Consider the following 72,089-nt stretch of genomic DNA (forward strand, 5'->3'; position numbering starts at 1 on the left):
GTTGGTGTTTGACTGTACAGTGGTCCCAGGAGGGCCTTGTGCTGGATACAGCAGGGCCCAGTGTCAGCGACCTTGTTAGTAGTTTGCTAGTCCCTGTGCATTGTGCATGGGTATGTCCCTATGCCATATGGGCTGAGGACATTGGTGTCTGCGTCTCATTTTCACGATGTGTTGTGTGGGGCCCACCCTCCCAGCCTCCCGGACATCCAGTCTTGTGTTTGTGGTTGTTGTAGCCTTGGACCTGGCCTTGCCTTGATTTGTGAAGGGTGAATGGTGACGTTCGTGGCATGGGCGTGGTTATTGAGTGTGGTTGTGTGTGGTGAGTGCTTGGGGGTAGGTGCATGCATTTGTTGTTGTTGGGGTGTGGATGCCATTCCCCCCATGTTACGTGAGTTGTTTGTGTACTCACCAGGCTCTGCGACTCCTTCCACTCCGTGTAATCCCACCGGCGGTAGCATGGCCATCACCTTCTCCTCCCAGGGATGGTAGTGTACGGGTCTGTGGGGCGGCCCACCTCCAGTGATGTTGGTCTGGGCATGTTCTTCATTCATCTTCCTCTTGACCGCCCTGCGCAGATCTTTCCACCTGGCTTGGCATTCATGCATGGTCCTTCGAACGGGCGCAACAGCATTCACCTTGTGGACGATCCTCTGCCACATGGCAGATTTTTCAGATATGCTGGTCTGTCTGACCATTGTTCCAAACAGCTGTGGCTCGACTCTGATGACTTCGTTGACGAGGAGCTCCAGCTCCGCCGTAGTGAATTTTGGATTCTTGTCTGTGGGCATGGTGTGGGGTGTGGGTGGTTGTGGGTGAGAATGTGTGTGTGTGTGTGAATGTGAAGAGGGGGATGTTTGTGGGGGAGGTTGTGTGAAGGTGTGTGAGTGGCGGTGTAGCTAAGGTATGAGTTATGTGGGGTGGTTTGTGTGTGAGCTCTGTCCGCAGTAGGTCTGTTGCAAGGGCTCATGGTTTGTGTGTGTGGGCCCTTTTTATTGGTCAATTTGTGGGTGTGGCTGTGTTTGAATTTTGGTGGGTGTGTTATAAGAGGTGGTTGTGTTTGGGGCCTCTGTTGGCCAGTTTGGATGTGGCAGGTCGGTCATTGAGTTGTATTTTGTCGTGTAGACGTGTTTTGTGTTTTTGTGCGAGTCGCTTTGGCCCTCCTTGTGCATTTTTCCACTGTCCTGGTTCTGTATGTGTCTTTTTCGCGTAGGTAGGATCCGTACATTCGCGATGCTGTGTGAGGGTGCTGGGGTACGGTGTTGGTGTGCGGCAAGTAAATGCGGTGGGGGGCTGGGGGTACAGTGCGGACAGGGCGGTGTACGGTGCAGACATTTTGGGGGGGGCTGTACGGCTCGTACACGGGCATGAGTTTACGCGTGTACATGTGTGCTTCAGCGTTGGCTCCGTACGGGCCTTTTTACGTGCGATTGTGTATTCGGACGGGCGGTCGGGATCGTACTTGCACGCTCGGACTTGTGTTTTACGATTTGTAAGTTAAACTGTCCGGATCACTTTCGTACACTTTTCCAGACGATATTCGGACGTGGACACTCTCCGACGCACGCTCGTAGACTTTTCCCAACACTATTCGTAGTTATTTTTCACGTCCCATTCGTACTTGCCAGTTTGTACGGTACTTGTGCGACTCGTACGTAAAAAAATACGGATGCGGGTCGTACGCAAATTATTTTTACCGGATCGGAATCGGCACCTAGGTGTTGTCGAACTGGTAGCAGGTGCAGTCTCTCCCGAAATAAGGATACCAATGTGTAGTTGGGTGTTTTTTGCATTAGGCGGATCGCCATGTTCTGCATAACTTGTAACTTCTGGGTCAGATATTCCGGGAGACCCAGGTACATAAGTAGTTTCTGTTTTATTGATATACACATTTGTACGGCATTTTGTATCTGTAAGTGTTATAATTATTATAAATTGTGTATATTTGTGTATAATAAATGTAATTTGTTTGGGTAATTTTTTTTATTTCTCATTTTATCTATTGCTTTATATACTAATGCTTTTTAAATATTTATTACTATTTTTTTGTTTTTATGTTTTATAAATAAATAAACATTTTAATTTGTTGTATTTATTTTGTAATTTACAATATTCTTGTTGGTTTTTATGGATATGCATTTTTAATTGTGAAATAAAATAACATAAATGACTGTATGCTTTAGTTGTAGCAATAACAATTCAATATTTAATGTTTATTGAAATTGCTTCCATACTTTTTACTATTTAAACATACATTTCATATAATTTATTTTACATTTACGTTTTTATTTGATTACTTGATTGATGTATGTAAATATTTTGCATAAAATGAAATGTATGTTTAGTTTATGTAAATAATGTATACAGTTCTAGTTTTTGGTATAATATTTAATTAATGTTTTAAAAATGTTTTTTTACTGATTTTACAAATTTGTTTGTATTATGCTTCTTCTGGTAATTTTTTTATTAAATAGAAGTATTTACATGTGTAATTCAGAATGGTTATATATTATAATTGTATTATAATTATTAATTTTTATTTAGAGTGTATAATGCGGTCATAATGTATGTTGTTTAGGCAAATGCATATGTTTTAATATTTTTTACTGTTAATTATAGTAAAAGGATATATTAGGTAGGCGGAAATGAAGTTAATTTCACCCCTTTACTCTTAAACAACTTTTCTAAAATGGCTTATGGGAATAGTAAATGTTACCACATTAGTGTCCCACACCCTCCCCTAAATGGTTTAGATTGAAGTGAAAATGGAAAATGTTACCCCTTTAGAGTCCATCACCTTCCCCTAAGTGGTTTTGAACTGGAGTAGGAAAAGTTAATCTTAGCCCTTTAGGGCCTTTTTTTTACTATTGGCGATGCTGGGCAGGTGGGCCACTACCGCCGCGCCCCTGCACCCCCAAGAGTTGCTGCCACCCACCAGATTACAAGTTTTATGTGGTCTGGTGGGCCGGTGGTACCGGCTGCTGTGCCTCTTTCAAAGGCGGTAGTGCCTTTGAAAAAGGCATAGCAATGGGAAAGCCTCACAAGGTTCCTGCACAGCATGGACTGTAACATCCATGCCCTGCAGGAACTGGTGTGCACACAGAGGGGCGCATGTTGCACCACCCTCAGTACACACACAGGGCACAGAGACACACATCTGTTTCCTCTCCGCCAGGGTATCGTAGCGGTGAAAGCACCATGATAACCCTGGTGGAGAGGAAACTCGTAGCATGCTTGGCGGGACCATGGCTGTCCTACCAAGCACATTGTGGCAGTTCCCTTGCAGCATTGATGGTCCCAGGACATTGCGACTGCCCAAGGCGTAATGGGGTGGTCAGACCACCACTGTGCCACCATGAGTCTGGTGGTCCTTGGCCCTCCAGACTCATAATTAGGCCTTTAGTGTCCAACACATTCCCCTAAGCGTCTTAAATTGGATAAAGAATAATACATCTTGATTCTTTATCGTCCAACACCTTCCCCTAAATGGCTTAGATTTGAGTGGGAATAGTAAATGGTATCCCTTTAGCGTCCAACGTATTCTCCCTAAATCATCTGCTATTTGGACCGCAAATCCATGAGACAAATGAACATAGTGGCCAAGAGAACTGATGTTCCATTGCCAATCCTTCATAAAGTCAACCCCCTTGATATCAACCATTAACCACTATCTTATGTGGATGACACACAGTTACTAATCTCCTTTGAAAAAGACCTAGCCGAAGTGACAGCTTCTCCTCCAGAATCAAAGCAATCACAGCTTGGATCTTAGAGAATTACCTCCAGCTAAATGCTGATAAAACAGAGATCATGCTGTTCGATAAGGCCTGACAGCTCTGGTGGCCCATATAAATAGACATGGTCAGACTCCTCGACTCCTAAAGAGATAGTCAAAAGCTTGGGCATTTATCTTGATCCATTGCTCCCTATGAAAGAGGAGGTCCTGTCGATTACAGGTACCTGCTTTCACATGATGCGTCTGCTGAGGAGATCCTTCCTCTTTCTTCCACTCTCAGGGAGGAGAGTCCTGGTCCAGGCTCTAGTGATTAGCTGACCGGATTATGGTAATGCCCTTCTGGCCCAAGCAAATGAGAAATTGATATCCAAGTTGCAAATTTTTCCGAACATGGCGGCCCATCTCATTTGCTATTTACCCCCTGGGATGGCGTCTTCCCCTCTACTACGCTCACTGCATTGACCACCAGTTCGGAAAATAATTAATTTTTAAATCTGCTGTCTCATTCACAAACCTCTGATGGGGGATAAACTCATTCCTCACTTCCAAGTCAGACTCTTATGATCTTGTGACAAAGCACTACTCACCATTTCACGGGTGAGAAAATCCTGCACTGGGGCAGGACCTTCTGAAATCTTGCCTCTGTTTACTGGAATGAATTGTCTATGCACTGATCATTTCCTGTTTAGGAAATTACAGAAAAGAGTGCTGTTTTAATTACTAGCTTTCTGGTGGCCTGTATCCTGCCGGGCAATGAGATATCCCTCCCGGGGTGATTCACACGCATTATACATTTAATTAATAATCACAATAAATAGAGATAACGTGCTTTGATCATGGTGCACTTTAAATACTGTAACATGCGCTACAGTGGGCTCCACCCAAAAAATAATTGACAACTAAAATGTGTCCAAATTAGGTATTCAGAATGTGCCTGCTGTTACAAAATAGGGACATTAAGCCAGCCCTAAAAACCCTCCTTTGGCACAAAGCAAATTAGGGTGAAGACCTTGGATACCTTCAAAAACAGGCAGCATGCTACAAACCAGCCAGAAACGTGTATTTATCTTTATCTCACCAGATGAAACAGTGACTTTAAAGGGACTAAATCATGGGAGACGTTTCCTGGGGGTCCAGGGTCTCAAAATGGAACATCCTTTTCCCCATCTCTGTATGGCAGTTAATTATCTTCAAAAAGGATTTTTAAATTAGCATTGAAATAGGCATAACATATTCAGAAGAGAGACCAAAGAATTTCTGACCTAGGTGCATCCTATGCATGTGGGTGAACCATATCTCTCATGTGCCCTGAATTACTCTTTATCCTGTTTTCTCTTCAGCACTCTTATTGCCATGTGGCATGGAGCACTATGAAACTCCTTAACACACAAATACATAAATAAATAAGTCACTGAATAAATGAATAAATAAATAAACTGTAAAGGGTCGTTCATACATAAGTATGGTGTTACAGTTCAAAACAGATCACAGAAACAAGAAGTGGGTGGGTAAAGGTGGCTGGCGACATGCAATCATGCGTCGGATAGCACACTAGGGGCCATATTTACTAGAATGGTGGCACAGGACAGCACAGCAAGTTTACTTGCTGTGCTGGCCTGCATTACATAGAAAGGGCTTGAATGGGCAGTATATATTCAATAAAGCGCATTCCTGTCCTTTCCCATGATCTGGATCCATTTAAGCAGCCTAGCACCAATGCGGGCACCCTTGCGCCATAGTACAAGGGTGCCTGCATTAAGGCAGGTTGTTTTTGTGTTTCTATGTGTGCTGTAGATTGAGGCACACATAGAAGACGGAAAAAAAAGGAGAAATCAACATATTTCTCCTCGTTAAGTCTCACCTGGAGTAGGGTATCATTTTATGATTTCGATGCATTCCCAGGTTTGCAAGTCCTTGTAAATCTGGGAATGCTTCAAAATCCATGGGAGTTGCATGGGAACACCCACTGTGAACCCCATGGAATGCCTTCCTTTTGCAGAGCAAGGCAACGCAGCGATTTGCGCTGAGTAACATTACTAAGCCTGGGGGCAGTTTGTGGAGTTCTGCTACGCGGAACTCCGCAAAGTGCAAAAAAACTCTGCAGCACTACGCGGAGCTTCACTAGCGGCGGAGTGAGTTAGATAAATGCTGTTCGCAGTCATTTTCAGCACCGGGTGTTTCTTTTCACTGTGCAAACATCCCGAACGGCACCATGCACAGAGCAAGCGGGTGCAAGCAGGCACTGCTTCCTTTCTGCTATTCAAGTAGATTTTTGTAGTCGAGCATCAGCTTTCTCAATGCGACCAGTCGCGAGCATACACAACCCCTCACAATGAGAACTCCGACCACCCATGTTGAGAAATCTCGCCAGGAGGTTGATTTTCCATACTCTCGTTCTCCAACTTGAAGTTGACGATCTCGAACGAGGAAAAATCTCGCCGGGAGGTGTATTTTCCTCGCTTGCACTTGCCAACTTGATGTGGAAGAGCGTGAGCAAGCGCCGCTTAATGCGGAGTTCAGAAAACTCTGCAAACTCTTCAAGCGGAGTTCACCACCCAGACTTAAACATTACTCCATATTTGTGAAGCAATTCGAAGCCACGCAAAGTGGTTCCATAAATATTACTTGGGGCTTTGCATCATGCATGTGTCACATTGTGTGGTGCAAGCATGACTCAAGGCCCTGGTAAAATGCCCCTAGATTTGTTGTTTCATAGAGTTTGCTGTGTGCTTAGCCCTTTCATCTTTACACCGCATTTATTTTCGGTTTGAGACAAAGAAAGAAAAGGTGGTTTAAACACAGCTTCAGCTTCAATCTTGATAAGTGAAAACCAAACACACGAACAATGAGGATTTTAAAATGCACACAATGAAATAAATTGCGTGAAAAACGGATGAAATCGTGAAAGGACCTAAGCTAATTTATTTTCCGAATGAAATGAACCTGCAAGATATGTTAGACGATCGCTCTCTCTTTTCTGGCTCCAGCAGCCGGCATATTTACAACTAAACACAGTGTACTTAACAACAAGCCTCCCAAGACAACAGGCTGTTTTACAACTGCCTCTTAATCGAAATTGCGGATGGAATGAGTCTCCCGAGGCAGGAGACGGAGATAAAGGTAAATATTGGCTTAAAAGAGTGTCACAGAGGCCATTATACCTAAAGGTCCCAAACAAGCCATGAGGTTTATTAGCCATTATCTTTTTACAACCCAATATGTTAACCGAGAAGATCGAGTTATTTATGTCCCGGTGATCTTGTATGGTCAGAACACAGTGGGAAGTTCCCGTCCTCTAATCCATTCTGAAACTCAGGAAAACATATTTTTGACATTTGCTATTAATGGAAAGAGACGTACTAGGAAAGTCGGACACATCACAGCCACACCAACAACAGCAAAGCAGGAGGAATGCGACAAATACCTTAATTTGAGATTGGGGCTTTGGCACCTAGTCCAAAAATATGATTCCTGCCTGAGTGAGCTACCTGGAAAGTGTCGGCACTTTCATAAGACAAAGTAGTAAGGCAACAGCCAATGGGATTCTCAAAGTGGTGGTGCCAATTTACTTTAAAAAAAAGTTCAGAAAATGCAATTTTTTAGTGTATGAGGAACGCTCCCTCTGGCAAATTCAGGTTTTCCTACCTGTCGACTTCAATTGCAGCATAGGTCTCATGTTTTTTAGATCCTTACCATTACAAGGAGCGCTGAAATGTTATATGCCAAGAGAGGGCAGGCCCTGATGAATGCCTCAACACCTCCTGATTGCGTGTGCCAAGACATGTTGACTACTTCTCTTGTGTCCTATTAATCATTATTCCTTTTTTTTTTCAATTTCACAACAATAAAGTAAGTGTCTACAAGGAGGTAGTTTTAATTTTCTTTCTTCTACCACTTTCATCCCCTGCACTTGCTAAAACGAAGATACCCATACCAATGTCATAGGAGTTGGTCATTCCTTACTCCTCAAGAGCTCCCCCCTTAAAAGGGTTTAAGCCTATGCGGATAACCTGCTAAGCATCAGTGTGAGCAGAAACCCTGTGATGAAGCTTGCCATTCTTTAGGAGTGAAGGGTTTTGTCCTCAAAATAGATTTTTTTCATACATCTTGAGCATCAGAGTATTTTCGCAGACATAAAATGAAGTATCTCGGTACCAAGCTGTGCAATGTGCTTGCTTTTTCACTTTTATTCTGTGGTTTGCACACATATGAAAGTTGCGGTTAAGCTGTTTTACAACACTTCGTGATATGATGCGGAACTTTATCGAACGGTTTGTCAGAAATGCCACAGCAGATGACATTTAATGGGAGTTTTTTTCACTTTGGCCAGCCTTAAACAGCAACATCTACTGAAAATAAAGAACAGTGGGGCATATAATTTTAACGCCGGACCTTGATAATATGCCCCAGTATGCCTGCTTCTAAATGCATTGGACTCCCAAGGCATGATTTTCCAGTGAAAGGCACAAGCCATAATCAGAATGTAAACCCTGTAAGAATCCTCTTGCCAAAATGTGAAGTGTCATGTTAAAACTGATATGTCACTTAAAGGTCATCTTTTAAATTGAATTTCTCTGACAATTGTCAAAGAATTAGAGATGAGGCCTAATTGCTGGATGAGAATGACTTGGCATTTATTGTTTTTAAATTAAACCAGGGCTTGTATGAACATGGCTGAGTATTACTCACTATTTCATACTGTGGTTTTTGTGGACTACATTTGTTTCTGGGACATTTCAAGAGCAGTAGATCGAGTTGATTAATATCTACATTAGGGTAAATATTTCTACAAAGCACCTTCTGATTGAGTGCTACCTTTATCAGAGATGTTTGCTTGTCTCACCAGTAGAGCTAGTTGATACACACTCACATTTCAAGGGATTGTGTGAAAGGGGACTATGAATCTGGTGGGGTGGGAGAGGGAGTGTGAACACCGAGATCTGACTATCTACAGGAAAGCACTTCTGTCATGATGGCCAAAGCTGCACTGCCCCCAGGCTGCGGAGGAGCTAGTTGTGATAGTAAGTGAGTTTTGGCGTTGAGTTCATAGCACGTATTTATTTCGTCACTCGTAGTTTTGCTGATCCAGCAATAAGGAAAGGTGTATATATGTGTGCTACAATCAAAGCAAAAGTGGACTCTGCGTACCTCGTTTCTTGACTTGCCTTGTAACTTCACAAAACCTTTCAAAAACCAAACTGCCGAGCCGGGTGTCGTGTTTATGTCTCTTCAGAATTGAATGATCAGTCAGATCTCACGCGCCGGAAATCACGTGTCTCTGACTTCTTTCATCATACATTTTAATTATAAATTCATAATTAGTGTTGTAAGACAATGGCTGCGTTTTTTCCTCCCATAACGAGGGTATACTGTGTGCAAACTTGAAGTAGGTTACAACTACCGGAATTTGTTTATCGTGTTTTAGAAATTGCCGCACTATGACCGTAATCCACAAATCTCGCACACACTTGTGGAATTTTCACTGAGGCAAACTGCCAGATATTTTTGGTCGGGGAGAAGTGAAACTCCTCAGTGGAGATAAAAGATGTAGTTTACCACCTCATGTAAAATGAGAGGTTTAATTCACCCCATCCAATGTCATCAGAATCATTCTGTATCTGACTCCATCATCAGTGGCATAATGAAACTTAAGGAAGCACGCCTAAAAAGTAAAGGGAACCCCCCCCCCCTACCCCCACCGCCCCAGGACCCAGTCATGAGTTCTCAGGCCAGGGGCCCTTGCAAAGTGTCAGAGGGGGCCCCCTGGAGCTGAACCACGGGGGCTAAGCTTATGCCACTGCCCGTCATGCTTCCTCTGTTTCACGGCTGTGCTGTATGCAGCCTATGCACTGACATGAATAATTTCCAAGTTAAGAGTATACACTATAGACAACATAATGTCATACAAAGAGGCTCACAACTCAAAACCAGCAGACCCATTTAAGATGCATTCTCCAGTGACCTATTTTTGCATTGTGCAAACTGTGCAAAGGGCTTCAGTGACTTCATTGTTTGATGTTTTCTCATCCTCCCAATTGACTTATTTGCAAATTTGCCTGAAGGTACAATTCATTCTGTGTGAATTTTTATGTTTTTATATGTATTCATTGCACTGTAATACTGCTCACCTATCCATTGACTGTTAAAACAATATATCCTGGGCACTGGGTGGAATTGTAAGTTTTGCAGTACAGAATGTTAAGTGGTAGGTGTAGTGTCTTGTGATTTAGCGATGACAGGACCCTTTTGTTTCCCGATGGACTCTTTAGAACTATGACGTAAGTATTAGGGTGTAGTGAACAGAGTTCATGTTTAGAACGTTGAGTTCGCAGTTACATGCTGAGGAATAAAAACGTGTAATATACTAAGCTCCGTGTGTGTCGTATTCATTTATTGGGAGGATGCTACAACTGGCAACGGATAGGGGGTATGAACCTGAAGATCGACAGTGCTCTCCCAGAGAGGTTGCTGTGGTCCAGAAAACTGCTTGTGTGTGCCGCATGTTCCTCATTTAAAGTAAAGTCCGACATTTGCTGTATGTATGGTCAAAGAGCCACTCTAGCCACTGTGAAGCATTTGAAGATCACAAAAGCCTCACTAAGAAGTTTATTCATCTTTGTCCAGAAATCTACTGCTAAGGCAGTGAAAGTACTGCATCACTACGCAACACTGAGCTATAAATTGTATGGAACAATAATGTTAAAGGCGGAAACAAACAGGTACAGAGAATCACTGAAAGCAGTGAAAGATAAGGGCGAGAAAGTGCTTGAAGTGATAATGGCCAAATACAGAAAAGCGCTAAAGTCAGTGAAAACCAGGTACCATGCCGAAGGATGAAGAACAGGTATAAGAAACAAAACCAGTATTTACCGTAAAGGAGGAAGCTGGTTCAGTGCGTCTGGTGACTGAGTCAAATGATCCCGGCTCAAGTAAGGAACCAGTACTTGTGGAAGTTACGGACTCAAATGCACATCAAGCGTTGTTTGAACAGCAATTACTTTCTAGAGTAGTAGGAAAGAGCACAAGGTCCATTGCCGTATATTGGTGACAGATGGACTGCCTGGATAGAAATATTCGGTGATTTCATCCATGCACTGAAAGAAACAGATTACAAATTTGTTGTCAAGTATCTCAATTTTCTTGCCAGGGAAGGAGTAAAAGTGATAATCAAGAAATTAGCGCAAACTGACAAAGTCACATACTATCAAATCAAAGATGAGTTAAATCTCAAGTTCAATCCGATGCGAAATGTCTATTATGAAAGATATATTTTTCAGTCACAAATGACAGAAAGCTTGTGTAACAGTCTAAAAATGTATTGAGAGGCTTGATACGCTCATCAAACACTGTAAGTTCAATGAATTGATTGATGAAGAAGCTATACATCTCCGAGGTATCAACAGATGTCTGTCAGATTTATTCAGACAACAAATGCTGAGAGAAACCCTTAGTCTGGAGCAAGTTCTAATGGCTGTCAGAGCTGAGGCACATGCTGATTGACAAGCTGCTGACCTGTAGGCCGGAGGTGCCCAGAATGAGTCAGTCATGAACATGAAAAGTAAGCAGAAACACAAAGCTGAAGGACACAAAGTCATGTCTCTAAAGAAAAAGAAACTGTACTTTAGATGTGGATTTTCATTTCCATATGAAGGTAATTGTCCCACCATTGAACAATTTTGTAAAGGCTATCGGAAGGAGATCCATTTTTTAACATTTTGCAAGGTGAAGGAAAAGCTAAGTGCATCACGACAAGAAAACAAAATGGATGTTCGAACGTTCCAGAAGCGACGTTCTACGCATACCCAAAAGGCCAAGCGGCAATAGTGGTAGTGCCCAAAAGGACAGTGAAGGAGCTGTATGTACGCACCTGTATTGATATGCATTGAGCCAACAAGTAAATTGAAAGAGAACAACATCCCGGTCCACACACTGCCAACATGATCACACAGCTAAATTGTTCCAAGGCTCGCGCCTTGATCTGAACAAATTGTTTCATCACTTAGAACTCGAAGAGAAATGCAGGTACATTACCACCTTTTCTAAAAATTTTGTTTGTTTAAATATAAGCAAATAGGTTTTGGTGTGTCATCAGCTGGCAATCATTTTCAAGATGTCATTTGAAGTATCATACATCCTGTAATGAATGCCTTCAGTTACAGTGATGACGTATTAGTCTTTAGAGCTACACAAAAGGAACATGATAAAGCTCTGACATAAGTGTGTCGTTTACTTGCTGTTGCAGGTTTAAATTTAAATGATGAGAAAGGTGAGTTCCACAAAGCAAAACTCAAATTCTTTGGCTTTATCTTTTCTGATGGGGGCATGACACTGGATCCAACTAAAGTACAAGCTTTGTCAGCCACTAATCCCCCGCAAGATGTTACCATGTTACTTTCATTCCTTGGCATGGGCCAGTTACTGTTCCAGATACATACATCCACATGTTAACCAACAAATTAGCTTTCAGGAAGAGACTCAAAACATTGCTCTTTCCCTAAACTCTCGCCTTCAGGCAGCCTGACCGAGTCCACCATTGTTATGTTATCTCCTAGCGCTGGAAGCCTAAGGGCAGCTACGCGCTTTATAAATACATAAACATACACATAAATGATTTTGCCACAGTATGTGCTCCTTTCAGAGACTTAACACAAAGAAATGATTCACTTTACTGGTCACATGAATGTGAACATGTTTTAAGAAAATCAATCATGCAACTGAGAACGCCACTGAAATGGCCTACTTTTATCCAAAGCTCCATACTGAGGTTATTGTTGACGCAAACACAGTGAATACCCAAATCCTCAAAGGCATACGGGGGCAGATTTACAAGCCCCTTGCGCCTCATTTATGCCGCCGTTGCGTCACTTTTGTGACGCAGCGGCGGCGCAAATCCTGCGCCATGGTGCGGGGTACTTACAACGTGACGCATCTGGGAGATGCGTCATGTTGTAAAGCCCTGCGCCACATGTAGGCGTTCCTGCGCAGGTGGGGGGGCGTTCCGGCGCAGGAACGCCTCCTAAAAGTGGCTGAGTGAAATCTACAAGATTTCACTCAGTCACTTTTAGGCCCATGCTGCGTCAAAACACTGCGCCTGCCTGAAGCAGGCGTAAGGATTGACGTAGCATTAGCAAGGTAGGGCCCCCCAGACCATTGCTGGAGCTGCGTCGCGCATTGTAAATGCGGCGCATCCATAGTGGCGGAGCTGTGGCGCACAATAACTGGCGCATCCCAGTTATTGTAAATATGCCCCATTGTGTCTATGCAAGCAGAAGTTTGTCACAAACTGAATACGCCTATTTACAAGCGGGGAAAGAAAGCTTAGCAGTGGTGTGGTCTCGTGAACATTTCCACGTATTCCTATATGGAAAATCTTTCACTCTTGTTACAGACCCTCATGCACTGCTTACCATCTTTGGCAACCCAAAAGCCAAGATGCCTCCTAGAATTGAAAGTTGGGGTTTACGACTACAGGAATATGACGACACTATCTTGCACTGACCAGAGAAAGATCATAAGCCTGCTGACTAATTTTTGTGAGTGTAGTGCCCTGGTACCCCTTCCAAAGCAGTCGAAGCCTACATTAACTTCATTTTAAGTTCCAATACGACTGCTGCTGTTTTATTAGAACATATCATTGCAGCAACGAGCAAAGATAATGACAAGCTGATGATAAAAGACAATATTGCACATTAATCCTGCAAACAGCATTCCCAATCTCTCACACATGACAAGGAACATGAAAAGGTAAAAAATTTGAAAGACGAACTGTCTGTTGCTCAAGAAGGTACATTTTGTTTAGTTGTAAATAGCGTGAACTCGACCCGAAGGTATCAGAGCGCTTTACATGAGCGCCAGTTGCATTACAGACGGACACATTAATTTTGTTAGGCATGGGGAGATTAAATGATTGGCCCAGAATCACAGGATTTTGAGCGTCCCTGACAAAACTCGAACTCGGTTCCCTAGCTTTAAGGTCAACCGCTTGTCTTATGAGGTTTAAGAATTGTCATACTAGAGAGTTTGCGACAACAAGTAATTGAAGTGTCTGATGAAGGACAGCAAGGAATTGTTGCCACTAAACAAGCTCTCCGAGATCAAATTTAGTTTCATTATCTTCACGAGAGACAGTTGGAAGGGAGTTGAAGGCCTATAATTTGTGCAATTGCTTATCTACCAAAACCACTCAACATGCCTTGAATATGTCTGATTTGCCAAAACATTAATGGGTGAGAATTGCTGTTAATTTCTTTGGTCCTCTTGACAATGGACATCACCTGATGGTGGTTATTTATGAATACTCCTGATTTCCATTAGTAGAAGTTATTTCATTACCACTCAAGAAAGAGTCATCGAGAGTTTAGATGGCCTTTTTGCAACATGAGTCTTTCCTTCAATTCTAAAGTATGACAATGACCCACCATTCAACTGTTGAGAATTCAGAGTCCTTCTCAATCATCTCAATTTGAAGCATCAGGAAAACCAAACCTCTTCGGCCACAAGCAAATGGCAATGTCAAACGCTTATTGAGCACACTTAAAACACTGTCCTGCAAGCTACATTGGAGAAGCTTGATCTGAATTCTGCTCTCCATTCTGAACTTCAAGCTTACTGGTCGACTTCTTATCCAACGACAGGTGAAAGTCCTGCCGCCCTGATGTTTGGGAGAGCCATGGCAACCAAGTTACCACAATGGACGAACAGAAGATCTACAACAGATAATGAACTTCCTCAAACAGACTTGTGTTGTTAGCAAAAGATTAAAGTATAGACCGACAAGCGTTGATGTGCCAAAAAACATTCGTTTGACTAAAGGTGATCAATTATTGGTGCGATAACAGAGAAGATGCAAATCTGATGCTCACTTTTATGATGAAACTTTCAAAGTTGTGACTAGTGCATGGTGACTGCCCACCATCCTGTAAAGTCCATTATGTGAGATTCTTCGCACTGCAGGCATATGCCTCATCATGCACCAGTACCTGATGTCAGAGATAAAACTGATTTGACTGAGACTGTAGAGAGCTCCTTGACTGCATCTGTTCCTACATCACCTGTGCCAGTCATGGACACTTCTCTTCCCGGGTCATGAGCTGGGAGATGGGTCAAAACTCGATGATGATGCATATATAACTATGACTCGTATCACCGCTTATGACCTCACATATTACATCACTCATTACATGGTTAGTGACATCACTGATGACATCACTGATGACATCATCCAGTGACTGTGGGTGTTTGAATTTTTTTATGAGTCTTAAATATATATACAAATGTGTACTGGTGAATCAGTGAGTGTATGAGTGCCTGTATGGCTGATTCAGTGGGTGCGTGACGTACTGTATAAGTGAGTGAATACAGTCACGGTGTATGTATGGGTGGGTGTCTGGTTGTGTGAATGTCTGTAACAGTCTGTCAGTTGGTGTCTAAGTGGCTGTATGGGTGTGTGAATCAGTATGTGAGTGGCTTTACGGGTGAGTGATTGGTTGTCTGAGTACATGTATGGGAGCAAGACCGCTGACTCCTTGTCAGTGAAATTGCTCCCCCTCCCTAGCAGCTCCACTATTAAGTGAGGCCCGCCCCTGCACTCTTGAGAGTTTGGTGCTCGAGCCCCTCCTCCACCCACAGGTTCAACTGCGCTTCATCCCTGGTGGTCCAGTGGACCTCTATCTCCTTTCTCTCACCCTGTTTTTCACTCGTTTTTCACTCACGTTTCTACCCTTATTTCTACACTTTTCTGTATTTCTGCTCTTTTTCTGAGTATTTCCACTCTATTTCCTTTTCCTTTATTCCTCCTTTTTCCCTCCTTCCCTGCCTGCTCTCCCTGCCACTGCTGCCCCCACGGCCCCTTCCCCCAGCACGACCAGCACAACCAATCCAGCTCCCCTCCCTGCTCCCGCCTCCCAGCTATCCAGCCCTCCCCGACCCCTACTTAATGGCGGCCACTGCGGGGATAGGCGGACAAGGCCACTGACTCATTGTCAGTGAAATTGCTCCCCCTCCCTCACAGCTCCACCATTAAGTGAGGCCTGCCCCTGCACTCTCGAGTGTTTGCTGCTCGAGGCCCTCCTCCACCCGCAGGTTCACCTGCGCCTCATCCCTGGTGGTCCAGTGGACCTCTATCTCCTTTCTCTTACCCGGTTTATCACTCGTTTTTCTACCCTCATTTTATTTTCCATTCTGCACTTTTTTGCATATCTGCTTTTTTTCTGAGTAATTCCACTCTATTTCCTTTTCCTTTATTCCTCCTTTTCCCCTCCTTTCCCACCCGCTCTCCCTGCCGCTTCTGCCCCCACGGCCCCTCCCCCCAGCACAACCAGCACGACCAATTGAGCTCCTCTCCCCGCCTCCCAGCTGTCCAGCCCTCCCCGACCCCTACTTAATGGTGGCCGCTTCGCTGGCGTGCTGCTGGCCCGCCAAGGGCGCACCAAAGACAAGCCCATCAGCGCCCGTCTGAGACCCGACCATGACCAGTGCCAGGAACCCTGGACCAATGCTATGACCCAGCAGCACTCCACGCACTCAACCCAGGCCGCAACAACAACTGCAAGCTAGCCTCACCAGCGGACACCCACGGACCCTTCAGCTGTCACCGCTGCCGACAAACCTACAGCCCCGCAGGGAACACGGACCCAGCACAACCCGACCGCAAGAACACACCCGAACCGAAGACCCTGCAATGCATCCTCCTCAATGTCCGATCCCTCCACAAACACACCACCAAAATCTGGGACCTCCTCGACAGCACCAACCCGGACGTAGCATTCTTCGCTGAAACCTGGACCAACACCACCTCAGGACCGGACATCGCCATCGCCATCCCCCAAGAAAACAAGATCTCCAGGATGGACCGCCCCATCCGCCCAGGAGGAGGAAACACCATTGTCCACAAATCCACCCTCCGCCTGAGCACACTCCCCGATGAGCACACAGACCTGATGAAACACCTTCACTTCAAGATACTGGTCAGCCCCACCACCACCCTCCAAAGAACCCTCATCTACTGACCCCCTGGACCCCGCAGACTCTGCTGGGAGACCTCAACTTCCACCCCGACAACCAACTGTACCCCAACACCGCATCCCTCCTGGACAACCTCCACAACATTGGACTTCATCAGCACTCAGCAGGACACACCCTCGACCGCCTCTTCACTACAGGAAACTCCATCACCTTCAGCCACACCACTGAACTCCCATGGACCGACCATCTTTGCTTCCACTTCACCTTCAGAACACCCACCATCCACAGACAGCACCTGCTCCGACGAAGAAACTGGACCAAAATCACCGATGACCAGCTCACCTCCTCACTCAACAACTCCACCCCAACCATTGAGGAAAACGACAACCCCCCCGACACCACAGCCTGAACCCTGCATAGATGGATCTCGGACAGCACCATCACCATAGCCCCCCTCAAGAAAAACAAGAATTCCTGTGCCAGGAAAGCCAGATGGTTTACCACCAGGCTTCGAGAGTCCAGACACACTTGCCACCACCTCGAGAAGGCCTGGAGGAACACTAAATCCACAGAATCCCACAACAACTTCAGAGCTGCCACCAACGCCCACCACCAACTCATCAGAGAAACAAGGAAAAAAGCGATTGAAGACAGAATTTCCACCCACGCGCACAACAGCAAGGAACTCTTCAACATCATCAAGGAGTTCGCCCAACCCACCAGCGAGTCTACTGACATCCCTCCCTCACAAGACCTCTGCGACAAACTCAGCACCTTTTTCCACCGCAAAATGAAGAGCATCTATGACAACTTCGATGAAGACAACCAACACACTGAACCTTCACCAACCACCCCGACACCCAGAAACCAGCGATTGACAACCGCCGCCGACACCATCACACCCATGCTTTGCCACTACACCAACTGCTCCCTGGCAACCGCCTCGTTCCCCGACGACTGGAAACACGCCTAGGTCAGCCCCCACCTGAAGAAACCCTCAGCGGACCCCACCGACCTCAAAAACTACAGACCCATCTCCCTGCTCCCGTTCCCAGTGAAAGTCATCGAGAAAGCCATCAACAGCCAAATCGCCACATTCACCATAGTGCACAACAGCCTCGACTCCTCTCAATCCAGCTTCAGAAAAAAACACAGTATGGAAACCGCCCTCCTCACCACAACAGACAACATCCGCACCCTACTGGACAAAGGTGAAACAGCAGCCCTCATCCTCCTCGACCTCTCAGCGGCATTCGACACAGTCTTTCACCGCACCCTAATACACAGACTCCACGACACAGAAATCCAGAACAAGGCCCTCAACTGGATCCGCTCTTACCTCTCCGGCAGAACGTAGTGAGTCAGACTCCCCCCTTTCCTCTCGGACCCTACATCCACCACCTGCGGAGTCCCCCATGGCTCCTCCCTAAGCCCGACACTCTTCAACGTCTACATGGCTCCACTCGCCTCCATCATCAGGACCTACGGACTGAACATAGTGTCATACGCAGACGACACCCAACTCATCCTCTCCCTATCCAACGAACCCAACACTGCCAGACACAACTTTCGAGAAGGCATGGAAGCCATTGCCAAATGGATGAAAAACAGCTGCCTAAAACTAAACACCAACAAAACAGAAGTACTCATCATGGGCCAAAACCCCGATGCCTGGAGCGACACCTCGTGGCCACCCAGCCTGGGAAACCAACCAACCCCCACAGACCACGCACGCAACCTGGGAATCATCCTGGACTCCGACCTCAAAATGGACCGCCAGATCAACTCCGTCTCGTCTTCCTGCTTCCACACCCTCCGCCTCCTTCCTCAGACCGAAAATAGAAAGACCATCACTCACAGCCTGGTCACCAGCAGACTCGACTACGGCAATGCACACTACGCCGGAATAAACAAAAACCTCACCCGCAAGTTACAGACCATCCAGACTGCTGCCGCAAGACTGGTCCTCAACCTGCCAAAACACTGCCACATCTCCCAGCACCTGTGCACACTCCTCTGGCTCCCCATCGAGGCGAGAATCACCTTCAAGATACTAACCCACGCACACAAGGCCCTCCATGGCACCGGACCAGCATACCTGAACAGCCAACTCAATTTCCACGCTCCCCAAAGGACCCTACGCTCAGCCCAGCTCTCCTACGCCATGGTCCACCGCACCAGAAGGACCAGATCGGGAGGCGGCTCCTTCTCCTTTCTGGCGGCCAAAGCCTGGAATGCCCTTCTGCTCCACCTCAGACAGACAACATCGCTACCCATCTTCGCAAGAAACCTCAAAACCTGACTCTTCGACAGACCCCCACATTGATGGAATGGATCCTGCACCCCCCTACCTCTAGCGCCTTGAGACCCTTACGGGTGAGTAGCTGCGCTTAACAAACTTCTGATTGACTGAGTGTCTGTGTGGGTGGGAGATGGCATGTGTGACTTGTTGTATGGATGAGTGAGTGAGTAGTTGTATGGGTTAGTGAGTGTGTGTGTGAGGGGCTGTATGGGTAAGTGAGTATGTGTATGGCTATGTGGGTAAGTGAGTGGAAGTTTCAGTGGTATATGGGTGAGTAACTAGGTATGTGAAAGGCAGTAAATGTGAGTGATGGTGTATATGAGTGACGGTATAGGTGAGTGAATGAATGTGAGAGTAGCTGTATGAGTGACTGTGTGCCTATGTCACTAACAGTTTAAGTGAGTGAGCACATGTTAGTACATGTATGAGTGAATAAGTGTGTGTGTGTAGCTGTTTGGGTGAGTAAGTGGCTGTGCTATTTACCATATGGGTGAGTGAGTAAGTGTATAAGTAGCTCTATAGATGAGTGACTGAGTGTGTGAGTGGCTTTGTGGGTATATGAGTGGATATGTTGGTGGCTATACTAGTGACTGAGTGGGTGCATGAGTGGCTATATAGATGAGGGATTAGATTTGTGTATAGATCCATGAATCAGTGAGTGGGTGTGTAAGTACTGGCATTTGTCTGTGATTGGGTTTGTGAATGGTTGTGTGGGAGTGGGTGTATGAAAGGTTCCATGTAGGTGTGAGTAGGTGCATTAGTATTTTTGTGGATGATGTCATCAATGATGTAATTTGAGGTTTCATCAGTGATGTCATCAGCGATGCTACTAACCATATCATGAGTGATATAATATGTGAGGTCATAAGCAGTGCATCGCAAGGGCATGAGTTATAGTGAGCTCAGCTAACTATAACTGCTGAATTTCTCTGGTTTTAGACAAGTAAAATGACAGCCTAATTATAACATCCCAGCAACCTTTTATTTTTTTCAGTGAATTTCAAAGGTTTTTTAAATTCTATTTCCGAACTATAATGTTCCATTAACCTTAGGTTCTTTCAATGAATTTCTATGGTTTTTCAAAATCTATTTTGTAACTATTGCAGACAAAGGGAACAGGGTATTTCTAAGCAACCTGAAACTTCTCATACAGTCTTATTTGTAGCTGTCTTATAGACACTCTCAACACAAAGGCTCTTGTCAAAATTACCCAAGAGCCCAAAATTGTGTTCTTTTTCCTGTATAATCCTTTTTTCGATGAAAATAATTTGCAGCGACGTCACAATGATCGCGATAATGCTGCGAAAATTGCAAAACAAAAGCAGATAGTCAATGACCAACACCACATTAAAAAAATGTCACTTTAAAATGAAGTTTTAAGTATTACAGTACACTCATTACTGACTACATCACTTCTCAAAAAACATGTTTGTACAAACAATTTTCTTGTAAGTTTTTTGAATAACTGCGTTTGAACTCTTTTCTCTGTCTTCACGATGACATCCGTGGTCAAGATGACTTCGGTAAGCGCGACGATTGCGCCTTTTTCAAGAGGTGTAAAACACATACATGCACACATTTTACAGTATTTTAGACACTAGGGATTTATTACTACACTGTTTGTATAGAAACCATCTATAAAACCAATCTTCCTTTTTTCGCGATGATTCCGGGTGCCATGATGATATCACTAGCCGCGATCACCATGAGTATTTCACGAAATGACAAAACAAAAACAGGCATTCAATAGCCACCACCACATACAAAACTTATAACTACAAAACTGATTATATCCAACACACTAAACATATTACTATGTAAAAGACTATAATAGCATGTATAACTCCCTTAATATCTCTGTAACACAGTGTATAACTCTTTCAGTGGAACCTGTGAATGCATGCATACATCACTGTATCAGTAAATCTCTCATTGACTGTATAAGTATTTCAGTGCACCTGTGACATGGTGCATCAGTCTATCAAATGTTCTGTAACAAACTGCATGACTGTCTCAGTGCATCCATCTGTGTCTCACTAGGTCTGTGATTCATTGCATGAATCTCTCAGTCAATCTGTGAGTGGGTGCATGAGTGCCTTTGCCAATTTGTAAGTAAGTATGTAACTGTTTGACTGGATCTGTGAGTTTATACATGAGTGTCTAAATGCATGTCTCAGTGGGTAAGTGAGTGGTTGCATGAGTGTCTGAGTAGGTCTATGACTGGGAGCATGATTGTCTGAGTAGTTCTGAGAGAGGGTGTGTGGGTCTCTGAGTGCAACTGAGAGTGGGAGCATGAGTCTCTGAATATATGAGTGTCTAGGTGCATATGTCTCTGAGTGGGTATGTGAGTGACTGTATGGGTGAGTGAGTGTCCCAGTGGATCTGCTGTGAGTGGGTATATGAGTATCTCAATGGGTCTGTGAGTGAGAGCATAAGTCTCTGGGTGGGTGAGTGAATGGGTGAATTCATGAGTGTCTCAGTGGGTCTGTGACTGGGAGGGTAAGTGTCTGGGTGGGTCTGTGAATAGATGCATAAGTCTTTGAGTGAGTTAGTGAGTGAGTGAGTGGGTGCATGTAGATCTGCATGAGTATGTGAGTGGGTGTGTGAGTCTTTGGGTGTATGCGTGAGTGATGGAGTGTATAATTCTCTGACAGGATCTGTGACTGAGTGTGTGAGTGACTGCATGGGTGGATCGGTGAGTGGGTGTGTGATTGTCTCAGTGGGTATACAGGGAGTGTGTGAGTGTCTGTGGGTCTGTGAGTACATACATGAGTGTTTCAGTAGGTCTGAAAGTAGGTGAATAAATCTCTGACTGGGCCTGTACATGGGTGCGTGACTCTCTGAGAGAGTCTGTAAGTGGGTGTATGAGTATCTGAATGGTTCTGTGAGAGAGTGTATGAGTGCCCAGGTGGGTCTGTGAATGGGTGTAAGAGTCTCTAAGTGGGTACAAGACTGTGCACATGAGTCTATGAGTCGGTCTCTAATCAGGTGCGTGACTCTCTGAGTGAGTCTGTACAAGATGTGTCACTCTCTGAGGAAGTCTGTAAGTGGGTTCATGAGTACCTGCATGAGTATTTGACTGGGTGCATGAGTATCTGAGTGGATATGTGACTGAATTTATAAGTTTGTGAATGGGTATGTGAATGGGTGTATAAGTGTCTGAGTGAGATTGTGAGTGTATTCATGAGTTTGTTACAGTGACCAGCAAGTGTATACAAATATATATATTTTTTATTTTGCCAACAATATTCACGGTGTCATCACAATGTCCTTGTGACGGTACATGGGGGGCCAAGCTGGCAGTCACTATGTCATGACGAACATCGAACATGATTAATGAAATCAATTTTGGACACATAACTTGTGTCACTAATACCTCAATTTCTCAATCATGGGGTCAGAGTATCTCCAACCTGACCCCTTATCTTAGCTTTGACACAAATGTTCAGGCACCGGAGCCGTTCCCGGATGAAAGAATGGCAGCTACAACTTTCTGTTCAGGTTGCGTCCAGCCAATCAGAGCATTCATGCTGACACACGCGCTTTTGTGATTTACCTCGAACACGTCACGGTGTACCTGGGATCACGGTGAAACCGCCACAACCTCCTAGTCAGGTTGCGTCCAGCCAATCAGAGCTTTCCTGCTGGTGCGCGCTTTTGTGATTGCCCTCAAACATATCGTGTTTTAACTGCGATCGCCGAGAAATCGTGGCAACATTTTCACAGCCAGAAATATTACTATGTTGTTTGGACTTCATTCCACAAAAAATACTGAATGAATTTGCACCAAATAACAAAAAGTTCAATCTGCGTAAGAACATCTTTTTGGTGTAAATCCGTCCAGTGGTTTGGGCTGTAGGTCCAACAATGTGTTCCTATGAGAATTAACATTACAAATGCACCCTTATTTTTCACCCCTAATGCTCATTCTACAAACTCATCCACTCAGTCATCCATACAGGCATTCAAACACCAACTCACTCACTAATACAGCAACTGATATAGCCACTCAAACACCCATACAGTGACTCACTCACTGTCAGTCACCCATAGAGCTACTCACACACCTACTCAGTCATGGATAGAGTCAATAACACAGCCACTTACTCACCTATACAGTTATTCACACACCAACTCACTTATTCATACAGAGCACACACTCACCCATACCGCCACTCTCACAATCACTCACTCACACTCACTCACACATACAGTCACTCACATACTCCAACACTCACCTATACTGCCTTCCACATATGCAGTTACTTATCCATATACCTCTGACATATCCATTTACATACTCAGTCACCCATACAGCCCCTTACAGGTGTACTCTCAAATCCATACAGCCACTGACTCACCCACTCACTCATCCATGCAGGCAGTCACACACACCCTCACCCACCCACACAGATAGTCATTCACCCATACAGGTACTCAGACAACCAAACAATCACCCAAACAGCCATTCACGTACCCACTCACCAACCCATGCAGTCACTTAGACACCAACTGACAGACTGATACAGACATTCATACAACCTAGTCACTCACCCATACAATCACTAAGACAACTAATCACTGAGATATACAGACAGTCACGCACCTACCGAATCATCCATACAGGCCTCATACACCCACAGATTAATCAATAAACCTTGGTATATATACTTAAAATTCATAAACTTTTAAAGAACATTCACAGTCACTGGATGATGTCATGAGTGATGTCATTTGAGATGTCATCAGTGATGTCACTAACCATGTCATAAGTGATGTAATATGTGAGGTCGTAAGAAGTGGATTGCAGGCGCGAGTTATAGTTAGTTTAGCTAACTATGACTGCTGAATTTCTCTTGTTTTGTACGAGTGAAATGCCAGCCTAACTATAACATCCTTGTAACCTTTGTTTTTTTCAGTGATATTCTAAGGGTTTTTTAAAATTAAATTTCCTAATTATAACGTTCTTGTAACTTTTTTTTTTTTTTGTGAATTTCTAAGGGTTTTTGAATGCTAATTCCTAATAATAAGGTCCCTTTAACCTTTGTTTTTTTCTGTGAATTTCTAAGGTTTTAAAAAAATTCTATTTCTTAATTGTAATGTCCATTTTTTTATGTGAGCCTCTAAGATTTTCATATTTTCTGTCAATAATTGGCTATGGTATATTATATTTATATTATATACCACTCATTTTTTGATTTGATCTGTGTTTATCAGAAAGCACATTAATAACTGGTCTTATTTTTAGTCGGCATACTATTGTCGCATTTACTGTGGAGAATCTGTGATCACCAAATGTATTTCACATACTGAAAAATATACTAAAAGGCATTATTTAAATCAAAGCCACCCAAGAGGCCAACATTTGGTTCATGTTCTTGTCAAATATTATTATTTTTTCATTTCTAAAATCCGAGACGACATTATGATGATCGCGATCACGTTGCAAAATCACAAAACAAATCAGAAATTTAATGACCACCACCACATTAAATAAATGTAAATGTATTCTAACTCTTACAATACACACATTACTAACCACATCCATGCATTATAAACATATTTGTACATATATATTTGTAGTAACTTTAAAAAAAACTGTATTTGAACCCTACTTCCCATTTTCACGATTACACTGAGAGTCGTGATGACTCCGGTAACCGCCACGATTGTGCCTGTTTTAGAGTGTGCAAAACACATATATGCACATGTTACAGTATTTTGGACACTAGAGGTTAATTACTGCACTGTCGAAAGTCATATTTTTGTAAGGAGTTTACATAAAAACATCCATTTAAACCTCTTTTCCATTTTTGCAGTGATGCTGGGCGTCGCGATGAAATCGGTAACCACGATCACTGCGAATACGTCACAGTATGACAAAACAAATGTAAACATTCAATAGACACCACCACATTCAAAATGTATAACTGCAAAATTAATTATAACCATCACACTAAACACATTACTATCTAAACAACTGCATAATAGCATGTACAACTCCCTTAATATCTCTATAACACAATGCATAACATTTTCAGTTAAATCTATGACTGCATGCATCACTGTATCACTAAGTCTCTCATTCACTGTATAAGCATTTGAGGGGATCTTTGAGATGATGCATCAGTCTATAAATACTTCTGTAATGGAGTGCATGACTGTCTCAGTATAACTATGAGTGGGTGTATCAGTGTCACAATGGGTCGGTGACTGGTTGCGTAAGTCTCTCACTCAATCTGTGAGTAGGTTCATTAGTGCCTTTGAGCATTTGTAAGTAAGTATATGACTGTCTGACTGGATCTGGGAGTGGATACATGAATGTCTAAGTGGGTGTCTAAATGGGTGAGTTAGTGTGTGCATGAGTGTGTGAGGGGATCTGTGAGTGAGTGCATGAGACTCTCGGTGGGTCTATGAGTGGCAGCATGAGGGTCTGAGTGGTTCTGTCAGTGGGTGTGTGGGTCTGTGAGTGCCACTGTTCGTGTGTACATGAGTCTCTGAGTATATAATTAATTGGGTGCATAAGTCTCTGAGTAAGTCTGTGAGCAACTGTGTGAGTGACTGTATGAGTGTGTGAATGTCTGAGTGGGTCTGAGAGTGGATGTATGAGTGAGTAGATCAGTGAGTGCATGTATTAGTGTCTCAAAGGTCCTGTGATTGAGAGCATACGTCTCTGAGTAGGTAAGTGAATGGGTGCATACATCAGTGTCTGAATGGATCTATCACAGGGAGGGCAAGTGTCTGGGTGGGTCTGTGAGTGGATGCATGAGCCTTGACTGCATGAGTGAGTGGGTGCGTGTATATCTGAGTAAACCCTTGAGTGGGTGTAAGAGTCTCTGAGTGTATGACTGAGTGACTGAGTGCATAAGTCTCTGAGAGGGGCTGTGCCTGTATGGGTGTGTGCAGGGGTGTATGACTGCCTGAGTGGCTCTGTTAGTGGGTGTGTGAGTGTCTCAGTTGGTCTGTGAGTACATACATGAGTGGATCTGAAAGTGACTTAATGAGTCTCTGAGTGATTCTGTACATGGGTGTGTGACTCTCCAAGTGAGTCGGTAAGTGGATGCATGAGTATTTGAGTGGGTCTGTGAGTGGGTACATGATTGCCTAGCTGGGTTTGTGAGTGGGTGTAAGAGTCTCTAAGTGGGTATGGGACTGTACGCTTGAGTCTATGAGTGGGTCTATAAGTAGGTGCATGAGTCTCTGAGTGGTCTGTACATGGGTGCATCCTTCTCCGTGTGATTCTGTAAATAGGTGCATGAGTACCTGAATGGGTATATGAGTGGGTGCCCTAGTATCTGAGTGGGTATGTGACTGAATGTATGTGTGTGAGTAGGAATGTGAATGGGTATATAAGTGTCTGAGTGAGTTTGTGAGTGCATACATGAGTGTGTGACATTGACCGGCTAGAGTGTACAAATACATATATTTTTTATATAGATTTTCACAAATATTCGTGATGTCGTTGTGATAGTCACTATGTCCCCACAACAGTACATGGGGGCTGGTGGTCACTGCATTGTCACGAATATTGCACATGGTGAAAATAATCTATTTTAGACACATGACTTGTGACACTAACACACCCATAACTCAAACATGGAGTCAGAGTATCTCCACCCTGACCCCTAATATGGGCTTTCACCTACATTTTCAGCCCCGGTAACCTTTCCCAGGTGATAAAATGGCGGCCACAACTTTCTGTTCAGGTTGCGCCCAGCTAATCAGGGCATTCCCGTTGGATGCACGCATTCACCATTCATAATTAAACCATTGCGAAATATCTGCGGACAGAGATATAGCTATAATGTTCAGCCTTAATTTCTCAAAAACTACTAGACGGATTTGCACTAAATATCAAAAAGCACAACCTGCATAAAAAAGTCTACCTTTCTGCCAAATTTGGTGTAATTCCTTTCAGCAGTTTGGGCTGTAGGTTAGAGAAGGTGTGCCCATGGGAATTAACCTTACAAATGCACCCTTTCTTTGCACTCCTATATCTTGGTCCCCACAGCACAGATCACCCCCAAACTTTCCATGACAATCAGAACCTATTTTGACACTTTTCTCGGAAAAGTCCACGAAGATTGCTGAAATTATGCCAAAGTTATAGTTCAAGTAAAAATGCTTTTCCTATGGAAACTAGGTCCTAACTATAACTACGAACTGGTACATATATATATATATAATATATATATATATATATATATATATATATATATATATATATATATATATATATATATATATGAACAAAGGGAATCCACTTACTGAAGCGGGATCCCTGAGCCAGAAGTGGGGTGCAAGCGGTGGGGTGAGGGTCCCGGGGAGCTGTTCGCCACCCGCAAAGAGATCCAGGCAAAACGTGGAGAAGGAGCAGAGACCGCCCACTGGGGAAGCACTGACGCCGATGCCTCTGCTCCACACGGACTCGGAGTTCCGAGTTCGGGACACTCCCCTCGCTAGCCTGTCATCATGTCCCAACCAATCGCAGCGGGGCATGGTGCTTTAAATGTGGGCTTGGAAAGTACTGACTAGTTTGGCGGCATCTGAGGAAGTCAGTTTCATGACGAAACGCGTCATGCTGTGTGCCAAAATAAAGGAGCATTCTTTCTTGGTGACCCGTGTGTGCTCGAGCTTCTTTGTGCAAAGGGAGCCTGGTCTTGATATATATATATATACATATATATATATATATATATATATCACCTACTGGCGGTCGCCAGTAGGTAGTTATAGTTAGGACCCTGTTTCCATAGGAAATCCGCAACATTCTAATTGGAATAACTTTGGCGCCGGACGACGAATCCTCGCGAAATTTTCAAAATAGGTGGGGCGCTACGCTCCGCTCCTACCCTGAAAGTCTCGGGGGGATTTGTCAAGCAGGGGCCGAGAAAAAAGGGGGGTCCCAAAACGCGTTTTCCCCATGCATTTTTCCATAGGACCTTTAGACACAGCTACAGCCCAAACGGCTGAACAGAATTACTTAAAATTTGGCAGAGAGGTAGCCATAAGGTCAAGGAAGTGCCTTTTGCAGGTCTGGTGTAAATCTGTTCAGTATTTCCTGAGAAAATACCATTTAAAAGCATATATATATGTGGGCGGAGCCTAACCACACATCTCATCCTGAGATCTGATTGGCTGTCAGCACTTCATCCAAGAAGTGTTGGCAGCCATCTTGGGACCAATATACATGATAGCACCTCATTAAAAAGCATTGCAGTTAATAGAAGGTTTTAAGACTTTAGTTACATTATACATCATTTGTTGATGGTACCATACTCATTTTAGGAATTGTGGTATGTTCTAAGGTGATTTCACCATGTGAAAAAGCCTTCTGCTGGGATATCATGATTGAGAGAAAAATATTTTCTCATGCTTTTACCACAGAGGTTTGGAAGGTGATCTATAGGCTAAACTGAGAGCTTATTTTCTGTAAATTCACATTATCTTTCTCAGTCATGTGAGAATGAAGTCTGACATTCTCAGTAAAACATGTACATCCAACAAGGGCAGAGACTGTCAGTTGATTCCTTTGTGTTCTACTGCAGCTTCCCAGAGTGTTCCAAAGAACTACTAGAGCGCTAACAGTCCTACTTATGATAAACGTATGGCACACCTGAAGCCATCTTGCTTGGATTAAAGTGGTAACTCTTAAAACATTTAATTTAAAAAGGAACAAAATGAGGGGGTTCATTTTTCCATAAAAAGTATGATTAGTGCTGCAGAAAGAAAAATTAGGGCACATTTTGAGTGACTTCTCAAATCCTCTTCTATTTCATTAAAAAATTCTGACATGCAGACTGAAACATGCACTTTCAATACCAGCAGCAGTTTTCCCTGGTGAGCAGTAGCTTTACTACAGTGATCTAATGAGCAAAAAGAGTGCTAACATTCTGAATTTATGGCAAATGTGTGACACATCTGAATGCCTTCTTGATGGAATCAAAGTAAAAAACTGAAAGTATTTCCTACTGAGGAGACTGCAGTAAATGAGGAAATTAGGAAACTTCATAACAAATAAGTCTCCCAAGATGGCCACCAGAGACAAAAGAGCCCAAATGTAGCCCAAATATCACCCAGATGTAGCCCAAGTATAGCCCAATGACAGAATGTCCCAGAATGTTCTTAAAAACAACTAGAGCGCTTACTGTCTTCATTATGACAAAAGTATGGCACACCTGAAGCCATCTTGATTGGAATAAACTGGTAACACTTAAAACATTTAATTTAAAAAGGAACACAATGAGGAGGTTCATTTTGCCATAGAAATTATGATTAATGCTGAAGAAAGAAAATGAGGGCACATTTTGAGTGACTTCTCAAATCCTCTTCTATTTCATTAAAAAATTCTGACATGCAGACTGAAACATGCACTTTTAATACCAGGAGCAGACTTCCATGGTGCAGTAGTTTTACTACAGTGATCTAATGAGCAACTAGAGTGCTAACATTCAGAATTTATGGCAAATGTGTGACATATCTGAATACCTTCATGATGGAATCAAAGTAAAAAACTGAAAGCATTTCCTACTGAGGAGACTGCAGTACATGAGAAAATTAGGAAACTTCATAACAAATAAATCTCCCAAGATGGCCACCGGAGACAAAAGAGCCCAAATGTAGCCCAAAATCACCCAGATGTAGCCCAAATATAGCCCAATGACAGAAGTGTGCAAAACACTTATTATTTTGTGTTTTTGCAGTGTTATATAGTGCAGACTTGTCAGGTATTGGAGTGCTTTACATGAGCATTGGTTACATCACACAAGAACAAATTCATTTTGGTTGTAGACATGGGGAGACTAAGTGATTTGACCAGAATCACAGAATGTCGAGCTGAAGCAGAAACTTCAACCTGGTTCCCCAGTTGCAAAGTCTGCAGTTCTGGAAGTAACACCACATCCTCTCCCCTAAGTGCAACATTTAATCAAGTGGTCAACTGGATAAAAAAACATAAAGATAACAAATAATTTAAAAGTGCTTTGTCGCTATTTGAAAACTCAGAAAATATGTCCTTATTTTAGTCTTTTAGAGCACTAACCATAATTTTGATGCCAATAAGACCCTCTCATATATGTAATTTCTAAAGGAAATGCTCTAGGTATTACAGTTTTGATTACATCAAGATGATGTCAGGCGTTCCACACTTTTGTAATAAATATAGAATGTTAGCAATCTAGTTGTTCATTAGGATACTGTTGAGAGGCAGAGGCCAGGGGCACGGACTCTGAAAATTGAAGGCAGGTAGGAGGGTGCAAAGGCAACAATTTAACCACACTGAGCAGGCAGGAAGGGCCATGGAAGCACAACAGACTATGGAGGGCAGTGGAAAGGGGGGCAGGGGCAACAAACCAACAATACAGGACTTGCAAGAGAGGCTGTTGGAGGGAAGATCTATTACGGGTCAAGGAAGCTAGGGGCGGTCCCCAGATCCCCGGGAGCCACCACAGAACTGAGCAGGAGAGTGAGTCAGGGACAAAAGGGGCACCTTAATTTGAGCCGGGGTGCCTAGGAACGCTTGCTCCAAAAATGAAGAAAACAGACATATGAGACATGGAATTGGAGGCAGAATACAATGGCAGTTTAATGAGAAGATGCAACTTCAAAGAAACCGCAGAATAGAGACATAAAGTACAAAATACAGAATCCAGATAATCATACAGCTGTCATAATATTCTCTGTATCTCAATTAATGTACTGACAGAGAGAGAGAGAAAACACATCTATAAATGCATCATGAGAAACAAGTTACACCAAGGAAAATGTTACCTAGGAACACTCACGTTTACTCTTAGAGCAAGCATTCCTGCAATTACAATACAAAATCTTTTAAATGCAAAAGTAAAGAGAACAATGGTTAAACATAACATGACATTTCATATAGGTAAAATAGAATAAGATACTTCAAGCAAAGCAGAGGAAGACATTTTAAGCAAAGGAAGACAAGAGCTCCCAGCTCTTGGGGAAAACCTGCACTGCCTGTTAACTTACATACAGACGGCGAGGTAGTCCGTCGATATCTGTGGGTGCTCCCTTTTTATATCATTTTGTGGGCTCCTTTGCACGCTACATCTACCTACGTATGCTACCCAAAAGCTTCGTCTGCAGATTTTACCAGACATTTCGTCATTTACCCACTTAATGCTGACAATGGACTGGGTGAAAAGGTCAGTCTCTCAGGCCAATCGCTTATCGTAAGTTCCATAGAGCAAGCAGAAAATAATGGGTATTGTACGGGAATTCAATATATTCATGTATAAAATCTCCTCAGTTCTCCTAACTTGACGCTCTGCGGTTGCCACTTCCTTAAAAGCGGGAAACCTGCCCAGGAAGCAAGTACCAGTCCAGGATGCAGCCTACTGTATGTCGACAGCTTCAGGGGGATGTTGAACTTTGATACCGAGCACGGAGCACTCGGGTAGGGTGGGGGCTACTAGTTTGGATCAGAAGGCCTCGCAGACCTGCCTTCAGACTGCTATACACTAAAATTGCAGAGCTATGGTCAATTTAACAAAGAGGCCTACATATTGAACAGAAGGGCCTACACAGGGGTTTTATGCTGGCTGAGTGGTAAGGATTTCTCAGGATAATTATATAGCAACACAGGACCCGCTGGTCAATTTAATACGGCCTACAAATGCAGCTGGCAGGGCAAGGACAAGGGTCTCATACTTCAGGTGTGGACAGAACGGGTCAGGGGCCCCCTGTGATACAAAATCTACCCTCCTTCAAGGCTGTGGCAATGTAATAGACCATTGTGGGCAGAAGGAAGAGGCAATGGTAGTACAACCATACATGCCAACAGACCCGATTCAGCCAGGAAACGTCCAATGTTTTTAAGCTCAAATGGGCTTTATTTGATCTGTCTCCTGTCTACAATATCCTCTTTTTCAATGTAACTCAAAGGGGAAAATCAATACCCCAGTTTTTTTTCAAAATCTCCCTCTTACCAAGTTCAAAATGTTCGCAAGTATGGTACATTGGATCATGGAAGGAAATGGGATAGGGACATGGACTTGGATAACAGAACAGGAGGGACATGGAGAGGTGCACCAAACTGACCCTGCAGGGCAGGCATCAGGGTTTGCAGCAGCACAATACACCACACAGGGCATGCAGGACGGGAGTGCAGCACAACAATCCATAGAAAGCAAGAGGGAGGGGACAGGACCATGCACATGGACAACAGAGAACAGAGGGGCAAGAGGCAATGGTAGCTAGCTGACCATAATGGACAGACAGGAGAGAAAGCTGCAGCATAACAGACCATAAAGGGCAGGAGGGACGGATCAGGGGCATTACAATGGAACAGACAAGCCAGGAGGGAGGGAGTAGGGCTGGGGGCAAGGGGGCAGGGCAGGAGCAGCAAGATAGCCATGGAGGTCAGGCAGGATGGGCACTAGAAGCAAGACACACCATGAAGAGCAACAGTGAGACTGTGATGGCATACACACAGACCATGGAGGGAAGGTGGGAGGGGGTCAGGGGCAGCTAACTGACCACACAGGGAAGGTGGGAGGGGCCATGGCAGCACAGAAGACCATGCATGGCAAGTGGGAGGGTTAGTGGCAGCACAATGGCTATGATGGGCAAGAAGGAGGGTGGAGGGGCATGCACAAAGGACGATGGAGGATAGAAGGGAGGGTCAGGACCTGTGCACAGACAAGAAAGTTCAGGGGAAGGGACCTCACAACAGACCACACGGGGCAGGCAGGAGGAGCAGTTGCAGCACAACAGACCAGGGAGGGCAGAAGGGTGTGGCAGTACAATGGACCATGTAGGACAGGAGGAAGAGGATAGGGGCATGGCATGTGGACAGGCAGGGTGGAGGTGGCAGGGACAGGTTACAGTCATCTGACAATGCTAGGCAGGTGGGAGGGGAGTGGCAGCTCAACAGAACACTCAGAGTAGATAGGAGTGGCAGGTCCATGGGACATGGTGGGCAAAAAGGATGGAGCAGGGGCATGCACAAAGACATCGGAGGGCAGGGGGAAGGAGAATAGGGGCAGCAAGCTAAGCACAGAGTTTAAGCAGGAGGTCAATGATGGGGCATAGAATTGGGCAATGGAGGGCAGGAGGAGTGGACTAGTACATCATACTAAATTGAGGGCAGTGGCAGCACATCAGACCATGCATGGCAGGAGGGAGGAGGCTAGTCCATGGATTCACACAACAGAGGATAGGGAGGAAGGGGATGGGGCAGCAAGCTAACTGTTCAGAGAAGGCGGGTATTAGGAACTTTATTGTTTTTAAAACATTGTGTCTGTGCGAACTACTTAAAATATGAACAAGTATGCAGCATAATCTCACTTTTATTCAGGAAGAAGAGGACGTTTGTGACTGTGACTCCGGGCTCACTTGGCAGAAACACCCCCTGACCCTCCACCCCCTATCGCAAAATGTAATGCCCGTGAAAAGGGTAGGTGAACACAGTGTTATATAGAACATAGTCCTGAGAGCACGATTGAAAATGAAAACTAGATATAGTGTATGGTATAAACTATGCACCAAAAAGTGTGATATAAGATGAACCGGGCGTGAAATATAATATGCAATACATTGTGCGCAATGACAGATTCATTGGAGAGCGCGAGATAGCACAGGCACTAGCGCGTGCTATGCGATATGCGCCTTGGAGTGTAATATGCACAGGGCAGTGTTGTGTAACCTAACTAGTCTCTAAAGTTGTAATATAAAATATGTGCTGGGGAGTGTAACGTTGCATATGCACTGTGACAAAGATATGGATCCCAGATTGTAATATGTATGGCATAGCACTGTGCGTTATAACATAGGCATCGAGAAAGGCACGTTAGATGGGGCAATATAACCCGTGCGAAGACAAGTGTGGCATGACATATTCACGGGGTGGTGTTACAGTGCACATGGGCTAGAGAGTGTCATAGCATATGCACTAGCTAGTGGAATACAACACAGAGGTGTGTGGCACTCGGCAGGCAATGGTGGGTGTAACACAGCATTGGGCTCTGTCAGGTGCACGCTGTGACTCTCAAGTGATGTTCGTCCCCTTTCCAGAGAGTAAAATAAAAAGTATTACACATCCGGCAGTGGATGTGTGTTTTATTAACCGTGAGGGGGGTTTCTTGCATAGTTTTGGTCGAATTTTTGTCGAATCCCCTTTGAATGGCTTGGTGTGCATGTGTATTAAATGTGCCCGTCAATAGCTACCCATGTTTGTATAAATAAACGACAAGGGTGTCTACCAGGATTACGCACGGTAGGGCATCAGACATGTCAGAGCTTCACTAGTGGTGTAAATACATTCCACGTGGATTCATTGCATGCATAGTCGCCTTTTAATGAATATCACGCAAATCGTCATGGTGATAGGTACGTACGGTTTGTCCAGCATGTCCTAGGTGTGTCTATAAATATATATTTTTTAAAAATAATAAAAAACAGTGGCCGGCCCTGGGGATTGGGGTCAAAAAAATATAATTAGGAGACTGGCCCTGGGGGATGGGGTCATCAGGGCCAATAAATTAGAATAAGAAGGGGAACCAAACAGCCCCCCTTCTTAAAAAACTAAAATAAATAAAAGACTGGCATCGTGCCGGAGGCCATGCCCCCTCCGTGCAGCACTCTGCAAACGCGCCCCCAACAGGCATCTCCAGTATGCGCCAGGGAGCTGCGCTGCAGCCAGGTGTTCTGAGGCCAAGCCCCTTTTTACACCTCTCTGCAACGCAGCTCTGTGGCGCTTACTGGAGGTACCTAGTGGTCTAGTTTGACCCTAGGGACCCTTAGGATTCAGGGGGACTTAATCTCTCAACTTAGAACAGCCACAGGGCGCGTTTACACAGTGGTGAAGGGAGGGGACGGGGCCTGAGGTGACGTGTGCAAACACGCACTATGGCACGTTTTAAATTGGGGATATAATTTCCCTTCAATACTGAGGGCCCCTGGGGGCTAACTAGCCCACCAAGTGCTTCCAGTAAGCGCCACTGAGCTGCATTGCAGAGAGGTGGTCCAGGCCGTGCCACTTTTTACACCTCTCTGCAACGCAGCTCTGTGGCACTTACTGGAGGTACCTAGTGGGCTAGTTGGACCCTAGGGACCCTCAGGATTCAAATGAACTTAATCTCCCAACTAAAAATGGACACAGGGCGTTTACACAGTGGTGAAGGGAGGGGACGGGGCCTGAGTTAACGTGTGCAAAAACGCCCTGTGGCCTGTTTTAAGAGGTAGTTTTAATCCCCATGCCCTATTATACACTAGGGGCTTACAGAGGAGGTCATGCTAATCACAGGGGGACCCCAACGCATAATGTTCCCTAGTGTATGTAGGTGTTTTCACTGTATTCTAAGTGTCTTTTAACATAGCACTGGCTCTAGGACTGGTTAGTCAGACTCAGTTACCACCAGTATCCGTCTGAAAAAGTTGAGGGTACAGGATGATTTTGCAACAAGGCTTCTTTCTGCTCTTCTTTTTGTTCTTTCTGCACGTTATCCTTCTTCCTGCACTTATCTTCGTATTTGAGGACTTCTGTTGCTTCTTTCTGCACTTCTTTTGTTTCTTTCTGTGCATTTTTTCTTCTTTCTTCACATGTCCTATCTCTGTAGGCATAGTTAGAAATTAGCATTTAAAAAACCTTTGAAATTCACAGAAAAATCCATAGGTTTCAGGCACGTTACAGTTAGGAATTAGCATTTAAAAAACCTCAGAAATTCACTGAAAAAACCATAGGTTTCAGGGGTGTTATAGTTAGCTGGACTTTTCACTTGTACAAAACCATTGAAATTCCCCCGTTATAGTTAGTTCAGCTAACTATAACTCGCGCGCCCGCAATGCACTGCTGATGACGTCACATATTACATCACTCATGACATGGTCAGTGACATCACTCATGACATCACTGATGACATCTCAAATGACATCACTGATGATATCACTGATGACATCACTGATGACATCATCCTTGTGATAGAGTGGCAGACCTCCTCTCACCCTAATGTAACCTTTGATACACACATTCAAAAATAGAGACTAAAATTTTCAAATTTTCAAATTTTCAAAACAATGGACATACCAATACCAGTTACAACAACCTCTTCAGTAATTCTAAGATCCACATACACATCCACTCATTCACCAACAGTCCTATACAGTCACTCATACATGTACTCACTCATCATATGTACTCATACACCTATACATCCTGTTACACAATGCCACTCATCCATAGAGTTACTCACACACATAGTCACTCATGCTAATAAAGAATCAAACATACATTTACTTGCATATACAGTTATACACACACCACCATACTTACTTCTACGGAAACTTACACATACTTAGTCTTTTAAACAATCACTTATAGAAACACATACTTATTCATACAGGAACTCTTTCATCTCTCACTCTCACATATACTCACATATATACACCAATAGTCACATATACTAGTTTAAAACATATGTAGTTACTCATAAAGACACTATTGAGACAGTCATTCACTCACTAACACACCCATACACACACTCATCCACCCATACAGTCCTGCACACATGCTGTGTTCAACACATACAAACAGTGAGTCACTCATTCATGCACCTATGCACTACGTAATACCCCCCACCGAACCATGCAGACACTCAGACTGATACTCAAAAAACCAACTAATAACCTATATAGACACCCATGTAGCTACTCACCAACCCATGCAGCCACTTATACACAAAGTGAGAGACTGATACAGATATTTACATATTTAAACATTACTCACTAAGCCATGTATTCACTATGATACACTTAATCAGTCAGTTACACAATCAATTTTTCAAAAACAAATCATCCATTTAGACACTTATATACCCATTTATTCTTCCATCGACCTTGAGATATACATATATAAAACATATTTAATTTTCAGAAAAACACACATTCACTGGATGATGTCATCAGTGATGTCATCAGTGATGTCATTTGAGATGTCATCAGTGATGTTATGAATGATGTCACTGACCATGTCATGAGTGATGTAATATGTGACGTCATCAGCAGTGCCTGAAACCTATGGTTTTTTCTGTGAATATATATATATATATATATATATATATATATATATATATATATATATATAATGTACTGGCGGTTGCCAGTGGATAGTTATAGTTAGGACCTATTTTCCATAGGAAATCCGCAACATATGGCGCTGGTCGACAAATCTTCAAGAAATTTTCAAAACTGGTGGGGCGCTCTGGTCCGCTCCTATCCTAAAAGTTTCGGTGTGATTCAGTGAGCGGGGGACAAGAAAAAAGAAGGGTCCCAAAACGTGTTTTCCCCATGCAATTTTCCATAAGGATCTTTAGCCGCGGCTACAGCCCGAACTGCTGAACAAATTACTCCAAATTTGGCAAAGAGGGAGCCCTTGGTTCAGACTTGTGCCTTTTTGTTAAATGGTATAAATCTGTTCAGTAGTTGCTGAGAAAATCTAAAGTAAAAACATATATATATCTATGGGCGCGGTGGATCCGTGCACCCTGTGCGCACCCTACGCGCACCCTCCCGATCACGAGCTGCGTGCTAATTGGCTGTCAACACTCCAAAGCAGGAAGTGTTGGCAGCCATTTTGTGCCTCGGTAGAACCGAGGAACAAGAAATCAGTGCAACAAGTGCAGAAAATGTAAAAAGGGGGCAGGGTAGAAACACTCTGACCCCCTTGGCCTGCTTAGGGGGTCCCACAAGGACCCCCAGGGCCTCCCAAAATGTTTTTGTTTTTTAAAAAATCCGCAAAATACGCGCTGGGTGTGCCGATCCTGCCAATAAAAAAACGAAGCGCGGCCAAATCCCGGGGGCAATAATATTGAATAAAATGGGGGGCCCCTAGCCCCGGGGACCGCCACCCCAGGGCTTTTATCAAATATGTGCTGGGGGGTCACAGGCCCCCTAGCCCCGGGGACTGCCACCCCCAGGGCTACAAATAAATGGGGGAAAACATATTTAATGTAATGGGGGGCCCAGAAGGGCCCCCAGCCCTGCGGACCGCCACCCCGGGGCTTTTATCAAATATGTGTGGGGGCTCACAGCTCCCCAGCCCCAGGGAACACCACCCCCCGGGGCTTTGTACATTGTGGGAGGGGAGCATCCCCCTCCTGGAGGACTCGAGGGCCCTGGTGACCGCCATCCCCCAGGGCCAGCTCCTGCAGTGTCTCGGGGTGCCCACCCCTGGGACACTGCTGTTTGCTATGGTAGGGCGGGAGCCTCACGACTCCTGCCCTGCCGTAGCAAACTTGGTTTGGATTTTGGAAGAGAGAGCAGGGAAACCTGATCTCTCTTCCAAAATGCAAACCCGATTGCTTTTCCACATGGGGAGCTGCATGTTAGCAGCTCCCCATGTGGAAAAGCAATGCGGGGACGCGGGGAGCCGGCGGGACCGTGGGGGCATTGAGGCTCCCCCCATGGTCCCCAATGTTTTATATAGGTCCCGGGGAAAGGAAAGTGAAAGGAGCAAAAAATGTTCTCAAAACAAAAAATATATATATTTTTTAAATATACATCAAGCTTATATGTTTAGATCTTGGGTGGCTCTAAAAAGAGCCCTTGTGTTTATTGGGAGATTTTGGTACCTACAAGTAAGTATCTATGCAGAGTCTAAAGTTGTTGAGAAAGACTCTGTTACCCTCATCTGTGAAATGTACACCATCTCTCCTATAGATGCCATCCATATTAAAACACAGTTTGTTGTTGTAAATGGAACCCATCCTATAATCCCGGAGATAAACAGAAACAGCTTTATTGACATGTTTCCTAGCTTTCTCAATCTGTGGACAAAATTGATTGGACCAGTTCCATTTCTGTCTTTGGCATATGTTAGAATAGACAAAGGCAGTTTGGGGGAAAAGTAACATCTATTCTGTGCCTAGGTCATTGCCACCACAGTGCACAATTATGAGGTCAGGGTGTTGGAGATGCAAAAAGGATTTAACCAATGGCATCAATTGGTGCCACTTTAATCCTCTCTGTCCAATCCATTTAATGTCTACATTTTGCAAAGCTAGGTCTTTGTCAATACCTCTGCTTTCAGCATACCTTTTGCACCAGAAAACATAGCTGTGTCCAATAATCCACACAGAAAGCATCTTGAAGGGATTTCTGTAGGTAATCAGAAGATGTCTGCAGCTGAGGTAGGCAGGTGGAAGAATAAAATCTATCTAAAATGGTGGACAAGATGCTGTTTTTAAGAAAGTAGAGATTTAATTGGCTGTTTAAGAACACTCTACATTCAACTATAGGGTGCATTTTCCTTTGTTTAGAAAGCATGTTTCTTATTGGTTATTTTGAAATGTTTGAAAGGTACAGCAAAAAGGATAAGGGCATGCTTTGCAAAGCCAACCACACCTACTGTTGTCATTTACAACATTGTGTGGTGAACTTGTGACCTGGCAGCTAAGTTGAATGTTACATTACCTGTTGCTATGGAAACTGATATTAAGGACAAGGGGTGAAGATGTCAGTTGAGAAGTATTATTCTCTCTGACCAATGGAAAATCGTTTTTCAATTTGAAAAACACTGGGAAGTAATGCCATTTATTGCTCATGTCTATATGTGTTGAAAAATTGAGGGGAAGTTTGCCGATACTGGTTCAACATTGCAGAGTGTGTTGATCTACATTCTCTGTGTGAAAAAGAAAATCCTGACTGAGTGTGTGAGATTCAGATTAGGCCTGGGCGAAGCACTACGCTACGCTCGCGTAGTTTGCGAAGTTCGCGCTACTTCGCGCTACGCGAACTGCACGTAGCACAGTGCGAACACGCGTAGCGTAGTGTTGCGTAGTGCTGCGGTCATTTTTTGCTTGCTCGCGGTCCTCAACGTCAAGTTGGCGACCGCGAGCAAGCAAAATGACATCCTGGCGAGACTTTTTCCTTGTTCGCGATCGCGAGCATGGAAAATAAACCTCCCGGCGAGATTCCCAACGCAAGAAGGTCAGGTTTCTCATTGCGAGGGGTCGCGTATGCTCGCGACCGCTCGCGATGAGAAACTACCAGTTCGCGTTGAGAAAGCTGCAGCTCGAGTAAAAATCTACTCGAGCAGCAGAAAACTACAGCTCGCACTGTGCAAGATGCCATTTTCAATGATTGCACAGTGCCGGTTGCTTGTCCGCACTGTGCAATCATTGAAAACAACATCTTGCACAGTGCGAACATGTTACTTCGCAGTTCGCGAAGTGCTACGCGTAGCTCGCGTAGTGCGAACTTCACTTTGCGTAGCTTCGCGAAGTGCTACTTCGCGAACTACGCCCACCCTTAATTCAGATACTTCTTAATCTACAAATTAATTTGAAAGGTGAGTTATTAAATTGTGAGGGGTTGTATGTGGTGCCTATGTTTTTAATAAGACAACTGTGTTTCTCCTGCTAAAGTCCAGGGAATGGTCTTGCTTGTCTAGAATCACACTGTGAATATGTGTGCATTTGGGCAACCATTGTGAGAGAACCATTTGGTTACTTGATGTATTTGCTGATACATAACTGCTTAACAACCTATCTTGTTGCCAAATGTTAGTAGTATTAGAAGCCAGTCATTGCTTATGCATTCGCAGAATGAGTTAGGCATTCACAGTAGAGAGCAGTAGGGAAATATGTAGAATGTGTGCAGTCACCTTACCCTTCCAGACTAGTGAGTCTGTTTTGCTACAGTCCAAGGAATAGTGTTGCTTGTCTAGAATCACACGGTGAGTCTGTGTGCATTTAGGCAACCATTGTGAGAGAAGCCTTTGATTACTTCATGTGTTTGCTGACACATAACTGCTTAAAAACCTATCCTGTTGTCAAGTTTTAGTAGTATTAGAAGCCAGGCAGGTGTGATGCATTCGCAGAATGAGTCAAGCATTCACACTAGAAAGCAGTAGTGAAATATGTAAAATGTGTGCAGTCACCTTACCCCTTCCAGACTAGTGAGTCTGTTTTGCTACAGTCCAAGGAATAGTGTTGCTTGTCTACAATCACAATGTGAGTCTATGTGCATTTGGGCAACCATTGTGAGAGAAGCATTTGGTTACTTCATGTGTTTGGTGACATATAACTGTTTAAAAATCTATCATGTTCTCAAGCTTTAGTAGTATTAGAAGCGAGTCATTGCTTATGCACTCGCAGAATGAGTCAGGCATTCACACTAGAGTGCAGTTGTGAAACATGTAGAATGTGTGCAGTAACCTTACCCCTTCCAGACTAGTGAGTCTGTTTTGCTAAAGTCCAAGGAATAGTGTTGCTTGTCTAGAATCACATTGTGAGTCTGTGTGCATTTGGGCAACCATTGTCAGAGAAGCATTTGGTTACTTCATGTCTTTGCTGACACATAACTGTGTAAAAATCTATTATACCTCTTGCATGTCTCTAGTGACCCATTCAGCACCATGTACTAATCCATTCACTGCGCCAAAACCAAACCACTTATAAATTCACCCAGGCACTCTCCTTGCAGTACTCTAATCATTCAGTCAGTACCCAAGTACTCATGCACTGAGCCAGGCCTTAGCACATGGACTGCTTCAAATGCCTATCCACTATGCATGCAGTCCTCTAACCACCTACACACTTGTCTTTTACACCTTCAATTCCCAGTCCGTATCAATACACTTCCAGCAAACACCCTGTCACTCCCCTTGCACTCCTCTAGTGACCCATTCAGTACCATGTACTAATCCATTCACTGCACCAAAACCCAAACACTTATAAATTTATCCAGGCACTCTCTTTGCAGTACTCTAATCATTCAGTCAGTACCCAAGTACTCATTTAGTGAGCCAGGCCTTAGCACATGGACTGCTTCAAACGCCTATCCACTATGCATGAAGTCCTCTAACCACCTACACACTTGTCTTTCACACCTTCAATTTCCCAGTCAGTATACATACGCTCCAGCAAACACTCTGTCACTCCCCTTGCACTCCTCTAGTGACCCATTCAGCACCATGTATTAATCCATTCACTGCTCCAAAACCCAAACACTTATAAATTCATCTAGGCACTCCCCTTGCAGTACTCTAATCATTCAGTCAGTACCCAAGTACTCATGTAGTGATCCAGGCCTTAGCACATGGACTGCTTCAAACGCCTATCCACTATGCATGCAGTCCTCTAACCACCTACACACTTGTCTTTCACACCTTCAATTCCCCAGTCAGTATACATACACTCCAGCAAACCCCCTGTCACTCTCCTTGCACTTCTCCAGTGACCCATTCAGCAGCATGTACTAATCCATTCAGTGCACCAAAACTAAGGGTGGGCGGAATTTCTGAAATTGACTTTCGCAAAATATCGCGAAATTGCGCAAAATCTCCGCGAGCATGCGGAAATTTTACGAAGATGCGGAGATTGCTTTTCCCGTCCGTTCGCGATGTGTTTTTGCGTGCTCGCAGGTAAATATATCTCCAACTTGTCCATGCGGTCGCTAATGGGCGCAGCCATCTTGCTCGCGATGCTTATTTCCTGTTCCGGGTCGAATGACGTGTTCACGATCCCAATGACGTGTTCGCGATCGCAAGCTCTCGCGGGATAGTGCAACCGGCTACCAACAATCCAACATCTCGTGGCACGCGCGTACGGATAGGAAAACTCGTCGGTGAACGCAGCGACCCGGTAAGTCGCGACCGCGCGCGCAAGAACGCATTTTTAAAGCGCAAAGAAAAATACTTCTGTTTCGCGGCAGATTGCTAAAGGTTTGACATTTTCACGCTCTCCATGGAACGCGAAATTTTCAAAATATCACAAATTCCGCGAGCGGAACAAAATGTACCGCCCCGGCCTAACCAAAACCCAACCACTTATAAATTCACCCAGGCACTCTTCTTGCAGTACTCTAATCATTGAGTCAGTACCCAAGTACTCATGCAGTGACCCAGGCCTTAGCACATAGACTGCTTCAAACCCTTCTCCAATACTCATGCAGTCCTCTAACAACCTACACACTTGTCTTTCAGACCTTCAATTCCTCAGTCAGTATACATACACTCCAGCAAACACCTTGTCATTCCTCTTGCACTCCTCCAGTGACCCATTCAGTTCCATGTATTAATCCATTCACTGCCCCAAAACCCAACCACTTACAAATTCACAAAGGCACTCTCCCTGTAGTGCTATAATCATTGTTTTGATACCCTACTACTCATACAGTGACCTATAATAAAAAGTACAATTTATAAATTTATTACAATAAATGTATTTATATTTATTGTTTACAGATATTGTTCATCATAATTAAAATAAACTTATCGTGCCTGAAAATTCAAGAAAGAGAGAAGGACAGAAAAAGGACAATTATTTGACGAAAATTCAACAACAAGTATTGGATGATCAACATCATGTGGGTAAAAAGAAAAAGTCTTCCGGTAAGACAATGAAAGAATTCATTAAAAAACTTTCAAAGCCTAGAAACAGTGTGCAGATTGTGCAAAGTAGAAAGAATGCTTCGACCAGAGAAAAGAATATGAATAAAAACAAACGAAAAAAAGGAAAATTCTATTCAAAAGACATAATGTATGGTAAAAGAAGGCAAAATCAATATAAAGAAATTAGAAAAAAGATTTTTTATAATAGATTTGTTTTTAACTTGCTAAAAGATGTGAAAAATATTTAAAAAGAGCACTATTTTATAAAAAGAAGGAGCATATTGAATCCATTGTTCAAAAGGCTTTTGAATTAAAAAGGAAATTATTCATTTTAGTTTTCAACAGAATTCGATCACTAGATAAACCAATCCATTTTATGAATGCCAAAAGTAAGAAGAAAAGAGTAATTAACAGAACTAATTTTTGTGATTTTTTTTGGGTGAATGGAAACACAGTTCAAGTTCAGAGCCTTTCTTCAATGAAGAGAGATATTTTCAGACCAATAATTTATTGCATGCAGTTGATACCAGTAGTCGAGCTTATGAGGTTAGAAATGGTTGTCCAATTGAGAAAGAGAAGATGGTTCCCAGAAATGTAGAAGAAGTGATAGCTGACGAAGTTCTAGGGAGACGTCCCAAAGCCCCAGTGTATACTTGAGATTGCAGTAGTATTTGTAGTATACAACAGGAATCTATTGATATTTTACGCAATTTCTTACGAGAACATAGTAAAAAAAAGTGTTAAACAAAAGATTAAGATGTTGCAAGGACTAGATCCATGCAGAGTGAGAAAAAATACTGGTTTGCAAGGTCATTCTCTGGCTTGTCTTTCTAGAAAAGTATGTCAAAGTGTTTTTCATCATTTCAGGATGTTTGCAGTACATCATTCTCAAATGCGGAAGTTAGTCAGAAGATTGTATTAGGCAAAAAGTCCAGCACTAATGTTAAATGAGCTGAACAGTGCTCTTTTGCGTGGGTCAGTATCAGATGTGAAGAAGGTTTGTAATGAAATTGGGTTTTGTTACTTTACTCCTGGACAAGAAAGAGCAGAAACTGACACATTAATAGATGAAAATGTTGAGGAGAATGTGCAACATACTACCACAAAAAATTTTGAAGAACAAATTACAAAGTTTAACTTGATTTCAGTTGAAAGGCCAAATTATTCTTGTATTTGTTGCCGGTGAACTCACTATAAAAATCAGACTAGGACTGTTGATCTGTATTTAAAAAGTGAAAGAGAACATAATGATAAGTGGAAGGAATTTTCAACTTATTTGTTGGTAGAGAATTGTTTTGATTTGGGTTCTGACCAGCCTATTTGCAAATATTGTTATAACAAATTAGATGAGAATAAAATGCCCGCTAGAGCTGTCCATAATAATCTAGAGTTGGTAACTATCCCTCCAGAACGGATAGATTTAAATACATATGAGTCTATTCTTATTCAATGTGTACACCCATTTCAAGTTATTGTTCGCATGGAGCCTAAAACAGGTAAATTGCCTCCTTCAGATTTACCAAGAGGATTAAAAGGAAGAGTTGTATATTTAACCCTAGATTTAAAAAAAAATATATTGAAACTATTGGTGTAGAGAATGTAGAAAGTGAATCACTAGTTATTCTAGTTAATGGTGTTCCTACTAAGAGTAAAAAAATCTGGCTAGAATTAGTGGATGTTAGGAAAGTGCAAAAGGCAACATTAAGGGGCCGTTTCCGATCCTGTATTTTTGTATTCCGTACGACTCGTATCCGTAATTTTTCCCGTACGAATCGTACAAGTCCCGTCCCACCCGTGAAGTATGATTCGTACGGGAAAAATACATATGGATCGGCCTGATCCGTACGAATTCGATAGGGAAAAGTTGTACGAGACGGACCTGGACACTTTTCCGTACGAAGCCTAAAAATACAGTCCGACCGTACAAGTACGATCCGGACCGGCTTTCCGATTTAGGATTCGTACGGAAAACGTCCCGTACACGGGGAATGACTTTACCCACTACAAAGCAAACATTGTACGAAGCGTATCCCTGGAAAAGTATTTCCCGGGGTGCGAGTTATGCAGGAGTACGAGTCGTACAGGCCCCCCATGCATATGTACGCACCTCACAACAACATCGCGTATGTACGCACCTTACAACAACATCATCGCGTATGTACAGTGAGTACCCCAACATCGCGTCTGTACACACCTCACAACAACATCATCGCGTATGTACGGTGCGTACCCCAACATCGCGTATGTACGCACCCCACAACAACATCATCGCGTATGTACGGTGCGTACCCTAACATCGCATATGTACACACCCTACAACATCATCACGTATGTACGGTGCATACCCCAACATCGCGTATGTACGCACCCCACAACAATATCATCGCGTATGTACGGTGCATACCCTAACATCGCGTATGTACGCACCCTACAACATCATCACGTATGTACGGTGCGTACCCCAACATCACGTATGTACGCACCTTACAACAACATTATCGCGTATGTATGGTGCGTACCCCAACATCGCGTATGTACGCACCTTACAACAACATCATCGCGTATGTACGGTGCGTACCCCAACATCGCGTATGTACGCACCCCACTACATCATCATCGCGTATGTACGGTGCGTACCCCAACATCGCGTATGTACGCACCTTACAACATCATTGCATATGTACGGTGCGTACCCCAACATCACGTATGTACGCACCCCACAACAACACCATCGCGTATGAAAACACCTAACAACAACATCATCGCATATGTACGGTGCGTACCCCAACATCGCGTATGTACGCACCTCACAACAACATCGCGTATGTATGCACCGTACATAGGCAATGTAAAACAGCACAAGGAGGGTCTATTCGATTCGCACAACACCACAAAACACGTCTACAGTGCACAAAACATGGAAATGACTGACCTGGCCACATCCAAACAGGCAAACAGAGGGGCAAACTCACAACCACCCCTTATAACACACCCACCAAAAATTCAAACTGAGGCCCACCCACAAATGGACCAATAAAAAGGGCCCACACACACAATCCATGAGCCTTTGCAACAAACTCACTGCAGCTAGAGAGCACACACCAACAGCTTCACCCATCCACCTTAACATATACACCTTCACATAACCTCCTTCACACATACCCCCTCTTCACATTCAGACCCACACCTTCACATTCAGACCCACACACCCACAACCATTGAGGTTCCGTGAGAATCGTAATGACATTTTGGGTTTGTTCGAATATGGACGAGTTTGGTATCTACGAACCGCAAATGACGAGTTTAGTGGGTGTACGCGTTTTCGCTACGCTACTATGTATGGTTCGTCTAATTCGTGGGTGTGTCCATCTGAACCCTCGAGTTCCATTTTAGATACGGCATCCATTTTGTCTCTTGCCCTCAAGTAGCCAGCGAACGGACACTGTTCGCTTTGTGACCCTGGGATTCCCAAACTTTTGCGGAGGACACGTGTTCCTTTGAGGGTGTCTTTATGATGAGGGGGATGACACTGCAAGGGCAGATGGCTCCGCTCGAGGCTCATCTTGCCGTGCTAGTCTATTGTTTCAGTCGTGCATGCATTAGGCACGAATCCTTTGATCCTGCAATCATGCTTCCGATATTGCTCCCTACACTCTTTTCCAATCTGTTGTTTATCCTTGTTTTTCCTTTGCACCTGTTTCTGTCCCTTCTCCTAATTCGTTTACAGTCAGAATGGAATGTGCTTAATGTGGAGATAACGTGCTTTCACAGTTGGGAACCGGCAATGCTGCTGTAATTATGTTCCGGGTTTCTGAAAACATGAATGCGACCCTTTTTGAAGTTTACTGTGGGAACTGAGTTGTAACCTTTTGTTCGCCATGTTGTTCAATGACGAAAATGTGTATAAAAGGAGCGATCCACTTTTGCAATTTGAAGCAGTCTCTCAGAACCTACACGTTGTGTACTTCTTGCGATTTCTGTATCCCTGCAGTAAATAAACACTGATCTTTGACGCCGCAGGAAGTGTCCCGTGTCTCTGTGTTTTGTACGCCGGAACAGGTAACCCACGAAGGTTTCAGGTGTTGTCCCCTGGCACCGCTGGGCCTTAGAATAGCCCAGTCCTTCAGTTGGCGCCCAACCTGGGGCGACATCAGCGGTACCGGTCCAAAGCCCGACGATCGCGAGGAACTTCGTGTGAAATCTCCGAGGGAAGGTGCACCCCGCTTCATCGATCCAGTTGTCGAAATAAGTGGTCCGAAGACTTTTCCCGCGAAGATTCCCGCCTCCTGACGGCTGCGACGGACTGATGCCCTGACTGTCGACCTGTTTTGGCGCCTGGCGTAGTCCTTTGTACGGCGAGACGATAGACGGGCCTTCCTGGTGACGCCATTGCTCTTTCAGTTAAGTATTTGTGGGTCGCTCCCAGAGTCCATGGTTTTGTAGTTCCTTTTTGGGACGGTTACTTTGTATTTTTGTAACTTGGTTAAACTTGGTTGTTTGCATGGTTCCATTGCATTTGTGGTTCTTAGTTGTTGGTTCTTAGTTGTTGGGTTTTATTTGACAATTGCAATCGCCAAAAACCGAGGGTCTTGCATTTTTTTTTTTGCGAGGACATCGTAATTCGATAGCCCTTGAAGTTTGTAAACTCGGTTAGTGTGCACGATGCCTGGCCGTAGTACTTTGTTTGGTTTCCTTAAATGTTGCAGCACGGATTCCCGGCTGGAGGATTCATGTCCGATACCTCCAGTTGGAACTCCAATTTATGAGCTCTATAGTCGCCACGGAGTAGGTCCTATTGTATATAATGAATATTGGATTCGTTACACTAAAAATGATGGTGTTCTTAGTTGGCCACCACATGGTAGTTTCGAAACTGCAATATTAGATAATCTTGAAGCTAAATTGTTTAAAAAGAAGGCTAGGCCGGCCATGTTTGATTCCTTTCGGTTATGGCGTAAAGAGGCCAAGCAGAAAGAAATCAAACAGATTAAGAAAAATAAGAGAGAAGGTATTATTACGGTAATGCGAAATGCAGAACAGTATCAGTGAGACAAAGACGAGAAGGAACAGGAAGTTTTTGCTAGACTGCATCATATGGCGGTGGATAAATGTTATCCGGTTCTACCGTCTAGTTCTGATAGGAAGGGAGAAGAAGCGGTAGAGGATCCATTATTGTCTTATCTATTGAAATCACCACCTCCCTATGCACAGGATACTATGGTTCCTGTGATTCCTCCTGTTCCTCAACCTGTTGTTCTGGCGGCTGCTGGTCAGCCTGTCGTTCCTCCTGTTCTTCCGAATCCCCTTGTGCCCCAAATTGTCCCTACTCCTTTACCCACTCTTCTTCCTACTGCTCCTTTGCCTGTACCTCATCAGCCTATTGTTACTACTACTCCTGCTATCTCGACTACTGCTACTGTTTCTACGTTTACTCCTAATGTTGTTGCTCCTGTACTTCTTCCTTCTTCCCCTTCTGTTCGTAGTCGTATACCTAATGCTGTTGCTAATCTCTATTCTCCACTTTTTGGACCAATACTTGGGTCCGATCTTTCTGATGTCTCTCAGAGGCGCAGTCAAATTCCTGGTGGTAGAGAATGTGAGACGTTAGTGAAAATGACGCGTAAATGGATTAGGCATCCTGCTAAGTACACTTCGCGTATAGTTTTCGATACGTTTTCTCAGTTTAATGAGCCCACACAAAGATTCATGTTCGAGGAAATGTGTAAAACCTTGAGAGAAGAGTGGGATAATGATGAGGTAGACAATGTACCGCCCGAGATGACTGAACTTCAGAATAAGTTTTCGAATGGTATGATTGTGGGTGGTAATGTCCGACGTGCTTTAGAGCGTCTGTTATCTTTTCGATCTACAGTACAACCTCGAGCATTGTTTAAGGACGAAACTGAGGAGTGGATGGCACAACCTGGTCAGTATCCTATGCGAGAAGTTCCCCCAGTGTGGATGCCAGGTGATCCTGCTGCTAATCCTGTTATTCCACCACACTTTCAGAGAGTTTGGATACACCTCCCATGGAAGCGATCGGAAGTTTTGCAGGTGAAGCAAACTTTGCCTGACCCCCGCAAAAATCCGGCAGGTTATTATAAGGAGTTATCCCAGTTAGTGGATGCTACTGTTATGAACCTCGCCGATATCGACATGTTGTTCGGTAATGTAGTACCTCAACCGATTTTGGCGAAAATCCGTCAAGAGAATCACGCAGCTGAGTTAGGCGGTGATTGGGCTGCTCTTGCGGCGGCCGACGGACGACAAGTTGGTGGGTCTAAACCTGAACAGATCATTGAGAATCTGCCCCAGAGGATAATTACACTTATGAAGACGCTTATGCCAGCAATAAGAGTTAACTGGGATAAACTGTCTGCGTGCAAACAAAAGAAGGGCGAGAGTGTCTCCGATTTCTTTACGAAATTTGAGGAGGCATTCATCGATCACAGTGGTCAGGATATGAGCACTGAGGGAGGTCAGCGACTGTTTGTTGATAAATTTGTATCGAATTTGTTGCCTGAACTAAGCAACAAATTGAAGAATTCTGAAAGTTCGTGGGCCGTTTCTACCACTGCTCAAATATTAGCCACGGCCCAATACTACGAAAATAGAGAGAAAGAAGAAAGCGAACGTGCAGATAAGAAAACGAAGGATCTTAAAACTAAGGTCTTATTGCAGCAAGCGTATCCTCCGCGCTTGAATCAAAATGACTCGCAACAGCAAAATCGATTACAATCACAGTTTTCTAGGTCGCAGTCGCGTACTGACTCCTCTATACCACGATCTATGCTGGGGTATAATCAATGCGCATATTGTAGGGGTGAGGGCCATCTGAAGTTTAATTGTCCAGTTCTGCGTGACGGAAACAATGGTGTTTCGGCTCGAGGAGGTTGTAGTGGTCCTCAACAAGCATTACGTGGTAGAGGTCGCGGTGTTACTCAGAATCAGAATGAGCGTTTTGCCACTTCATTAGACTCGCAAAATTGCTTTGATCGGCGCGATTCATCGTCTGGTAGATCTGCACAGTATCATGTGGACGACTATTATGTCGAGCATGATGTTGATGCTGACGGTAATTACTAGGACAGCCATAGACAAAGAGAGGGAGTAGTATCAGTTCCGGTTGATCAGAGAGGGCCTTACGTCGCAGTTGCTACATTGGGCATAGTTGAGCCTTTTCTGTTGGACACTGGTGCAGCGAAAAGTTCCATCATGCATTCGAAACTCCCTGGCGCGCCTTTGTCTGGCTTAACGAATGTTTCTGTTGGATTCTCTGGTGTCCCCGTTAGCAATCCAGTTTCTAGCCCTTTGCCCCTTACAATTGGGTCTCGTGAGTTAGAAGCTCCTTTGATTTTGACTACTGGTTGTGGTGAGAATCTTTTGGGCCTGGATTTGTTGAAACGGTTATATGCGACTTTGTACTGTTCTCCTGCGGGAGTGGAGCTTACGTTGGGTCAGAGAGTGATCTCTCCTATGTATTTGTCAACTGATAAGCTCCCACCGGAATTGAGTTCTCTTCCTGAGTCTTTGTGGGCAACAGGTCCCAATGACGTGGGCCTGCTGGATATACCACCTTATGTTGTTCAATTGAAATCAAACGTGCAATTACCACGCATTCCCCAGTATCGTATCTCTCTTGATGGAGAACGAGCACTATTAGCGATCATTTACGATTTGATCGATAAAGATGTCATCGAAGAAACTCGGGGTAACGTGTGTAATAGTCCTGTGTTACCTATTTTGAAACAAACTGATCCATCCAAGCCTCCTGTGTATCGTTTTGTTATTGATTTAAGAGAGGTAAATAAAATTGTAATTCCACAGTTTCCCGTGGTGCCTGACATTACAGCTTTGCTGACTCTGATTCCAGCTTCTGCATCATGGTTCTCGGTAATCGATCTGAAGAATGCTTTCTTTAGCATTCCGATTGCTGAGGAAAGCAGAGATCTATTCGGTTTCTCATTAGGTGGTCGCAGCTTCAGGTTCAAACGCGCACCTCAGGGCTACTGTGAGAGTCCATCGATCTACAGCCAAGCTCTTAAGAGTCAACTTGATGCGTTTGTGTTACCGGCTGGTGCGGCCTTGATTCAGTACGTTGATGATCTGTTGGTAGCTGCTGACACTGAACAGATTTGCAAAACTGCTACAGTATCACTGTTACAGCATCTATTTGACTTACATCACAAAGTGTCACCTTCTAAACTACAATATTGTTGTCAAGAAGTAACCTATCTAGGTCACTTATTGTCAAAGGAGGGAAGAAGGTTGACCCCAGAAAGAATTGCAGCGATCGCTCGAATGACTGTGCCAACAACTCAGAGAGATGTGCGTGCCTTTCTAGGTATCACGTCATACTGCAGACAGTGGATTCCGAACTTTTCACTGTTAGCGAAGCCATTGATAGCTCTCACGTGCAAGGATGTTTCGACTCCTTTGCCATGGACGGAAGAATGTCAGAAAAGTTTTTCTGAACTGCGTGATGCGTTGTGTTCGGCTCCTGTGTTAGGTACTCCTGATTACAGTAAACCGTTTACACTATACGTTCACGAGAGAGAAGGTTGTGCGTTGAGTGTTTTGACGCAACAATTTGGTGGTAAGCAGCGTCCATGTGCATATTTTTCCTCGACCTTAGACCCGGTAGCTAGAGCGTTGCCGAGTTGCTTGAGAGCGACAGCGGCAGCTGCGGTGTCTATTCAACAATCCGCAGGTCTGGTCATGGATAATATGCTCACAGTGATGGTTCCACATGCAGTTGACACTCTCCTGAATCGTACAAAAACTCAACATCTGACGAGTGCAAGGTTGTCCGGTTATGAGTTGACACTTTTGGCAAGTCATATACAGATCAAGCGTTGTAATGTGCTGAATCCTGCGACATTGTTGCCGACTAATATGGAATCAAATGATGTACCACCACATGATTGCTATTTACGAACTGAGGAAGAAACGAAGGGTCGTGTTGACCTGAAAAACACTCCATTGATAGACCCCGATGGCACTTTGTATGTTGATGGTTCATGTTTTAAGTTGCCGAATGGTGATGTGACGACTGCGTATGCTGTAGTGACGTTGAGTACGGTTGTGGAAACTGCGAGATTGAGTCAGAATTCAGCGCAAGCGGCAGAGTTGATTGCGTTGACGAGAGCGTGTGTTTTGTCTAAGGGAAAGCGAGTGAATGTGTTTACTGATAGTCAATATGCGTTTGGCGTTGCACATAGCTTTGGTCGATTGTGGAGAGAAAGAGGATTTATGACATCGCATGGTACGAAGATCCAACACGGACAGCTCGTGAACGATCTTTTGGATGCACTTACATTGCCTAAACAGGTGGCAATCATTAAATGTAGTGCGCATCGAAAGGTTACGGATGATGTTGGTCGTGGTAATGCATTTGCGGATGAGATTGCTAAGGAAACGGCTAAGAATCTTGCGACCCGAATGTATGTTACGAGTTCAGTGAGGTGGCCGACGGAGACTGGTATGTGTGAAGACACTGTTGAGAGCGTGAAAGCAATTCAGAATGAGGCCACTGAAATTGAAAAGACCAAGTGGAAAGAAAGCACGGGAAAGTTAGACACGCATGGATGTTGGGTTGACTTGTCGGAATGTCAGAGGTGGATGTTACCGGATGCATATGTGCTAGCCGTTGTTGCAGGGATTCTGCTTATACACAGAACTATGCGTAGAACCCCAGGACCTCAGTGAGTTGTGGTGTACCAGAAACTCACCTCAGAACCCAGAACCCAGTATCCGGCTAGCATAAGTGTCCCATTCGTTATCCGAGATTTAGCTCGGCGGTCCCAATGAAAAGACAACCCAGAACAAGCGACTCAGTACATACTCAGGAATGGTGGGAATCGGAAATACCTGTTCGTATATTATTCTCACATCAGTCCACAACAAGAATCAACCGAGACATGGTGAAAATAAAAAGAGTTTATTTTTATAGACCACGTGTCCTAAGATGCAGTACTTTGGCTAATACAAGCAGACAAATGATTAAAATCAAAACCATCAACATAGTTACAATTCCATAGAATATAAAAGGGGTGATCATGTTATAATGGCAGTGGATACTACCACTTTTCCTTTACTAAGAAGCTAATATTATTATTAGTCTAACAGAAGGTCTCTTAGGCTTGAATAGGGGACCCCATACCTCAAAGATCAGCTTAGTGAAATCACATCACAGGAGCATCAGGAGTCTTCTCGCAGGAAGGCTCGTCTTCGGTCTGAATAATAAACATGATGTCTGTGATATTAAAAGCACCAACTTTCAGGTATGTGCAGCTGCTCGTGTGTTATGACTAAATAGTGGGTCGATCAACCTAGAGTGGAAAACATGCATTGTCTAACAACTCAGACTGTTTGTCACATCGTGTGCAGACCAAGGTCGCTGCGCAGAGCTCGGGATGGTAACAACAGATTGCTCTCGTGTGAGGCAAAACTCGAGTCAGCAGTTTGTTTAAGCAATAACATGTGAACGCAGTGTCGTGTGCAAAAGCAGCAAGATGGCTTTCTAACTTCTAACGTGGTTATGCTAACTTAACAATGTATGTACGTATTAAGGGAGTCCTTACTACATGCCCCCTTGATCGAAGCACTACTTAGTATGCAAGAAAAGAGAGAACGCAGAGTTCAAGCGCGACAGAGCAGAACAAGGCGTATCCAATTTAAAAAACATTAATCAGTTCAGGCAAAGTCCGAACAAGAAAAAAACCAAAAATGGAAAGAAAAATAAAAAACCTCAAACGTGCCGTGGGGGGTGAAAAAATGAAAAAAATGCTCACCGGGCAGAAGTGCAGACGTACAGGGACAGTTCAAGACACGTGAGGAAAACACAGTGGACGAAAGTTCACTCAATCCATGAAAGTATATGCAGCATATGTGGCCACCGCTTCCAGCAGAAAATCATTGGCACGGCCACTGAAGGTATCAGCCATCCAGTTAAGTAAAGAAAAGGAACATACGTGTTCTTCTATCAGCGGAGCCTCTAGCACCATCAGAGGGCAACCAGCGTGTACTTCCAAGTAACTCATATCCAAGAAGTCATATGCCGCTCTCACGACGTCCCAATTACCCAGGATACCATGCGCCGCACCGCAGGCCATAATCCGAACACCAGAACAGGCAGACTCGTGAGACACTAAGGGCCTCACCAGTCGATCAAAATCCGGGTCCGGAGACACCATGTTGGTTAAGCACAAATCCATAGGCCATTCAAAGGGACAATCTAGGCAGTGGAAGACAGGTTGCACGCAGGTGAAGTAGGAATACCGGAAGGATAATCCATATGCCAGGCTCAAAGTCGCCAACGGCAGGACACCATAGTAACCAAGCATCCTGTCACGAAGAAGCTGCAGACGGGACAGGCTGTCGTGTGGCACAGAAAGAGCAGCCATTCCGTAAGATGAAAAGTAAAAGTAGCACACCGGCCACTAGAGCCAGAATTAACGGGACACCTCCAAAGATGCTGGAGAAAGTAGAATGTAAAAATGCCGGAATCACACCAAAAATAGTTTGGAAAGAGGTCACGAGGCCCGAGCCCACAAGTTTAAAAAAATGAGCCAGGCCAGTCGTGGACGAGGCATTGAAAATTGTTTGGATCAAAGCTCCAAAATGCAGGGGGAGGTCAGTATTCAAAAGCGCCTGTACCTTGGTGCGCTAATTTGCTACGTGAAGGACAAATGTTTCCCGGGAAGAAGTCAATGGCACCTCCTTTTGGGACAATAGCGCTCTTATTCTGCTCATCTTGTTGAACTCTGCTTTCAAGGTTGGAATCGAAGGCCAGATGGAAGCATCCAGCCTCCCATGCGGGGGTGGAAACAGGACGTTATTGCAGCAGACAACCCTCTGTGTCACAGTTACTATATACGGGATCCCTACTAACATCCCGCAGCAAGCTTCGTTGTTTAAAATTAAATAACTACCGTTTGCAAGCAGCGTGAAAGATGGCGTAATCACTGGTACCGGGATACCTTTGAGGACGCAGGCCAAATTCGGAGCGTGTACATAACAAGCACCGTGCAATTGAATGTGCCTACAGACAACAGAATGGTCAGGTGACGTTGTACATTCTACACCCTTCAGATAAACCTCAGTACCGTCCCTTGTACATCTATACGTAAAGGGGAGGGACCAGACTTCATGTATGAAAGCGGTACCCAGCTGTTCATATCTACGCAGAGCATAGTGTTTCATACAAGAGGTAAACTTAAAAAGCGCAAACGGTAGAGTTATCAATCCGTGTAAGAGCCACACAGCGGAGTCGACTTCCGCAACAGAAAAAGGTAACGGCTCCAATTTCTCAATATGGAGCAAGGAATATGTAGCATCCTTCATGGACATGAACTGCTGTTTGTCAGTAAGGTTAAAGGGAAGAAATAACGATGTTGTATTCAGATAGTCCCAAGGGACCTTCCCTGCCTTCAATGTTTGTAATGTCCATGCAAACTGCATAACAGAACGCAACTGGTTTTGACCATGATACAACACAGACATATCATCCTGCACAATATCCACAATTGAAGAAACAATATTATCTAATGTATAAATGCGAGAAGAAAGAGTGTTAATGCTATTATCAATAACTGCTAATACTTTTTCCATATTAGCCTGATCAATAGCTCTCAATCTTGAAGCTGCCTCAATTTGCGACAGTTTCCATACTTCATTGTAAATAGCATACGCCCATCTCTTGGATCTGCCACCCACAGGACCTTTAACAAAATCATTCAAATCTATTTTGTCATGTAACTTTGATAAATGAACTTTGACAGATGCCAAGGTGGAATGTCGCAGCCAGGACTGACATAATTTCCCTACAGAGTATGTAGTTACTGTATGTGACGACTCAAACCGGGGGTCCACGCGATCTTGAGTATACCCCGGTTTCAGTCCTAGAAAACGACGTTGACAGGTATCAGAACTGCTTTGCCAAATTAACCATCCCTCACTATTAAATTTCGAAATATTGAAAGACGAATTAGAAACCAATAACTGCAAAGCATGAAGGGACAGATCTGTGTGATTATACCAATTCGGGTAAGCACCCAGATCCGGCACAGAAGGCGAATTTAGTTTTTTAGAAGTGGCCAATCCGAAACAGGTGGTTTGGAAGATGGTTGCATTTAAAAACAACATATGATTTGGTACTAGACAGGCACGGTGTAAAGCTTCAGTTCCCTGAACCTGCCACGGTTTGGAACCCCAAACCGACTTAAGATCAACAGTAGCTTTCCATAGATCATAACCTTTGATTGACAACTCATCCATAAAGGACTTAGAATATAGCAATTTGGTGTGTGTCAGTCTAACCTTGGAGGCAGACTCAGGCTTAACTTTAAAATAAAATGATGCTGGGGCCGAAACACCGAAATCAGTAAAATAAGTAAACTTATCAACTAATGTATGTGAACTGCCAAACGAGGGGGTTGGACAATGTTCCCATTGGGTAAAATTTACAAAATTTCTAAACAAATTCGATTTATGTAGGAAGTGATTGCCATAATGTTGAAAACAATACTGTTCCGCATAATTAGCCGCATTTTCATACAAATCCTCAGCATCAAAGGCGGCATAATATTTCAAATCTGAAAACAGTGCTTCAATGGCGTGTACATCCCAATCATCAGAACGTATGTTCTGCTTAACTACATCACCCATAGAAACACGAAATACATTAGGCACATTAATGACCTCTGTAGGCCCATGAATTTGAAATTTAACTGCATCCCATGCGATTCCATCCATGACGGGCCAGGCAGTAATATTCACAAAAGTCTGGTCCCTTTTCATGATGTGGGACGAGGAGTGGGGGGCCAAAGTTCCATTGATAAGTCTAATTGTCGATCTCTCTTTGAGATAATGGCCATCCACCAAACGGAAGAAAACTACAACAAATCCAATGGACATAAACAAAAAAATACCAAAAAGCATCAACCAGATGTATGTCCAAGGGGCTATCAAAAAATGTTTCTTAAACCAGCTCACAAAAACAGCAATGTTTGATGGGGGAGTTGAGGGCAAAGAGTTAGTGTCAAAGGAAAAACGGGACTGGCCAAGTGCCGTAGATTGTAAAACAGGCGAAGGTCCACGTGTAGGATAAGCATACTCAGTCTCTTCGGGCAAACCACCAGCAGGTGGTATCAGCAAGGGATCAGTAACTGAATGCATCTCGATGGCAACATCAGACAAGGTGGTAGAAGCAGGAACCAATATTGAATGTCTTTGCATCGTCTGGCATGAAACTGCCGGAGTCATACTAAGAAGTATCGGCCACTCGCTGAAGTTTGACATTGTCAATTGAGATGTACCTGTTTTCTTTGCGACCAGGAAGTGGAGGTAAAATGACTGTTCTTGTACCCTGCACTCCAAGCACTGGAACTGGTGCACGATAAGAGGGGCCGAACTCCTTCTTGTTCTCCACCTTCTCACGGACCAGATCTCCAACTCGGGGTAGCCAGCCGACTACCGGAATCTGAACCTCAGCTTCAGACGTGGAGGGCAAATGTTCTTTCGAAAGAGAGTCTCTGGCTTCTTGAAGAGTCTGTAAAACAGTACAGTGATCATCTACGTCAAAGGGTGCGGTCGACGCCGCAATGTCTAGACCATCAAGGTCTGGAACAAACATTCTGATTCCGAAGAGCATCATGTACGGGGTCCGCCAACCCAGAGACCTTCTAGGGAGATTATTTAGTGCACGTTGGACGTTATACAAATGGGCTAGCCAGTTCCGGCCTGTGCCTAAAACACGTGCTGTCAATGATTGCTTTAAGTCACGGTTCATTCGCTCCACCACACTATTACCCTCAGGCCGGTAGGGAGACGAAAATTTGACTAGGACCCCCAAATTTTTCATAGCCTCCTTGTAAGCCTTAGAGGCGAACGCAGGGCCCTGATCAGAATGGAAGGTACCACACGCAAAAGTTCCCACAAAGACACGCAAATCCCTGATGACAGTCCGCGAGTCAGCACTCCTTTGTGGCCATACCCATAGAAAACGTGTGCACGAATCCACTGCAACCAAGATGTACTTGTACGCAGTATCAGAAGAAAAAGGACCGCAGTGATCTAAATAAACACAACCAAATGGCTTATTAGAGATGTACAGCTGTGTCTGTGGTGGGCGCGCAACAGTAGAAGGTTTAATCTGTTGGCAAATGTCACAATCAAGAACATAAGCGCGCGCTTGTTTATATAAACCAAACCACCAGTAACGTTGTTGTAGCAGAGATATTGTAGCTGACACACCGGCGTGGACTGACGCCAACCCCTCGTGCGCAGCCAAGATCAGTGCTGGTCTGCAGTCCGCGTTGGGAATAATTCTATCACCAACGTCGTTAATCCTCACTAATGGGACGTTATCAGGACTTAAATGATAAATATACCGAGAGGGAAAACCCTTCGGGTAATCTCCTCCCTTCTCTGTAGCAGCAATAGCTGCCAAGATGTCATCATCAATCTTACTTTTGGATCTTGTAACTGCTGCCACTAAGTATGTAGCCACTGCTGTTTTCGCTGCCTCGTCAGCTAAGCTGTTGCCGACAGCATGGACACCAAGCCTCTGGTGACCAAGAGTGTGTATAACACTCACGAGAGGGAGACATTCTTTAAAGTCTGCCACCCGAACCCAAAGCGTTTTATGCTTAATTGTGCTACCTTTAGTGTCGCGGTAATCATTCTGAGACCAGAAGTGTAAATTGTCATTATAGGACTGGACACAGTAGAAGGAGTCACTCACTATAAGAGTAGTGACTCGGGGATCAGCAAACTCCAGTGCAAGCACCAGAGCCCGGAGCTCCGCCAATTGCGCGGTACAATCACCCAATGACTGCGTATGCACTGCATCAGATTGGAATTCACCATTTACGAATGTACCTACGACAATTGCGCAAGCCGCTGAATAAGCGTGCTTCGATCCAATTGCGGGTTGCGCAGACCCGTCAGTGTATATGACACAATGGTATTCTTCGAGCGGGCGCAAAGACAGAGGTGCCGGATGAACGAATTCATACTGCAAGTACTCTTGAGTCTGTAATGAGGCATCAAAGATGTAAGTGACGTCTGGCGACGTCAGTGTTGTGGCCCATTGTATCCACCGTGGATGCAAAGCTTTAGAATTTGGTACACTTGCTTTAGTCACTGCCTCTAAAGCAGCATATGGAGTTACAACCAGAATCTGTTTCCCATGCGACAGTGCGCGTTCCTTGAGGATCGCCATCTGCACAGCAGTCAGAACTTTTTCGACCGTGGAAAAACGTAATTCAGCAGAGGTGTACAAGTGGGATTTGTACGCAATGGGGACTGTGTCGCCCTCATTAAACGTCAAATACGTGAACCCCACGGCGCCTGGTACAATTCTTATTACCAGGTTAGTGCGGTTATCACGTGTCAGCAAGTATTGTGAAGCAAGAAGGTCAGCCTGTAAAGACTGTAAAATTGCAGAGTGTTCTAGCTGCCAGCTAGATTTCGAAAACTAAGGCTGTACCAAGGCGTAAAGTGGCTTGATACGCTGGGCATAATCAGGAATGTACGTACGGCCGAAATTCAGAAAACCCAGCAGAGATTGTAATTTCTTCAGTGTCGTAGGAGCACTTAAGCGTGCACACTTTTCCAGAAAGTGGGGGGCTAACCCCTTACCTTCATTGTTGAGCTCGTAGCCCAAAAACAACACCGTATATTCTGCGATGTGAGACTTCGCAAAATTGAATTTGTAGCCATAGTCAGCAAAACTCACGATAATATTGTCAACCCGAGACAGATGCGGCATCAGCTCATCATCCGTAAGATAGATATCGTCAACATAGGAGTATGCTTCGGGGTCTATTCTTTCTAAGAGAGAAACCACGCGAGCAGAAAAGACGCCAGGGCTATTTTTGTAACCCATGGCTAATCTTGTAAACTGTTTTTGTTTTCCGCCTGAAGTAAACGCTGTCCACTGGCTACTCAGTGTGGACAGGTTGTGGCTAAAAAAGCCATTGGAAATGTCAAGTGTCGTTTTAAATCTTTTACGCACGAGACTGTCGACCAAAGCCGAGCTATGTGTATTTTGTACCGCGCAGGTCCGGCAATGGGAGTTTAGGTGCCGGTAATCCAAAACTAAACGGTACGAGCCGTCAGGCTTCGTTACAGTGAATAAAGGGTTATTCATAGGGGACACACATGTTTCAATAACACCCTGATATTCCAATTGTTCAAGGATTGCCGCGACGTGGGGTCTAGCTTCACGACGCATGGGATATTGAGGTTGAGGCTGGGGCATAGACCGCAATGGAATCTCATGGCAGGGGGACAATCTGTCCCATCCCACCTGAGTACGATACACCGCCGGCGCAAGCGCAAGCGCCCACTCCTCAGCATACACTTCAGCTTGGTCCTTAGGCACTGTGTGCGCAAAGGACGGGAGGATTACTTCCTCCCCTCTAGGAGCCTCTAAAATGAAAGCTGGGGGCCAATCTGCCTCCGCTAGGAGGATATCATAGGTGGTGGTCAGATTATCCCAAAAAATCCCTTTTATTGTACGTTGTATGTCACCCTCTATTAATAAGACTATTTCATAAAGTCTGTCAGGGGGAGCCACTCTGGTGTCAGCTGTTTCAACAGTAACCGATATATCAGTTGCTGTCACCGCCAGAAATGGACGCAGAGCTTGACGGACTATGGTAATTTCCGCTGCGCTGTCCAGGAGCGTCAGCGCCCATGTCCGGTTCCGAAGCTGTGTCCGCACTATCTGAGGCATACCTTGCCGTCAGAGCCGCCACTTTCTTCTTCTGAAACGGGGGTCGTGCAAATTCGTCCTGCTTGCCTTTACCCTCAGTCTGTCGGGGCTGGTCGCGCTGTTGTGGAGCACCCCGACCTTTGCCACCGCCTCCGCCACCGGACTGTGTAGCCGATGTTTCCTGTGAAGAACGAGGAGAGCGCTGTTCAGAAACCTGAAATCTATCAGGAGACTTTATAGCAGCACGATCACGCAGATCATAAGTGCGTTCACTACTTGACTGTACGGGAGAGGCAGGCCGAGAGCCCTGTTTCTGTTGCTGCTGCTTTCCCTGTTGTTTAACCTGCCATTTTTGTTTAGGAAAAAAGGGCCGATCGTCCTTACCAGACGTTTCTGCCTTACCCTGCTGTTTTAGATCGGGATTCTTTATTACAGGCTTAACTCCTAAAGAGCTACGACCCAAATCCCGATATGCCTCTGCGATTATTTTCGCAAATTCCTGCGGTTTGTCCTCCTCAGCAACTCGCTTCAGTTCATTACGAACCTGGAAATGCAAAGCATCACCCTTAAGGTTTCCTATTATCATGGTAGCCACCAGGTCAAATTGACCGAAGAGCCGCATCCCTAACTCTATCGCAGACTCCGCACCATGGTTCTCTTGAACTCTTTTGATAACGGAGGGCAGCTGCAACATAGACGGAGTGCCAAAGCACTGCGCGTACGTCGCTGCAAAGACCTTGCCCCAATTTACACAATCATCTATGTGGGGGACCAAGTCTTTAGGCAAACTAATGGTGAGGATCCTGTGTTTCTCCACAGGAGAAGTATTCGGGTAAACCGCTTCTATTTGGTCAAATTTTTCAGCAAGCCAAAAGGGGAAATCATCCCTATTTTGGGGGCGCTTGCCCATAACAGAATTAACCATAACAGGACTAATGACCACCGCGTGATGATCAGTAGGCTGCCCCGCAACAGCAGGTGCCCCCGCCTGCACATTGCGCGACACGTACTGCACCAATGCCCTATATACCGTAATTAGGGCAGTGTGCAGTACACGCAACTCAGCCACCGTCACCGTGAGGTAACGGGGATGAGGCGTAAATCCGGCTAGTACCGGCCAAGTGGCCCCTGCAATTGATAAAGGGCCCATTCTTGGCGGTATAACCACATGGGGAAGGGCGCCATTAAACCAAATAAGATGCTGCCAAGCAGATATTGGTATTTCCTGTGTCCTATACGGCGTATAGTTCGCCGGCACTGCAGCGGCAGTGTAAGAATGAAAGGTGTCATCATCCCCCACCGCTGGAATCGTCACCCAAGAGTAGAACAACTCATAGGGATGAGCCGCATTGGCTCCCACTACAAAGATGACGTTCATACCAGTGTCCGGTACCCCATACTGCGTCAAATGACGTTTCACAGCTGCACGGCTGTGCGCCGCAATGTCCACCGACATTAGGACAACACACACTTGAAACTATCAGTAGCACAAGGGTTCAATAACCTTTTTAATTATCAAGCTTGAAAGAACCTATATCAATAGACCTAGGTAGGTTTTAAATCCGTCAGACTTGTTATCCGGAAACAAGAATGAGGGTGTTGTGGACAAACGCGAGCACTACTAAGGCGTTTCAACTCATAGACCAAACGTTAGGTGCGCCATGTTGCAGGGATTCTGCTTATACACAGAACTATGCGTAGAACCCCAGGACCTCAGTGAGTTGTGGTGTACCAGAAACTCACCTCAGAACCCAGAACCCAGTATCCGGCTAGCATAAGTGTCCCATTCGTTATCCGAGATTTAGCTCGGCGGTCCCAATGAAAAGACAACCCAGAACAAGCGACTCAGTACATACTCAGGAATGGTGGGAATCGGAAATACCTGTTCGTATATTATTCTCACATCAGTCCACAACAAGAATCAACCGAGACACGGTGAAAATAAAAAGAGTTTATTTTTATAGACCACGTGTCCTAAGATGCAGTACTTTGGCTAATACAAGCAGACAAATGATTAAAATCAAAACCATCAACATAGTTACAATTCCATAGAATATAAAAGGGGTGATCATGTTATAATGACAGTGGATACTACCACTTTCCCTTTACTAAGAAGCTAATATTATTATTAGTCTAACAGAAGGTCTCTTAGGCTTGAATAGGGGACCCCATACCTCAAAGATCAGCTTAGTGAAATCACATCACAGGAGCATCAGGAGTCTTCTCACAGGAAGGCTCGTCTTCGGTCTGAATAATAAACATGATGTCTGTGATATTAAAAGCACCAACTTTCAGGTATGTGCAGATGCTCGTGTGTTATGACTACCTAGAGTGGAAAACATGCATTGTCTAACAACTCAGACTGTTTGTCACATCGTGTGCAGACCAAGGTCGCTGCGCAGAGCTCGGGATGGTAACAACAGATTGCTCTCGTGTGAGGCAAAACTCGAGTCAGCAGTTTGTTTAAGCAATAACATGTGAACGCAGTGTCGTGTGCAAAAGCAGCAAGATGGCTTTCTAACTTCTAACGTGGTTATGCTAACTTAACAATGTATGTACGTATTAAGGGAGTCCTTACTACACCGTTGTGACTATGGCTCACGGCTTGTCACATATTAGCGCGAAAAGTATATGTAAGTTGTTGTCCCCTGTATGGAAGAATGATGGTATTGCTAAATGTGCTGAGAGAGTGGTTAAGAACTGTATGGTGTGTTTGATGCATAATCCTGGCAAGGGCACCCCCACTCCACCCGGCCATTTTGCTCCTCCTACATGTCCCTTTGAGGTTATCCAACTGGACTTCATCCATATGGAGAGATGCAATAACCTGAAGTACGTTTTAGTTGTGGTTTGTGCGTTCTCCAGATGGATCGAGGCCTATCCTCTTAAGGATAATACTGCCCTGTCCACAGCGAAAGTCCTACTGAAGGAATACTTTCCTCGGTATGGAATGCCACGGATTGTGTGGTCAGATAACGGAAGTGAGTTTGTTGGAAGCGTGATGCAGAGTGTGTGTAAGGGCCTTGGAATTCGACAAAAATTCCATAGCGCCAATCATCCCCAGGCAGCGGGTTTGGTTGAAGGGTACAATGGTACTCTGAAACTGAAACTTGCGAAGATACAAGCTACGACTGGTCTGTCATGGCCTGATGCCTTGCCTCTGGCTCTCTTATCGACCAGGGCGACTGTGCACTCTCGAGTAGGGCTTAGCCCATATGAGATTGTGTTCGGCCGCCCTGAAAACATTTGGGGAGTCCCGAGGCCTAAGGCCTTTGATAGTCTTGAGTATCCAATGTTAATTGATTATCTTCATGATCTGACTGCTAAACTGAGGTTAATTCATCAACAGGTCTTTGAAGCTCTACCGGCACAGACAGAGGGTCCTGGACATCGGCTCCAACCGGGTGACTGGGTTGTCACCCGCAATTTTGGCAGAAAACGCAACTTGGAACCGAGATTTGTGGGTCCCTTCCAAGTATTGCTGGCTACAAGGACTGCAGTTCGGTTGGAAGGCAGAAAGAACTGGGTGCATGCCACCCATACCAAAAAGGTTCCGATCCCTTCACCAGCAGATAATTGGGTGAGAACTGGTATTGCGGCAACGGAAACCGAGACCCCTCTATGTTTCGTGCCGTTTAGTGATGCTCAACTTGTAGGGAACAATTCATTGCAGCCAGACACATCTGTTGAGTCGTCAGTTTTGGAGAACTCAAGGTCTGAATTGTCATCTGATCGATTGAACACTGTTTCACAATTTGAACAATTATTTGAAGAGCAGACTCGACCTGGAAGAAGTCGATATTTTCTTCGTTCACATGACAAAGACTAATAAAATCTTTTTTGAACTTATATTGTCCTTTACTGTTGCCACGAACATTAAGAACAATTGCATCCTTTACTGATTTTCGAGTTTCTTTTCATGTGTACTTTTTATAGCTAAGAGACCTTTTTTTATTAAATTGGATGTTTGTTTAAGAAAACCTATCATCCGGGTTGACCGTAGGGCCGTGCAGGTACTTCCTTCTGTTTAGCAGGTTCCTGATACTAGGTCGGTTACTTTTTGTCGATTCCTGGGAACTCCTGGGAACTGATAATCGCTACTCAGAACTAAGTGCGTCAAGGACGTTACGGACGGTTTTTAGAGGATGGCGTTCTCTGAGCTGTTGGAAGTAGAAAGGATGTCGGCGCAAAGATCAAAATTGCATAAGATTGTACGAACAAAATACTTTTTGTTTCAGGTATTCCTGCTGTTTCTGACTGTTTCTATGCTATTGGTGGGTGGAGTGTATTTTGGAATACAGTCATTATTGCCTTCCATTTCACCTACTTTTTCTCCTAAACTAAGTTCTATTACCACCGTTTCTCCACATTCCTTTCATCCTCTGCCCCAACATGAACAGGTTAGACGTGCGGAATTCATGAATAACTCCTTCGTTCAACTCCTACATCAGCATCAGTTGGTGATGAATACTACCAACTGTTGGGTGTGTGGGTTAATGCCACATACCATGGATAGGGGTATTCCGTATTTGGTTCTTCCTTACAGCCCCCAGGGGTCAGCTCGAGCATTCCAAACTATGTTCCGTAGTGCACTAGATTCCTACCCCAGTCGAGAGCCACGTTCTGCAAACTTCGGTCCTGGTCCGTACCACAAGCCTTTGGCGATAGCGATTGCTGATTTAGATAGAGATATTTTTGATGCATCGCTTATTCCAGATGAAGAGGTGCAAGCATATAAAGATCTGAGTGAGGCTGAGTATAGTATGTCAGTGGGTGATAGACAGCTTAAGAGCTCGTCTCCAATATGGATCGTACCCCACCTCGGTAATTTCTGCTTGAAAGGTCTTGGTCGAAATCCGAGAGCCCAGCTTGGGAAGAGTGCTTGTACTGATACGTATGTTCTACCGATGCTCTCTTCCCCTGTTTTCCTGACTGCCAAGGGTACCTATTTCGTATGTTATGAACGTGCGTATACATGGTTGCCCCGTGACTTCTTGGGTACCTGTTATATTGCGAATCTTTTGCCACCGACTTTTACGGTTGCCTCAGACTATCACAAGACTAGAGTTGTGAGAGGCGTTATTAGCGAAGAGGACACTGCCGGTCAAGAAGCAGGAGATTTCTTTAAGGGTTTCTTGCCGTTTTGGGGACCTATGGTTAATAGTAGGAACCTGAGACAGTTGACCCGTGTGGTAGAATTGACTGCTAACATAACTGCAAGTGCTCTTGGTAATTTAACAGCAGAACTTCAGGCGGATAGACTCATGACGTTGCAGAACCGTATGGTTCTAGACGTTGTTCTTGCAGATAGAGGTGGTGTGTGCAAGGTGATCCATTCGAGCTGTTGCATTTTCATCCCTGACAACGCTCCAACTGTTTATCAAGCCATCTCGAAGTTACATAAGATCTCCGAGTCCATACACGTGGACGAAGGTAGTTGGACGCTTCTAGGATGGTTTTGGGGCCTGATATCAACTTGGGGTTGGAAGATTCTGATGATCATAGGGGTTGTGGTAACGTTTCTGTTCACGTGTTGTCTTTGTGTGCAGTGTGGTCCTGCCTTATGTGGCCTCTGTGCTACAACGTGTATAAGACGGCCATCTGTTACCAAAGAGACATTGATGGATAGAATGATGTTCCAGCAACAACTGAACGATTTGATGAATATCGAAATCGATTCTGATCTCGACTAGTGCTTGCGTACATGAGGGCAAAAGGAGCGTCTGAGGTTCCGTGAGAATCGTAATGACATTTTGGGTTTGTTCGAATATGGACGAGTTTGGTATCTACGAACCACAAATGACGAGTTTAGTGGGTGTACGCGTTTTCGCTACGCTACTATGTATGGTTCGTCTCATTCGTGGGTGTGTCCATCTGAACCCTCGGGTTCCATTTTAGATACGGCATCCATTTTGTCTCTTGCCCTCAAGTAGCCAGCGAACGGACACTGTCCGCTTTGTGACCCTGGGATTCCCAAACTTTTGGACACGTGTTCCTTAGAGGGTGTCTTTATGATGAGGGGGATGACACTGCAAGGGCAGATGGCTCCGCTCGAGGCTCATCTTGCCGTGCTAGTCTATTGTTTCAGTCGTGCATGCATTAGGCACGAATCCTTTGATCCTGCAATCATGCTTCCGATATTGCTCCCTACACTCTTTTCCAATCTGTTGTTCATCCTTGTTTTTCCTTTGCACCTGTTTCTGTCCCTTCTCCTAATTCGTTTACAGTCAGAATGGAATGTGCTTAATGTGGGATAACGTGCTTTCACAGTTGGGAACCGGCAATGCTGCTGTAATTATGTTCCGGGTTTCTGAAAACATGAATGCGACCCTTTTTGAAGTTTACTGTGGGAACTGAGTTGTAACCTTTTGTTCGCCATGTTGTTCAATGACGAAAATGTGTATAAAAGGAGCGATCCACTTTTGCAATTTGAAGCAGTCTCTCAGAACCTACACGTTGTGTACTTCTTGCGATTTCTGTATCCCTGCAGTAAATAAACACTGATCTTTGACGCCGCAGGAAGTGTCCCGTGTCTCTGTGTTTTGTACGCTGGAACAGGTAACCCACGAAGGTTTCAGGTGTTGTCCCCTGGCACCGCTGGGCCTTAGAATAGCCCAGTCCTTCACCATCCACACCCTCACCCCACACCATGCCCACAGACAAGAATCCAAAGTTCACAAGGGAGGAGCTGAAGATCCTTGCCAATGAAGACATCAGAGTCGAGCCACAGCTGTTTGGAACATTGGTCAGACAGACCAGCATAGTCGAAAAATCACGCCTGTGGCAGAGGATCGTCGATAGGGGGAATGCTGTTGCACCCATCAGAAGGACCAGGACTGAATGCCAAGCCAGGTGGTACGATCTGCGGAGTGCGGTGAAGCGAAAAATGAATGACGACTACGCCCAGAGCAACATCACTGAAGGTGGTGGGCCCCGCAGACCAGTACATTTCCATCCCTGGGAGGAGAAGGTGATGGCCCTGCTTCCGCCGGTGGGAGTACATGGACTTCAAGGACTTCCAGAGCCTGGTGAGTACACAAACAACTTACGTAACATGGGGGTAATGGCATCCACACTCCAACTACACAAAATGCACGCAACTACCCCCAAGCCCTCACCGGCCAGAACCACAGTCAAAAACAACGCTAATGCCAATAACATGTGTATGCCCCATTGAGAAAGCAAGGCCATGCTATGTCCCATGCTACACAAAGCACCAACCCAAGAATGGATGTCCCGTATGCTGGGAGGGTGGGTGTCACAAAACGCATTGTTGAACTCCAAATCAGACACAATTGCCCTCATCCCATATGGCCAAGGTACATACCCAAGCACCATGCGCAATGCACAGGGATTGGGAAAGTACTGACAAGATAGCTGACACTTGGCCCGGGTGTAGGCACCACAAGGCCCTCCTGTGACCAGTGCAAACACAAACACCAAGACAACAAGGTCAGATATTTAGGACAGGAACTCACACTCACTGTCATGGCAGCATGCTCCATGGGGGGACGGCTACATCACCTGGGAGCCCCAGCGCCAAATCACACTACACCCACCAGCAGGCCCTGTCACACACACCCCTTACACAAGCAGACACCCCTGGGACAGGCAATGGATTTACCCACTGTCACAATGGACATGTAACACAACAACACCAATACATAGCCAAAGAAGCATCCAAGCCAAAAATCTACATGTCAAAGACTCAGGAGAACATATCAATCTGTCCCCCGCAACATACCCACCCACAAGTGAACATTGAGGAGAATGCTAGGCACATACAACTACCTGGACAAACAGTGCCAACTTGAATGTGTATGAAACATGGATGTTGCATGAAACAGCATTAACATTGTCTGTCTCTCACACACAGGGCAACGTGATGATTCTCCCCCCAACAATGGGGGTGAAGAATCACAGTCCCAGGCTTGGGAGGAACATGATCCCACCGGCAGCGACGCCTCTCAACACTCCGCAGATGACCCCGACCGACCTGGACCCTCTGGTGTCCAAACCCCTGCAGCACCTGGTTCAGGAACATCTGTGCCAAACACCCCCCCCATTCCTGCCACATCCCAGGAGACACAGAGGAGCCCTGCCTGCAGTGAACACCTGAGCCAGTCTGACCAGGAGGGACAAGGTGCGCCGGGCACCCAGGAGGAGGCAGACAACACTGCCACTGCCATCCCTCAGGGGTCCCGTCGACCCGATGTGCCCACAACGGCAGCCCAGGCTCGTGTGGGAAGGGGTTGTGGGAGTGGAGGCAGCCAGCTGAAGGGACCGGTATGTCACACATAGACAACATCATGGATGCATACCGGCGTGACACCAGGGAGTTCAGACAGGTAGTGGTGACCCTCACAGAGATGAAGAACCAGCAGGCCGAGCAACACGCCAGTCAACAAGAACTCCAAGGACGGATAGAGGTGAGACTGGTTGAGCTCCTGGCGGTGCAAAGGCCATTCACTCCGTCGGATCGCCAACAACATGGGCAACCCTCCCTGTGCCACCAGGCGAAAACCACCACCAGCCACAGGGAGGTAGGAGGAGGAAGATTTGTCCGACGGAGCGTCCCAAGCATCGTCAAGGCCTGCATCTGAGGGTCCCCGGAGGAAGGTGGGCCGTCCACGGAAAAGACCGTGAGAGACAGCGGACCATCCACATCTCCCAGGTCACCTGACGTGGCACCTGGCCTCCATGTGCGACAGCATCACCTCATTGACTGACATCATCTGCCACATGGACTTGCTGGTTGCAGTCTGACCAATGATGCCAAACACTGTGGCCTGGACTCTGATGACTTCAAATGCCAAGGATCCCATCTCCCCCTGTGAACTTTGGATTCTATGGTCCCTGTATTGCACCTTTTTCTGTGCACAAATCACGCCCCAGACCTATAATAAAAAAATCTATAATTGTAATTTGATGTTGCAGTCATTTAGCATGAGTCCACAACATATGTGTGGGGATATGTCAATGTATGTCTGAGTGTGGAACTAACACCAGCCATCCATACACTTGGATCTGAGTCCGGTCGAGGACACATATGGGTCACAATGTATCACCAAATACAGACATGGAGCCCAATACTCACCCGTGATGGCCTCAAGCTGCTGAGGGGGGGCTTGCAATACTGCTCAGACAGACCAATTTGTCAGAGTATCATGAAGGTGTAGAGGTCATGGGTCATGTTGAGGTGCCCGGGGAGGGAGTCCCAGGTCTGTTTGGCGACGTGGGAGAACTATCTCCTGCATGCAGTTGTTCTGTGGATGTGATGAATGGTGGCCAGGGCAAGGTGGGCTGCACGGAGTTGGGCCAACGGGGTGTTGGATGACAGACGTCCAAGGTCGGTTTTGGGTCTGGGGTTGTGGATTGCCTCCTGAGTGTGGTTGAGGAGTCTGAAGGTGATCCTGCAGCAGACAGTGAGCCATTGTAGCTATCTCAGGTGAACGGTGATGTGGCTGGGGCGGGGGATGTTGAAGATGAGGTGTGCGGATGCACCCTGGATGTGTAAAACTTCTCGTGCAGTTTTGCTGTTGTTCCTCCATAGAGGGTGGTGCTGTAGTCTATCTGTGGATCATTTGCAGCATGCGGAGGGTGTTGCAGCCTGAGGTACAGATGGTGTTGAGTTGCATGGTAATTGTGAGCTATGAGTCCATGATGAACACCAGCTTGCGTGCGTGGCCACTGGGTGCTGGTGTGGTGCCCAGGCTGGTGGGACACAAGGAGTTGACCCAGCCGTAAGGGGGCAATCCCCAGATGATTACCTCAGTCCTGTCCAAGTCCTGCCTCAGGTGGCTGATGGTCAGCGATTCGTCAACGGATCGCATGCCTTCTTGAAGATTGGATCTGGCAATGGCTGGAACTTTGGTGAGGTTGAGGAGCAGCTGGGTGTCAATGGCATACGAGATGGTGATGAGGTCGTGTGCGCATGTGATGGTGGAGAGGGAGGTCATGGAGACATTGACGATCGTCACGCTGAGAGATTAGCCGTGGGGCATGGGCCACATGACCCCAGTGTACTACATGCTGCAGGGTGGAGGCCGAATCCCTGGGCCTTGCTGGTGAGCTACTTGTTGATTTAATCCTGGGCCCTCCTCTGGATACCAGTGTTGGAGATGTGTGAGCTGACAGTGTGGTAGCACATGGTGTAGAATGCCGTTGAGAGGTCAAGGGGGTGGTCTCACCATTGTTGAGCAGGGCAAAGTTGTCGTTGGTGGTGGCAATGATGACGGTTGCAGTGGTGTGATTACTGTGGAAGATGTTCTGGTGCCGGTTGCCTGGAGCTGCTTGCGCGGAGGAAGTTTGTCAGTTGCTCGTTGAGTGTCTTCCTGATGACATTTGCTAGGTAGGGAAGCAGGGTGATGTTGCAGGAGAACCTGTGGTACTGCCGTACGTTGTTGAAGAAGGGCCTGGGTCTCTGCATGCCTCCAGCTCCCATGGAATGTGGCAAACTCAAAGGAGACATTCAGGACGCCCTGGACGTGGGCTTCAAGGATGGGGAATGATGTGGTTGAGATGTTGTGTGGGAAGGGGCCTGATGGAGAGCCAGAGTGGATGGTGCACATGAGCCAGGTGGTGTATTTGATGCTGACGGGAGTCCAGAACCTGTGGGGGGTTTGTCCCATGGATAATAGTGCTGTCTGCCTCTGTGTGCCAAGGCTGTCGTGTATGGCCATGAGCTTGCAGTGGTAGAAAGTTGCAAGGGATGTGATCTGCCTTGCAAGGGTGGGGTGTCTTTTGGATGGAGATCTGCTGTCAGTTCACTCACAATGCTGATGAGCTCCTTGATGTCGTGTGTTTTGGTGCCTCGGCCCTATCTGGAGGATCTCCACTTGTCCTTGCTGATGATATGGTGATGGCTGTGTGTGGCGTTTTCCAGGGCTGTAAGGTAAATGAAGGTACTTTGTGTTGCAAGGTTTGCACAAGAGTCCGGCTAGATCTGTATGAGTCCAGTAGGTCTGCCTTTTCCCAGGTGGCTTAACTGTTGTTGTGCTTCACAGGAAAGTCCGTC

Source organism: Triturus cristatus, chromosome 7 (genome assembly GCF_964204655.1).
Source record: "Triturus cristatus chromosome 7, aTriCri1.1, whole genome shotgun sequence".
Classification (NCBI taxonomy): Eukaryota; Metazoa; Chordata; class Amphibia; order Caudata; family Salamandridae; genus Triturus; species Triturus cristatus.